The sequence below is a fragment of the Telopea speciosissima genome, chromosome 2 (assembly GCF_018873765.1).
Source record: "Telopea speciosissima isolate NSW1024214 ecotype Mountain lineage chromosome 2, Tspe_v1, whole genome shotgun sequence".
NCBI classification, from domain to species: Eukaryota; Viridiplantae; Streptophyta; class Magnoliopsida; order Proteales; family Proteaceae; genus Telopea; species Telopea speciosissima.
In genome coordinates, this window is record NC_057917.1 from 52,922,400 (window position 1) to 52,983,347 (window position 60,948).

General features: G+C 38.9%; 4 protein-coding genes and 1 non-coding gene across 5 annotated transcripts; 3 read left to right on the forward strand and 2 right to left on the reverse strand.

The window, feature by feature from the left end:
* Positions 1 to 2,468: 2,468 nt before the first annotated feature.
* On the forward strand, positions 2,469 to 2,795 carry LOC122650849 (the record flags this gene model as incomplete). The annotated part of the gene is made up of 1 exon (XM_043844222.1): positions 2,469 to 2,795. A coding segment is annotated over one exon (327 nt), but the record flags the coding sequence as incomplete, so codon positions are not given.
* A 24,453-nt stretch (positions 2,796 to 27,248) lies between these two features.
* On the forward strand, positions 27,249 to 27,801 carry LOC122650850. The gene has a single exon (XM_043844223.1). The coding sequence runs from the start codon at positions 27,322 to 27,324 to the stop codon at positions 27,799 to 27,801; it is 480 nt and encodes a 159-aa protein (XP_043700158.1). The 5' UTR covers positions 27,249 to 27,321.
* A 5,033-nt stretch (positions 27,802 to 32,834) lies between these two features.
* TRNAV-AAC lies at positions 32,835 to 32,908 on the reverse strand. The gene has a single exon. It is a non-coding gene; the product is annotated as a tRNA-Val (tRNA).
* Positions 32,909 to 40,470: 7,562 nt separating this feature from the next.
* On the forward strand, positions 40,471 to 53,472 carry LOC122652204 (probable protein phosphatase 2C 15). The gene is made up of 9 exons (XM_043845884.1): positions 40,471 to 40,779; positions 40,981 to 41,386; positions 41,954 to 42,125; positions 42,236 to 42,389; positions 42,486 to 42,549; positions 43,228 to 43,335; positions 43,506 to 43,631; positions 43,829 to 44,061; positions 53,079 to 53,472. The coding sequence occupies exons 2-9, from the start codon at positions 41,177 to 41,179 to the stop codon at positions 53,296 to 53,298; spliced, it is 1,287 nt and encodes a 428-aa protein (XP_043701819.1). The 5' UTR covers positions 40,471 to 40,779; positions 40,981 to 41,176; the 3' UTR covers positions 53,299 to 53,472.
* Positions 53,473 to 55,670: 2,198 nt separating this feature from the next.
* On the reverse strand, positions 55,671 to 59,880 carry LOC122652205 (protein SAR DEFICIENT 1-like). Its single transcript, XM_043845885.1, has 8 exons — positions 59,714 to 59,880; positions 59,294 to 59,369; positions 58,240 to 58,292; positions 57,631 to 58,133; positions 56,615 to 56,775; positions 56,296 to 56,490; positions 56,095 to 56,197; positions 55,671 to 55,947 (listed from the first exon to the last, which is right to left on the reverse strand). The coding sequence occupies exons 1-8, from the start codon at positions 59,800 to 59,802 to the stop codon at positions 55,709 to 55,711; spliced, it is 1,419 nt and encodes a 472-aa protein (XP_043701820.1). The 5' UTR covers positions 59,803 to 59,880; the 3' UTR covers positions 55,671 to 55,708.
* Between the last annotated feature and the right edge of the window lie 1,068 nt (positions 59,881 to 60,948).

The following is a 60,948-nucleotide window of genomic DNA, read 5'->3' on the forward strand; positions in this document are numbered from 1 at the left end:
CGAATATTTTATCCATTTACATGTAAATATAGTTTTTCGAATAGCTATGATCTATCCGTATCTACATTTGTTTAGCTTTCGAATGGATTCGGATAATACTAAATGGATACGGAAACAAATTCCGGCTATTCATTTACACAACCCCCCTCCTCCTTCCCCCTTCCCCCCCCCCCCCCCAACCCCAAAAAAAAAGTGTTTATAGATCACAAGCTACCAACTGCGTTAGAGACTTGTTCACGTACCCACCTTCTTAGTAGTCTTTGAATTTTCAATGCTTAATTTGTTTCTTCTCCAATTTCATTTAGGTTGACAATTGACATGTGAGCAAAGGATCCTCGGTCAACCCATCTGTTAAATTTTAATCTGGTCCAACATACCACATGGCATTATTAAATGTGCAATCCAAAGATTCCGTGGTAGAATTGCCGTCTAAAAAAAAACCTTTGCTTCTTATTATGGATTATCTTTATTAACGGAATGTGTTTTTGTTGTTTCTTTTTCCCCCTTTTTTTAACTCGGAAAAGTTTCACTAGTCTATCCAATTAAATTGGTATCCCTAGTCTGTTCTATTCTTCTGCCATGTGCTAGATAAGATTAAGTTAAAATGGACTCCCTTGACCTTTTTGACAATTTAACGAACATTTTCTGTGTTTCTAATAATTACTTAAATTTTCTTTACTCTTTAAACTTGGTTTCACTTAGTCCCAATCCATTAACGGTGTTAATAAAAAACCTACTGTAATCAAAATGCCTACACCTTTCCTTTTTTTTTTCTTGTTCTTTCTCCTGCAAACCCACCTGCCCCCACTCCTCTGTAACCCATCCATGCGGGCTGCAACCCCCACTCTCTTATTTTTCTTCTTTCTTTTTCCTGCAACCTCACCCACCCTCACCCCTCTACAACCCTGCAATCTATAAACCCTTTTTATCAAAATTGCTTCGATTTGATTTATTCAAACTCTCCAATGGAGGCATATCATGTATACAACATGATGTCCCCTAATACAGCAGGGGAAAAAGAAAAAAAAACCCAAAACCCCTCAAAATTTCCAATCAAAAGAGAAACCAGTTCCAGCAAATCTAATTTAATCTATGAATTCCCAACATTTTCATGCAAAACAATCATCAATCAATCGTGTAGGGTTCCCAAAATGTCGTCGTCCCTATAAAGATGGTGTTCTCAACCAGAATTCGATTCAGGCTCGGAATCAAACGCTTGGCCATCTCTTTCTCTCTCTCTCTCTCTCTCTCTTCCCTGTAATCTATAAACCCTATTAACAATCCAATAGCCTAGAAAACATTGATGCAAATCAAATCAAACCAGCGTGGCAGAGACCAAAGCTTAGAAGCATAATTCAAATATATCAAAAGGAGCTATACCTGATCAAATATGTGACTCCCATCTTGAGATCCTGAAAACTTCAAGTTTTTTTTTAGATAAATGATAAATCCTTTCTATTTGCAGATTAAGGGTGAGTAGACAGGTTTTGAGAGGTAGAAGATGACGATGGATTGGGATTGAGATAACTATTCATGGCAATAGGGTAACTACCAAAAGGGAAAAATGAGTACTATAGACAGGTTTCCTTTTTTTTATTTTAAATATAACCGTTAATGATCTTTAAAATACTAATGGACTGGGGCTAAGGGAAACCAAGTTTGAAAAGTATGGGAAGTTTGAATAATTTTAAAAAACGCAGGGGAGGTTCACTGAATTGTCAGAAAGGTCAGGAGAGGTTAGAATAATTTATTAAAAATAAAAATACAAGAAAAGATTTAGGGTAAATTACTCCCTCTCCCTTCGATTATGCCCGAATGACAAGCCCCAACCTTGGGTATTGAGTAATGACTCTCCCCTCCCTTGAAATCAAAAGTTTCTATCAACCCGACCCATTCCACCAAAAATCGCTGTTAAGTATTAGAAAAAGACCATATTACCCTCTGAGAAGTGTTAGAAAAAGACCATATTATCTTCTGAGAGTTAAGTGTTGAAAAATACCATATTACCCTCTGAGAGTTAAGTGTTAGTAATTTTCTACTTCTTTCTCTTTTCCCTATCGTCTTCAACCATTGGAAAAGAAACTCGAAGATGAGGAGCTGAAACCGCCTGCACCTCAAATCTCTTGTACCTGCAATGAGGAGTTGAAACCGCCTGCACCTCAAATCTCCTGTACCTGCAACTCCCATCTCGGCTTGGAAGGGGGGAAAGGCATAAGAAATGCGAAACAAATTACAACGGAATGAGATCAGTAGCAGAGCAGAGTACTAAGGCCCAAGCTTACTAAGGAAGAAAAAAAAAAAAAAAAAAAAAAAAAAAAGAAGAAGAAGAAACAAGAACAGAGCTGGATTTGGTCTTCCGTCAATAATTCTGACTTGTGATTTGTGAGCAGACAGATACAGAGACGTTGATTGAAAGAAGAAGAGTAAGAAAGAGAGAAGAGCAAGGTAACCAGGTAAAATGATTTTTTTTCTGCTTCCTTGTAGATCAGAGGCAGAAAGTAAGGAGCAGCAAGCCTGCCGCAGGGATCTGTTCGAGGTGTGGCGGAGGGGCCACCGTTGCAGATATGAAGACTTCCACTAGATTCTGTCATGTTCCCTTCCACTGCAGATACTGGAAAGCTATCATCTGTGGTGCCATTCTGAAATCTTACAGATACATTTATTTTTCTTATAACTTCACTCTTTTTTTTCCAAACATTAAATATGGAAGATATACAAGATTAGCTGATTCTATGTATTTCAGATGTACTGAAATTCGAATAGCAATCCATCAAGTGATGTTGAGTAGTGCTTGATAGAATAAAACACGCGGAATATTCATGGAGATCAATGAACATACAATAATTCTAGGGGTGTGATTGGCGTACCTGGATCCATGTTTGTGGAAGCCGAGCTCTTGACGATCCCTGTCGCTCACGGACTGTATTGGTTTGGTCTGCCCTCTTTCACTCAACTTAGGTTTTCTTCCAAAGATCACTTAATGGGCCAGTGACAACTATTTATAGTGGTGAGGGCAGGGACCAACCCTGTATAGAAACTAGGATTTCCTTCCCATTAAGGAAACAATACTTTAGGTCCACACATAGTAACTAGACTCATACCATTAAGGCAGCTCCCATCAACCCTACTAAACCGGTTTTGTTGAAATAAAAGTGGGACTATGCTAGCCCACCTTATGGAAATCTTACAATCTCCCACTTGGGCTGCATATGTCACAAGTTTTGATAAAACGACTCTTCGGTTTAGACAAACTGATTGTGGCCACAAAAGATAGTGTTGAATGGGGTACACCTTAAAACTGATGCCTTGGTCCGAATGAAACTACAAACACCCAACAGTGTAGATCGTCACATCTAAAGAGACATGGGACCTAACATGTCAAAGTGCTTATGGCCTCACCTGTCACGCCCCCATCCCAGACAAGGGATAAAATACATTATAAGGGGTGACTAGGACAACGCTTGTCATCCTATTAAGCTGCCAGGATCACTGACACAGTGTCCCAACGCACAGTCATAACTAATATTAAAACAATATAATATCAGAGTGCGGAAAGGAAAATATTACATTCCAAATGATCAGTAGTTTTGCGGAAGCGTATAAAATCAATAATTACAAGATGATCAAAGCCTAGATGATAAATACTGTAGTTAATCCATTTTTCATTACCATCTAATAATGATTAACAATGGTATAACAGTAAATGTTTTTACATGGGCCTACGCCCTAAAATAAAAAAAAAGGGGAACAAGTCCCTAGAGTTCTCACGGCCCGTAGGCGCAATTGTCACAAGGACACCCGTTGCCATGTTCCTCTAACACAGCTTCCGGCTCCTCCGTACCTGCATCATAATCTAAAAATTGTGTACACGAGGGGGTTAGCTCTCCACTGAGCCAGTGAGGGAATGGGGATGCACAAACACACAATTCACATAGTCCAATGATGCATGCATATGTTAAGTAAATTTTCCACCTAACATCACAACTAAGTCAATGGCATATGCTTTGTGACAACTCGGAGACACTGTGGGTCACTTAACTTATCGCCACAATGAAACCTCAATTGTCACCTGGGACCTACGCCGATCGAAGCCTCCAAGACCACTCAGTGGCGGACCACGATAACCAATACTACCATGATGGCCTCTCCCACCTCCACAGAATCCGTGTCGATTACCCAACACCTAAACCCCTGTTGGTAAGGGTCGTAGCATAAGGGTGTAAAATCCTAGCCACGCTACATGCAAGTCCTATCGTCCCGAGAGGTAATCCGGGCGCATCAACTTTTCATCTGGTTTAGTGCCCGGTTACCAGCACGGCACGGCGCATACAGTTCAACATGACATTCAACATAATTTTTTCATAAATATATATATTATCCGGGGTTTCGACACCGGCACCGAGACCCATCAAAGTAAAGCCTCTCCAATTAACATCATAACATTCATATATAAAAGTATGCAATATGCGCAAGCATGCTTAATAATTTATAATGATGACATAATATACAATGCAATAATAATATCAAGCCCAAACAACCAAACCCACTCACAACGTATACGCCAAGCACCACGATTATCAGTTGTCGCCTCGATCAAGCAATAAGCCACAAAAGTGAATATATTAACCTATACAAGGAGTGGAATAAGGTTACACGAGCGAAAGGAACGGATCCCCAAAAGGTCTCCCATAAACACTTAAGTATAAGGTTTCAGAGACGAAGTGGTTGCAGGAGTGGTTTCATGCCCAAATTCTGCAACCACATGTAAATCCTAGGAAACCGGGGTTCGGGACAGTTTTAGTCAAGGTCGGATGCGGATGTGGTTTTAAAACTGAATCCGAGTGTAAATCCGAGCTTCACAGGGGCTCAGGACAATTTTTGTCAAGGTCGGATGCGGATGTGGTTTCGTAAAACCGAATCCAAGTGTAAATCCGACCTTCACGAGAATCCTTCTCGGGAAGGTAATTTCGTGGTGGTTTCTTGCAGTCGAAACCACATGTAAATCCTAGCTAACCAGGGGCTTAGGATAGTTTTAGTCAAGGTCGGATGCAGATGTGGTTTCAGAACACTGAATCCGAGTGTAAAACCACATACCTGCAGAACCGAAAATTGAAGGGTTTCTCACTAGGGATTCATTTTTCAAGGGGTTTAAAGGTAGGGAGGCTTCAAGAAAGCTTCCTCCTAGGTCCATTAGGGTTCTAAGACCTCATTAGGTCCATGTAATCCCATGGATTTAAGAGAAAACAAAGAGAACCTAAATTAGGACATAATATGTTAGAAACCTTAAATTTCTTAAATGGAAAGAGATTACTTAGGCTTAGGGCTTGTAATGGAGTGAAATAACTCCACCATAGTCTAGGTTTAGAGGTTCCATTGATTCCTTGGGTTCCAAGAGAACCCTAGGTCGAATTTCTCCCATTTCCCAAACCCCAAAACCCAAAATAGAAGAAAAGAGATGGGATTGAATGGCTTACCCACCCCAAGGTAGAAGGCTCCATGTTGAGGCTCCAAGAAGTGCTCTTCCAACCTCCAACCAAGTTTCTCCACCCTTCTTCCTCCTTCTCTCCTTCCTTCTTCCTTCTTCCTTCTTTCTTCTTTCTTCTTTCTCCTTTCTCTCCTCTTTCTCTCCTCCACGATTTAGGTTAGATGGGAGAAGAAATGAAATGAATGCTTCTCCCCCCCCTTTGTCTTATTTAAAGAAAATGGACCTTGGATCCTCTAAGTTAAATGGGTCAAATAGCCAAATGGATAGTTTAAGTTAAATGGGTCAAGAGTTAAATGGGTGGATCCAAGATAAATGGGTCATTAGGCTAAATGGGTAGTTTAAGTTAAATGGGTCACCCAAGTTAAATGGGTACTCTAAGTTAGATGGGTCAAATAGAGTCAAATGGGCCTCTTAACTAAATGGGCCTGCCCACAGGTTTCAAATAGAAAAGAACCCACTTGGGGATGGGTCCATCCACCATGGGATTATAAGCCCATCACACGCTCCCTTAAATAAGTGGGACCCACAAATGGAATATTCCCAACTCAACTAAAATAGCCCGGGCTGTCCAAATCTTGACCCGTACTTCGAGGGCATCAAGAGAAAGGGTAAATAAATAACCTTAAGGGCTAAAACTTACTATTTCCTTGTCATGGTTTGTCCCCCGTGACCCCGAATAGTTTCCTCCACAGGTAAACCCGCACTGTGGTCAATAATTTTGTAGCTGGGTTTGACCACCAGTGAGAACAGCTCACCAGCATACGTGGCAGTGATAACCACACGTCACGGGGAAGAAATAATAATTAATTATGATCCGGGGTGCGGGTGTAACATCACCGACTTGAGCTCTATAGTATGAGAGTGTGGTATGGAAAATGCATGATGCATGATCAACATGCTAATTTCCAAATTGGTCCAGGCTTGGAAACCAAATGAGCCGCATAAGACAAAAATTGGAGGTCTCATTTACCACAAACGTCGCCCAAACGCAAACACTTCACATAAGGAAGCTCGTTGGGACTGGGTCTGAATGTCCCAACATACTAGTTCACGTCCTCGAGACCGATTGAGGCTCTTCTAGTGAACAAAATGTACGTGTATTTACTGAAGGTCTCAGATACCAAAGGAGACAAATGCACCACATAGCCTCAAATATCTGAAGGAGACAAATAACCAAGTGTACACAATAGAATCTATATGTATTTACTTAATACCTAGATGTGCGTGTATTGACTGAAACCTCGCATACCGAATGAGATAAATACACCACATATGACCTCAATTAATTCTCTATGAGGCAATTAATCAAGTGTATACACATAAACAAATGGTCATAACAAAGATGCATGTATACTCTCGAGAATAAAATATCACAAAAGACAAGAATGTGAAATCAGTTACAACTGTATACATAAGTAAAACTCCCACTAATAAAATACACCAAAGAACTAACAAGTTCCATATTACTAACATACTCCTGAAAAATTTTAGAGTCAAGTCCTTAGTGAGAGGATCAACAATCATCCAATCTGTAGTAATATAGCCTGTTGAGGTTTTTTTTTGGTAACTCATATACTTTCTCTCCAACAAGGAAGTATGAATATCAAATTCCTTAAGTTGAAAATTCCTCTGTCATAAAGTCTAAACAGTGACATCACAATAAGTCACAAAACCCTGCTTGCATAGAGAAAACCAGTCAGTGTCTGTGAGACACTCTCTTAACATATAGCATCATCTGTCATCACAAACAGATATCCATGTATGGTCTTTTAGGTCATCTTGGCAGTTACCTAATGTGCTACTCCAAGATCATTCAAATATCAATCTATATGTATTCTTGAGGTTACATTAAACTACCAACCTTAGTTGCACAAAGAGTATTATTCACCTAAGTTCACTGAGTGTTGGTGAATCTGTTTTCTTTCATAAAAGTCTTTTGAGACAAACCAAACATACACATAATTCTATTACGGTGAATCTTAATGCCTAAACATAAGAGGCTTCACCAAGATTTTCTTATCAAAAAAGGTTACTACTATTTTCTCTCAAGTAAAATGATAATATTATTACTTACAGTAAGAATATCATCACTATAAAATATAAGAAAATATTATCTGACTCCCACTGATCCTCAAATAAATATTTTCAAGTAAAGACAAGAATAACTTAATAATATACCATACAAGAAAACCTATCAAATATCTTATTTTCATTAAACTCGACTTGTATGACATGATTTATAATATCTATTCACAGAACACACTCACACTATTATAAGAACTGAAAGTAAGCAAAACAAAATCCATCTAAGTGTCTTTTAAAGCTCATCATAAACAATGAATCTTTTGTTTATAGGTGTAATGAGTTTCTGTTCCTTAGCACTCTCAATCAGAATATTACTTTTCTGGATGGTCATGTCCATAATGTATATTATGACTATCAGACATAACCGATTTGACTCCTCCCTCTATTCATAAAGATCTTTATCTTCAATAGAGCTGTCAGCCAATGGCTGGGGAGGTTTGTCAACTTTAAAATGGCAAAATTCATACACTGTAGCCACAGAAAACATTAAAGAATTCGCTCCATTTCCTAAATTGGAACCATTCAAGATTTTGATGGAAGATAATTGAAAACTTATAGTTGGTAAGCATGATCACAATAAAATTACCAAAACATACAATATGCAATAACTAAAGGCATATCTATATCCCAATAATATGACTGAAACTGATCAATTAGGGCTTATTAATCAGATTTATCCCAATTTTATTTTCTGTAATTGTAGGAAAACATAAATTGGGGAAAGATCCGACGTCATCGGGGTCACAGCTGTGCTGGCAAGATCGCCCAACACGTAGTGGAATCTCTCACATGTAAGGCAAGACGCTTGCAACAACACCACTCTAAGGATTCTGTCACCTGTGGTGGCAAGACAAGAACCTCCAAAGTAACGAAGCCCAAAATGTCACCCTCACACCGTCAAGTGAAACCGACCAAACGATGACTCACCTGTGGTGGCAAGGGCACATCATTCGCCATATGGTTTCTTTGACTGCAACCCATCCGAATAGTCAATGATGATCACATAATCTAAGTAAATAGTCCACTGAGTGAAAGCATAATCACTTAAATCATGAACCCCATAGACTTGGATTGCTACTGAATGCCCATTTTATTTCAATAATTTTCATCAATATTGCTTTTTTCATAAAACACACATAGCCAATATATTTACAGAAATGTCACCTAAATTAACCTTTCATGACATTCAAAATTATCACAGGATGCCAACATCATGAATAGGCTACATGCAATTTCTCGTGACGAAATCAAATGTCACAGACTGTATAACACCAATGAGCAAGTCAAAATACATCAAATCGATTAAACAATTCATGAAAGGCCAGTGTAATGCATATAAATCAATGTGTAATGCATCCATCACCCATAGTAGGATAGAATTCTATCTTCCCATGGTGACACCATAATAAAACTTCATATAAGATCTAGAACTTGTTCACTATTGAACTAATCAACCTTGTTCGAATCTCTGTTTTAAACCAAAAGACCTAAGACGATCATAATCAAAAGACCATACTGACGAGTTTACTGACCCAAAAACAAGTCGACGGACCGGATTATTGAGTCGACTCAACCTAGTGGAATACGATGACAGACATACTAGTGCACAATAATAGGACTAACAAGTCAATAGATTCATAATTACGACATCGTAGAGGTTCCAAAATAATGACTCTAAGCACAGAAAGTAATCCACAAATGTTTCTTGATAAATGATTTTCAAGATCAGAAATGATATTATAACCAATCTACAGGAACGATTTCCAGAAAAGAAGCCAAACTCCATAATCATAAGGTTATATCTAGAATTCAAAAAAGGTTATTTAAAGATTAAACTTAAACCGTATGATTTCTGATTCGCTTCCATAGATAATTTATGGTCAATCCATTTATAAGACTTTTCAAGTAGGTTTCATTACAACTATGATGGAAGTATTTAATCCGTAACTTTATAAGCCCAAGCTTACTACTTTAATTATCCAAAACATCAATTATAAGTGGGTATCATGTCCATCTTGTATAGGAGTTACAAAAATTAAAATTTCAATGCTTTCACATATTTATAAGATTGCCTAAAATAACTTTATGGGATATAAAAAGATGGAACATATGGCAACAATATCCCCTCAATGACAAATTTGTAAATACCAGATATTACAGATTGTGTTTTCCTAAATGTCACAAATAACCAAAAGCGTACATCACTGATTATAATACCTCATGACAATACAAAGTGTCACGAGTTCCTTATGTATTATAATACACATGTGGTTTTACTTACTGTCTTGTAACTTACTTCGATGTCACAACCTTAATGGCACTGAATCCACACATAGAATAGTCAAAAAATGTGATGTTGTAAAAGTACATGTATGTACTTAATGCAGCCAAACGGACCCTTATGTGGGAGTTTAATTTAATGTCTCTCAAAATTGAGAGTATACTTTAGCACGTTCCTGACACTGTATGGAACATTAAATTACCCTTGACTTAAATTTTATACTCCCACCGGTTCAAGGTACTCTTTAAATTCAGGATTAGAACGGTCCAAAAATGGCTTAAAAATAGCCTTAAAATAATTTAAAAAATCACTTTTACCAAAACAGTTTCCAAAATGGAATTGTTCCCTGAAATAGAAGTGCATAAATGGTATTCTGAACCAAAAATATTTCTCTGAAATATTTCCATGAATTATCTCAACCAGAAATTACTTCTGTAAATAGAATCAACCAAAAAACAATTTCTATGAATATTTCATAGCCTGAATTGAACAAGGTTCATAATTATATTGTCTCACTGGTCGAACCATATAACCGATTCGGAGTACATAATTCTATCCTCCCACCGGTTTGACCAGTCAATATGACAATATGATAAACATGGCATAAAATGATGATAAGCCTTTAACAAAAAAAATTAATACATGTTTATATCCATATTACACATTTTTAAATTTAATGGACTTTATAATAATAATAAGGCACCAAAAAATCGAATGGGCTCATTTTATTTTCATCCAAAAGTCCTCTTTAGGCATGTAACAAATATAACTGAAATAAAACTAAGTGTTACCATGCATACTAGTTCCCTATCGTGCCAATTTGCAACATAACAATGTACAAATCAAACACATAAACGTGTTCCTATTGGAACACCACAATGTACAAGCATTGTCTCATGGTGACAATAACAAGGAGTCAAGAGATATCCATCACATATGTCCTATTATTACAATATATATCATCAATAATTCGTACTGTATTATGGAACACAAGAGTATAAAACATTTAATATCTATATAAGGTGTTCCATCATGCCATTACTAGATCCAACAAGTAAATAATTTTCTATCATAATGACAATCACAAAATCACATTATGTGAAAATTGGAAACATATATAAAATTTAGGTATTAGAAGTTATATGTTCTCTATTGTGACAGTTCAGAACAACACAGATATAAACAAAAATCAGAATTAAAATAGAAAAGTAAACCAAAACCTTTTTTTTTTTTTTTTTTCCCTATTTCACCTGTTTTTCTGTTTCTGTTTCTAAAACAAAAACAAAACCAAACTATTTCTATTTCCATTTTGGTTTAATTTCTGCTCTTTTTTTTTTAGATTTTGTTTTTATGAATCAGAACCGAACCAGGCGAGCCGAAAGAAACACAATCGACCAAAACAACCAATCCAAAACCGGTTTGATCAACGGTCAACCCAGTGACCGATCAACGCCTGACCGGGTCGGGTCACTGGGTCAAAATTTTGGGTTGTTGGGTCGGGTCACCAGGTCGGGTTGTTGGGTCGACCCGAACCGGGCGCACATTTGTAGGCTCTGTTCAGCACAAGTTAGCAGAACCCATCTCTACTTGACCTTTTCACTTTTTGACCTCTTTGACTTTTGAATTTTCTTTTTTTTTTTTTTTTTAATATTCAAAAGGCTAGGGAATATTCCCCTGTCTTCTTCCGCAAACCAAAAAACGCAAAACACAGAACGTATTTTTTAGGGTTTTTAAAACCACCACCATCATCGGCCGCAGTGGCCAAAACAGGGACTGACGACAGCGAAAATGCCAGTGAAGGCTCCCCTCCCTCCGGCGACCTCAATACCGGTGTTAGATGTCGGTAAAACCCCAACTAGGAAACTTGATTTCAAAAAAAAAATAAAAATTTATGGGCTTAGAAAAACCTCACTGCCGCCCCTTGCGGTGGCTGAACCAGCTGCACGGCAGCCTCAAAAACATATCAACGAACATTCATCGTCCTTCGGCGACCATAACCCTGGCCTCAATAGGCCGAAAAACTTAACGATCACCATGAAAAAGGTGAAAGTCCAGTAAGGGTTTCAAAACCCAAAAAAAACTTCAAAGCCGCCTCTGATGGTGGCTGGACTAGCAACCAGTGGCCACCAATGACACTGGCGAAGGAGCCCTTCCCTCCATCGATCGGCCGAAAAAAACTTTAAAAAACCCCATTAAAGAAAACTCGATTGCCAAAATGAGAAAAACTGGGATTTTTTTTTCTCTTTAAACTACGACTATGATCAATATTCTAGCCTCAAACACCAGAAAATAAAACCCAGTATCTAATTATCATGGAAAATCCAAAATAAAAACCTCGCCTACGGTTTTCCCATCAAAGAGGCTACGGCTATTTTTTCTGCAAGATTTTTCTTCCTTTTTTTCTTCTTCTTCTTAATCTATCAGATATTTTCACACACAACCAAGAATAAAAAAATGCAGCCCCATTGATCAACCAAGATCAGGCTCTGATACCATTGATAGAATAAAACACGCGGAATATTCATGGAGATCAATGAGCATACAATAATTCCAGGGGTGTGATTGGCGTACCTGGATCCATGTTTGTGGAAGCCGAACTCTTGAAGATCCCTGTCGCTCACGGACTGTGTTGGTCTGGTCTGCCCTCTTCCACTCAACTTAGGTTTTCTTCCAGAGATCACTTAATGGGCCAATGACAACTATTTATAGTGGTGAGGGCAGGGATCAACCATGTATAGAAACTAGGGTTTCCTTCCCATTAAGGAAACAATACTTTAGGTCCACACATAGTAATTGGACTCATACCATTAAGGCAGTTCCCATCAACCCTGCTAAACCGATTTTGTTGAAATAAAAGTGGGACTATGCCAGCCCACCTTATGGAAATCTTACAGTGCTATCTTTGGATGCTCAAGCTTTGTTATTTCTTATTTCTTCCTCATTCCCTAAAGTTGTTCAACAATGTTCGTAGCTGTTTCTTTTTTTTTTTTTTCTCTGTTTCTTCTCTTTCTTTCAGAAAACGTTGTTTCAGACGCTAACCCCTCTCTCTCTCTCTCTCTCTCTCTTCTCCAATCACCAAAACCAAAAACCCCTATGAAAACCAACACCATTGCTTAAACCCCAGTTCTTATACCTTTGACTCCCATAATTGGTCAAATCGGTAAAAACCTAGACCCCTCCCCTACCTCCAGTCACCAACAAAACCACCAAGCCTATTTCATCTTTTCGGTCAATCCACACAACTTCCTATTCAGATTAAATGATTGAAACATGCTGTTCTTTTGCCGGAGTGTTCAAATGAAAGGAAGAACTTCTCTGGTTCTGCCGGAGTGTTCAAATAGAAAGAAGAAGAAGAGAGTTCTCTTTTTTATTTGGGGCAATTACTAACACTACCTTACACTTAGCCTATTGTAAGTACCGTGCTCCTCGTGTCTTTGATGAGGCCTCCGCAGCCTTAGTGTTTATTGGGATATTAAGGCTGGGTAATGTTGTCAATGTTCAAGAGTGATACCAAGGGATTGAGATCATGCATAACGCACTGAAGTAATGTGAAGTCGCCACTTAGGGTTAGGGCCTAGGACCCATTAAGTGTAGCCCTATCAGTTGTGAACGGAATCGGGCTACGTGACACCATATGGTTTGACCAGAGGTTCGGGTAAGGGATCAGGTTACAAGTGTGGGAAGGTGTTAGGCACCCACCTTGCCCGGTCGAAAACGGTCTTTCTTTGTTAGATGTTACATAATGACGAATATTCTCTCTCTTTTATTACGGGGATGGGAGGCATTGTGAACTACATTAAGACGTTATGAACTGAATTATAACATAATAAATTACATTATGTATATGAAATATATACTAAAAAGATTGAATACAAAAGGACTACATTGAAACGATAAGAATGCAGTAATTATACATGTACGGTTGTATTCCCTTGGCTCAGGGGAGATGGACGAATGGACTGAAGCCGATTCCTTCTGGGCAGAGCAACGACTATTTCAAGTGATTTGGTGGGAAACAAATAAACAGAATAACGTCTGTAAAAAAGGGGTTTTGATTGTTAGCCATACACTGACAGGATAACAATGCCTAGGAGCGAAAACATTCTATGCTCGGAGGGATAATCAAAGGATCTATCCACACCGAAGAAACTTTCACTCACTTACTTACTTTGTAGGAGAAAGGGATGGAAAAAGGGTGAAAGAGATGTAAGAATCATGCATGGAGGGTCCCCAGCTTGAAAGACCATGAGAAATGAGGGAGGGGGACCCTCCTATTTATAGGGAGGGGGGACCCTCTCCCTTGGGCCGGATAAGCCCTCCACGGCGCCGTGGGGGAATTTTCCACAGCGTCGTGGGTGACGTCAGTAGGCTGATGTCAAACCCTCTCATGGCACCGTGGAAAAAGTACATAGGTGTCGTGGTGGGCCCCCACGGTGCCGTGGGAGCACAGTGCCACATTTTCTTTGTTTTTGGGCCTGAAATGGGCTATTTTGGGTTCAGAATGGTTTTGGGCTTATGGGTCAGGTATTTTGGGTCCAGAAAGAGGGAAAGTGCATCGTCCATCGTCCATGTCCCGTTGTCATCATCGCCAAATAGGGGGTGACAAAAATCAGTGTCTACACCTATATTTACTAAAACTATCCTACCTTAAACTTCTTTTCTGAAACTACCTTGCTTTTAAATTTTTACATCTCCTTCTACCCCATGTTTTTAAATACCCAAATTACCCTTTCTTTTTACCTAGTAACCTACTAATCTATTTAACCTACCATTCTTCTTCTATTTTTTACTATTTTTGTCATTAAAATAGTAAAAAATGAAAGCACCCCCACCCGCTTCTTCTCTCTCCTATTTTTTTTTTGTTTTTTCTTCAATTTTTCTATTTAATTAATTTTTTATTGAACATTTCATCCTCATCGTTTTTCTTTGAACAGATCATGGTATCGGGCGATACATACCGATTTTGCTAGTCACCGATACCGTATTAATAGCACGGTACGGTCAAGGGATAAAATGATAAAAAATAAATAAAAAAACTCATTTTTTAAGGAGATTTAGGGGTAATTTTGTCCGATCTAGGCCAATACCGTATCGATATCGTACTGGTTTTGTGGGTTACCGATACCCATTCCAATACCGTGTACTAAAACCATGGAACAAATCGACTCTCTTCAAAGCACCCCACTTCTTCTCTCTCTTCCTCTTTTTATTCAATTTACCTTTTCGTGTTTTTTATTTTTATTAACCTACAACGCGATTCTCGAGTCGTCACTTTTCCTATTCCTATTCGCAAAAGCAGAAGACAACCCTCCCTCTCCATTACAATTGATCTCTATAGGATCATCTTCATCTCTCCTCAACCTCGCAGCCATGGGATAGAATGGCACAAGATCAATCATCGGATTGTCTCTGCCTTCTTAGTGATTTCAATTGAGAATCCATGAAAGATGGATCGGTTTCAAAGAAGAAAACGCACCTATAATGGAGACGAAGGAGAAGAACTGGATCACGGTGAGGATCAGGTAGATCTGTTTGAAGAAGAACGATGAGGATGAAATGTTGAATAAAAAAAATTAATTAAATAGAAAAATTGAAGAAAAACAAAAAAAACAAATGGAGTAAAAAATGGGAGAGAGAAGAAGCAGGTGGGTGCTTTCATTTTTTACTATTTTAATGACAAAAATAGTAAAAAATAGAAGAAGAATGGTAGGTTAAATAGATTAGTAGGTTACTAGGTGAAAAGAAGGGTAATCTGGGTATTTAAAAACATGAGGGTAGAAGGAAATGTAAAAGTTTAAAAGCAGGGTAGTTTCAGAAAAAAAATTTAAGGTAAGGTAGTTTTAGTATAGGGTGCATGTGTTTGTAATCTTCTTGGTTACAAACAGATTTTGTAATCAGATTATTTTGTCCTTACAGAACACTAAGGTGTCAGTCTCTTAGAGTGTCTATACATGTAAATTCCCTAAAATTCTAATCCTTCCCCAAGACACGCGCTCCCACGTCCTGAGCACGGCGGCTTTGCCCTCTTGCTCCCAACTCCATCTATTCCAATTTCCAACCACCCAAGAATCCGTTCCCATAATCACTGAGACTCGCGGGTAAAACCATTTCCGGTGAAAACTCTGTTGGTTGGAGCTTGGCCTCCTTCGCTTATGTAATCTGAAAGACATTCAATGGAATTCTCAAAGCCACTTTTTTTTAATAGATATTACAATAATCTACTGAAATTGAATAGATCTCGCAGCCTTAACAGGGACGATACTTGCAGGCAGAAGGTCGTGAGCAACCACCAGGATGGAGGTAAAATAGACTGGGAAATTAACCGTCTCAGTCAGTCAGAGCTTGGCCACTACCCCGCCCTCCCTTGCCGGCTTTGTCTGCCCCTCTCCCTCCCTCCCTCCCTCCCTCCGTTCCTAGGTGCCGCGTCACCCTCCCCATCGCCCTCCCTCCTGCGACCAACCTCACTCTCTGTTGTAGCCTGTGACACCAAAATCAAAGTCTGACGAACAAACCATCGTCCTCCTAGTCGTTGATGTTGATTTGGGCTTCCCGAACTTCTATTTCCAGTCAAAATGGGATTACAGAAGAACGAAAATCACTAAAATCATGATAGACGACAGCACCTTCGGATTGCAAACCCATGTTAACTTCGCTAAATCTCCAACTCATCTTCATCCCAGCCGGATCTTGCACTCCAGTATTCTCTACATCCAAGCTCCCTCAGGTGATTCAACATGAACGACTCAATGACATATTTTTCTCAACCTAAGTGGGCACTCGGTAGATATATTTTTATTTTTCCTTGTTGTTACACCTGTAAAAATGGCAAATTGCTTATGGAATGTGGAAGAATGGCGCATGCAATCGGTAGACCAGTCCATTTCGCCAAGTTAAGGGCCTTGGAAAAGATGTTGAACACGAATTTAAGAACCGTGAAGTGGGTAGTACTAATTTTCCTTCTACCCTGGCCTATTAATCCAAGTCCTCTCTATTCAAAAGGGAAAGATCCTATGACAAGTACCCTGCTATAAGGAATGAGAGTCTGAAGAGGATGAAGTGGTGAAACAGGAAAGGATTTAGGAGGAGTGGAGGAGTGTTTTGTGGTCTGGGTGTTGCCGTTGAATATAGGAAAAGAAGGGTCAAAGAAGTATGAGAGTTTGAGGAAATCGGTTCATACAAAACAGAAAAGCTTTAAGATCAAACGCAGAGAGTTTGAGTGTACGGTTTCTGAGCTTATTGTTTGATTGATTCATTGTTCAACACCGGAAACCTGAGCCAGAGCCACGTTTGGATAGATCAGATGAAGAGGAGAAGATAAAGTTTTGGCTTCATTTAAGCCTTTTTTTGGGGGATTGACTTTATTAGCTCAAGTTGAGCCATTTAATCAAGCCAAGCCTGAGCCAAACCAAAGTAAAATTACCTAACTCGTCCCAATTCCAAATTTCTCAAAAGGGGAAGGAAGGGTTAGAAAAGAGAGGTTACCAAATTTGTTGTAACCAACTCGGTTAGTAAATATAGGCTAAGTGTAGGGCAGTGATAGTAATTGCCCCCTTTTATTTTCTCTATTGTTATTAGGAGGTATTATTGATATATCACAAAAATAAGGGCATTTTGGGATTTAAGTGAAAATATTTAGGGTGATGTCATCACTCAACATTGATTTTTTATGGAATAGGTATGGTTGATAGAATCTTTTATTTTCAGGGGAGGGGAGAGTTATTACTCAATACCCAAGGGTGGGGCTTGTTATTCAGACATAATCAAGGGGAGGGGGAGTAATTTACCCAAAGATTTATGATAAAATTTGAATCTAAAATTGACAATTTTTTTTAACTAAAACATTTAGAAGATATCCAATGCTTTTAGTTACCACATAATATTACTTGTGACACTAGTTACAACCAGTTGTACAAATTAAAAATACCAATCTAATCTAGTGGATCAAAAAACCTTCAACCTCTTTTTATTGAATCTAATACGCATAAATATCACACACCAATGCACGTCGAATACGTGGTATAAAAGATCGACACTTCGCCAAGGATCCAGATTTGTCCACTGCTCCATGAAGGACCCATAACAGATCTGAACCATCCACATTGGGGCCTTTCTATAAAAAGCATTTTCCAAGTAGAAAGCTAACTTGATGGCAAATCGGGGAAACTTTCACCAAGAAGATTCCCATTGAAGATCTACCTTCTATTCTTTCCCATGTAGAACCAACTTCTATTCAAGGACACCTTCTTAAGGGGACTCACACGACCGCCCTATACAAGGTATAAGTACATGGCAAAGTCCACAGGTACAACTTGAACTCACTATTGGCTATTCTTTGCACTCTTGCTCTACCAATTCTAATCACTATTGCTGAAGAAACTGACTTACGTATCGGAGAGTCCCCCCGAAGCCACCTCTGGTCCTCTTTTGTATCTCTTGTTTCATCTTTGCAGGCTAGCGTAGCGCCACGTCAAAGTAGTCCTAGTTTTTTGCGGAAACAATTTTGGCGCCATCTGTGGGAAACGACGGTAGAAGCAACAGTGCAACCCCTCCCGCGATACTAATCACAATGTTCTCTGCACAATGGTGAGAACTAGCTCAGGCAGGACTCTCCCCAAAGATTCCAGCCACCCACCGTGTAGGGGAAATCTGCCTCCTCTGCCTCAGGTGCCTCATGGGAATCTCCCAACTCTCTCGTTGGACCTTCTGGAGCCCATCCCCAGGACCCATTGCATACCAACACACAATCGATGATCATCAAAGGCAGATTCTAAACCCGTCAGACCTAGTTCAAAACACTGTCAGGAAAATGAGTCGCATCCTTAAACCTTCAAATCACTCTCATCATACCCCTTGGAATATCAGAGACAACCTTAGCTGCTCAAGCTCAACTAGCTCCCGTGGGAGACAATCAAATCGCAGGAATAGGGAGGCCGACTTGCAACCTAATCGAAGACCCCCATCAAAGAGCCTTAACCTAAATAGTCGAGGATGAAAGACTAAGCAATAACGAGGTTGTAGCCACTATGCGTTGAGCTCCCTAAAAAGGCAGTGGATGCGAACCGATCCAAAGCACTAGGAATCTTGATCAACAACTCAAGGAACTTAACGAAAATGTTCAGAAGGTCGTTTGGTAGGCCTATAAATGGATCGGATTAGGCTCGGACACGGATCAGATGTGATCGGATCCAAATATTCCCTGGCAAAATACGGATACCTATAAATGGATTCGAATGCGGATTGAATTCGGATTTTCGACCATCCATTTACATCTTTGTCTTGTGTAACCCGGACCTTCCTCCCCTAGCGGATACAATTCACTCTGAATCCATGCCTCTTAGATCATGATTCTCTTTTCCTCATATTCTAGAACCAGTTGAATCTTCAAAAACCCTCAAGATCCTTATTTACTTGATTTTTTATTATTAAGTATTCAGATTTTTATCGGAGTAGTTGGATTTTTTTCCGTATATCTCTAAACAAGTACGGATGTCTCTAAACAGATACAGATGCGGATTGAATTCAAATTTTTGGTTATTCATTTAAAACTCTATCATGTGGAACCAGGTGGGAGTAGACAAGCTCCACTTCTCTAATGAGAACGCGCTCTAATGTGATTATGAACACTCCACTGCTCGTGGGATTCAAGACCTTAACCTTTGAGATGTATGATGGTTCTTGAGATCCGATAGACCATCTCAACTACTTCAAGATAACGATGATCTTTACGGGGGGCCCCAGACCCCATAGATTGTAGAGCTTTCCCAACAACTTTGAAGGGATCAACAAGAATGTAGTTTGCATGCAACTCCAATTAAACATGACATCACCTTCAACTCAAGGTCAATGCACGGACCCCAAAATTGAGCTACAAATTGGTGTATCTACTGAAAAGAATTTCTAAAACGATGACTCCCAACTCCAACTGAACATGCATCACTCCATGAGTGTGTTGGTTGTGTTGACATTAATGAGCAACACCATATCCAAGCAACAATACTCAACAAGGCTTTGGACATTATGGTGTATGAATTGAGAATTTATAGTGGATTGATAGATTTGGATTGATATTAGATGACATGTCTTGGAACTTGCAATGGGTTGCATAATATATATGGATTAGTTTTGGATGTTACAACTGTTTTGAATATTAGAAGCATGTATTCAAGTAAAAATTCCTCAATATATATAAGAATAAGTGTTGTTGTTTTGGTTCCTTTTTTTTTTTCTTTTTTTTTGAAATATACACGTTTAAAACTGGGATCGTCTATTTTCCATTTTTTACCATTAAAACCTGTACCGCATGTTTCTATTTTTTTGTCGTTCCGATTTTTGCTGACTATGGTTAGTTAGAAGCCTCAACAAAAACCACAAACTTAACAAAAGGCACACAAAAAAAAAAAACAAAAAAACAAACAAAAGGAAATCTGGATGGAGTTTATTGTACTAACAAAAAATATACATTGATACATATTCATTACAAAAGAAGATGAAGACATTGGCCACCACCATCTCGTTCAATGGCGTATATCCACTTCCTCACAATCGAGGAAGATGAACCTCTAACCCACTGCAAGGCAGAGTAAAAATCAACACCCCGACCCAAGAAGGAACGAGGATGATGATACAAAAGAGGAAAAGGATGAAATACATAAAGGTCATTATAAAAGAAGATGAAAAGACTTCACAAGAAGAAGTAGAGCAACAGGCTAGTCACAGGTGGGATGAGAGAGGTTGCAAGGTTCAACAAGTCTAGGTTCACAGAATAAGAACCTAGATGACAATTACTACAACATTATAACACCTTCCACACCATCCCTCTACTGCACAACATGCTCCTCCCCAAAAAATTGTTGGTGTCTTTCCACCTGAAGCTAAAAAACATGTTTGCAGCAAAGTTAGACATTTTCCCTCAGGCTCATCTTCTCCCCCTTTCTTGCGAGCGATGACGATAAAAAAAGCATTTTTAGCCTGTGACAACATAACCGCCACCGGAGGAGAAGGAGAGGTCCCTAGACAACTCTCAGATGCCGGAGCATCGTATTGAATGAAGAGTGATCTAAAGACGGACATATTGACCAAAGAGTGATCCAAACACTAGTCATAGCACCATCACAAGAAGTGAAACCCCCACCGACATGGCAAGACTGGGTTTCCAAAGGGGAACTTAGCATGAGCAGCCCCACAGAAGGACACTCTAAAGAAAGAAAACAAGTTTAAGCAAGATCACGGAATGAAGACTTCCTCAGAAGGAAGCTAGTAGAATTAGACAGAGCTCCGACAAGAAGAAAGACAATTTAAAACACCCACGAATAGAAGGAGCAGGTGTACTCCCCTTAAAATAGAGAAATAAATGGTCTAGATCCACTCAAATGAATAGACGAGATCTTGCAATTCATTTCTCCACGAAAAATTCCACCGATTTCCAAGGAAGTGGATGAAGTGCATTACCTGAATGGCTTATTCAAAATGTCACCATTAAAAGGACGCAGCCTCAAAAAGATGCGTAAAAAGTTTAAATTGAAGCCCCCAACTGCAGCACAAGGAACATACAATTCAAGTCTTAATTTTCTAAGAAGGGGCATTGGTAATAAAATGGAGCATTTAATGTTTAAGTCCAAGACTCCCATGCTAGAAGACCAAGAGACCAACTCCAATTGCAAAAAGTCCAAGGGTAGATACCCTGAGCGCAACCTGAACAAGGCCAAGAAGAACGGCCAAAGTTTCATTGAAAGCCCAAAAAAGCTACAAATCAATTAAAAAAAAAAAGTTTAACTTTAAACCCGACCATCGAGGTCGGCTTGGCTATTAGGTTCGACGTCGGTAGGGTCAGCATTAGCAAGGACAACATCTATGTTTCGAGACTCAGGGGAGCACCTTAGGCTTATTATGAGTGTTATCCTGGGGGTAGGCGAACACGGCGGCCTCAGCATCAAGAGCATCAAGCTCAGAGCATTCAAAGTTGGGCACTAGACGAAAGACGAACTCCCGAACCTCAACTTGGCACTCAGAATGAATAGAAATGGTAGCTTCAATAACTTCGGGTCTGAAAGCGTCTGAAGCCCTGAACTCATCCACCGCTCACTTCCCTGCAGCCGCCACTTCCTGGGCCAATTAGGCCCCCACAATCTACAACTTATCCTCAGTAGACTGCAGGCTTTCCTCGGCCGACTTAACCCTTTTAGCATAATATTTTGCCTTTCTCTCGGCTTCTAACCACAGCTCATCAGATTCGCTCGCAGATATACAATCCCTCTCGGCCTGCTAGGAGAAGTTCTCCGCTTTTACTCGGGTTTGCTTCAGCTCCTCCTCAAGCCCCTTTACTCTTCGAGAAGCCTTCATCAAATCTTCAGTAAGCAAGGTGAGACGAGCCGTGTCTCGGGTCAACACCTCGATTAGTTTCAAAATGTATTCCCTCTCTACAGCAAGATGATTCTCAAATAGGTCCCGAGCCTCCAAGATCTTCATGTACCGATGTCACACATCAGTTAAAAGAAAGTGGTTTGAAAGAGGTCCCACACAAAGTAAGAACAAGAACAAAATAGAAGATGGAGAAACAGTAATTACCTACCCCTTAAATGTAATCCAGAATCTCGCTGTGAAGTTTCCAATCTTCTAACATCATAAAGTACGTCTCGTTCAAGGACAACCAAAGACGACAAGGCACCTCCTCAAATGGCAGAGGGTTGTTATTCCTCTCATCACTGAAAGTAGGGATGTAAATGGATAACCAAAATCCAAATCCAAATCCGCATCCGTATCCATTTAGGGACATCCATATTCGTTTAGAGATATCTAGAAAAAAAATCCAAATACTACGATACAAATCCGTCCAAAAAAAAATCCAAATACTTAATAATAAAAAAAGTTTAGTATATAATGATTTTGAGGGTTTTTGAAGATTCAACATGTTCTAGAATATGATGAAAAGAGAATCATGATCGAAGAGATATGGATTGAGAGTAAATTGTATCCGCTAGGGGGAAGAAGGTCCAGGTTACACAAGGCAGAGATGTAAACAGATGGTCAAAAATCCGAATCCGATCTGCATCCGAATCCGTTTAAAGGTATCTGTATTCGGCTAGGAAATATCTGGATCTAATCCATATCCGATCTGTTTACATCCCTAACTGAAGGAGAAGTGGTCGTCTCCAGATTCTCGATGGAAGAGGCGTTCCCCGCCACATTATCGGTTCTCTGGACCATGTCGCCCGCAGTGACCTAAAGCTCAATAGAAGCCCTCGGGATCGTCATAACCTCAGCGATCGAAACACTATTATCGCCATGGGGAGATTGGCCCCCCTCATCAATCTCCCATCCTCCTCAGGAAAGATGAGGACCTATTGACCCTTTGATAACTTGCCCACCTTATAATAAGAATGGTCGGACGAACCCCCTCTTTTCTTTATTCTGATCGTCCTCCTTGTTGCGACCCTCTTCAGCTCATATCGGGAAAGTTTCACTTCAAAAAGAAAAGGGGAGACAAATTAAATGACGTTAGCATCAACAGACAAAGCCAAAAGAAGTTACAACAAGCTAAAATTATCTCTAGACTCACCGACTTCCTGAGCTCCTCAACTACCTCTAGGGACTCAAACATCGACAGATCGATCGGTCAGCCCTCATTGTTTATGGTATCCAGACCAACCACCTCCGCGGGAGAAAGGAGTAGCATCCGGTTGACTTCCTTGTACCGCCCCTGGGACATAAGCCGCCACATCATGCTAAAGGGGATAGATTCCCCACTAGACAGACAATGGTGACAAAAAAAAGTATTTCTTCTTCCATTCCTTATTAAAAGAGGTTAAATTCCTAATCAACCCTCTCATCACTCTGGGCGGGTGACTAATTTAGTACTAGTCGCCCTTAATCGTAAGTGAATGCCAGTAGGCAAAAAGCTTAATAGAAAAGTTAATTTTGAGGGTTTCACAGGCGATTACAAAACCCACTATGATCATCCATGAATTGGGAACCAATTGGGCAGGAGCAATACCATACCAGCCTAACAATTCAGCGATGAAAGAATGAATGGGAACCCTAAATCCCAAACAGAAGGTTGACTCATACAAAGAAACCTCCCCAAAAGAACTAGAGCACGCTGTCTCATTAGAGGAGGGAAACCTAAGCCTGATCGATTCTGGGATGTGGAAATAAGACCAGAGGTTCTCTAATTCCCCCTAATTCATTGTACTAACCGCGTCTCTCACTCCTTCAGGCAAAGCAGGATCTTTTCAAGACCCCATCTTCTCCTTACCTTTTTCTAGAGGGAGATGAATGATCAGAAGTCATTTTCAAGAGGAAAATCGAGAAGCCCAAGAAGAACCTAATGAAAACCCAAGAAATGCAAGGAAAGATGATGATAGAGAAGTGAGAACTTACTGATTGCAGACAAAATAAACTTGAAAGAGGAGAAATGCACCGCTGAGGAATCGAGTAGAAGAGACGATGACTTGACCCCTTATCATGTACTTTGCAACCCACGACACGCTTAGCAAAGGGAGAAACTAAAAGGTCCAAGCGATAAAGGAACCTTCAATGCCGCCAAAAAATCAACTGCTCCCAAGCTAAGACACAACACTTATCAGAATTCGCAAACACCTTGAAAGTTTGCGCAAAGGAAAATCGATGGTCCTAGTGAAAGCCCAGCTTAAAAAAAGCCTCTAGAAAGAAATTCTTGTGGGCGCGAACTTTGAAAAGAAACTTTTCGAAAATAATGACATGTGACTGAAATCACTCAACATTTGATCTCAGCCGAAGAAGGCCAAAAGATCTCAGCAAACGACCTACTCCCTTACCCCTATTCAGACTTAAGTTAGTGGGAGGCCTTTGATACGCATAAATATCATTCACCAATATGTGTCAGATACATGGCATAAAACATCTACACTTCACCAAGGATCCCCAAGACACCCAAGGATCCAGATTCATCCACTGCTCCACGAAGGACCCACAGTAAATCCAAAACATCCACATTGAGGCTTTCCATGCAAAGTATTTTCCAAGTGGGAAGCTAACTTGATGGCTAATTCGGGAAACTTTCACTAAGAAGATTCCCATTGAAGATCTACCTTTATTCTTTCCCGCAGAGAACCAATTTCCATAAGGAAGGCTTCCTAAACGGAACTCTCACAACTGCCCTATACAAGGTATAAGTACGTGGCGAAACCCATAGGTACAACTCGAATTCAGTACTGCCTATTCTTTACACTCTTGCTCTATCAATTCTAATCAATGTTGGTGAAGAAATTTAGGCATCGAAGAGTTCCCTTTGGTCTTCTTTTGTGTCTCTTGTTTCATCTCCATCTCTACAAGCCAGTGCAACGCCACATCAAGACAATCCCAATTTTTGCGGCAAAAAAATTCATTTAAGAAATTTAGTCTTAGCTTCTCGTGTGTCTCACTACCTGTCTTTTTAGAAAGATTGATTTTTAGACATGCGGGATGTGAGATCCATTTTATTTTAGTTTCAACACCCTATACCTATGCCACGTGTATGTTTAAGGCCAATTCTATCTAAACCATTTGTTCTAACTTAGAATTGGGAGAGTGTACGTGCACAAGATGTATAAAGATAGGAGAAATTTGATTGAATTAGACTCTAAAATTTGACACATGACCTTAGTTAGTAAGTTCGGGAACGACAATTGAACGGGAATGGATACATACGGCAATTAAACGGACTAGATAGTAATAATACTTTTCAAAAATCCGGCTTCATAAAATGCATACGGTAATAATACGATACGCATTTAATACGTGTATAATACAGCATAGATGGCAATAATACTTTTAAAAAAACGGGTATATATTCATTATATAACATGCATTCACCACCTAATAAACAAAATAATATCATGATTTTATGAACTAAAATAAACACAATAATATAATATCCTATATTACATCTCTAAGATTATCATTTAACATACCAAAATATCAATAAAGTAGTCTCTAAACCATAAAATATCAATATAATAGTCTATTACAGAGGATAGGTCCAAAGCTGCAAACATTTTTTTTGTTTGCAGAATGTGGACCTAGCCGTAGCGGTTAAAGGGGCATTCATGGGCCTGTGAATATACTTTTATGTGGGCGTGAGGCTATAATTAGAAGTGGAAATAGAAAAGGCTAGAAGGGAAGAAGGGGCAAAATTAAAGCAGACACAAGCAAAAGAGAGAGAGATAGAAAGAAAAGCCCAGATGTATTCAGTGCTGAATGTGGATTGTGGTGAGAATCAAAAAGGCTTTCCGTTTCTATTTTTCTATGGAGATGTAGTTGGAACTTGTGATTTTTCGTTTGATTAGCAAACAATAGGAAATAAAGATCCCGTTTATACTAATCACAGTAGAAGAACAACAGTGGAAGAAGAAATAAAGAAAGGGATACTAACCACAAAGGAGAAACGTCGCCGCTACCATCGCCGTCGAAGCTTTGACAATCGCAGGTGTTGAACGGAGATGGGGAGGATGATTGGAGATGGAGGGGGGCTGCTGTTGCCTGCTAGGGTTGGAGTGTTCGACGCAAATCGCAAAAGAGAAAGTGAAATCGTTTCTAAATTCTAATCTTTTGGGTTTTTTTTTTTTTTTTTTTTAAAACATTAGGGTTAAAACTCAAAAAATATAAACCGTATAATACCTAAAATATATGAGTATAATATTCGATCGATTAAAAAATGTGTTTTTTTATAAAAATACAGGAAAGTGCGGGGATGGGAATATTATTCGTTCAAAAGTTCAGATACGCATATAATACGCGTACTTACTAACTAAGCACATGACTAATCTAGATCATGATTTGAACAATCAATATCAGGTCAACCAGATCGGCCGATTCATATCAATATCAATAGAATCGATGGACGAATACAAACCAAGGGTAAAAAAGTAGATATGATTTTTAATGAAAATCAGGGATAAATTCGTCCAATTTCCAATACCTAATCTAGACAATATCATCTCTATATCCAACCGTCTGAATATGTATAATTGTACACATCATCTATTTACATAGTAAGGTAAAATAGGAGCCCTGTAAAAGTTGTAATATTTGGAAAAGTAATCGAACCTTGCAATGATTATAAATTAATCAATTAATTAATGGCCTATAAAAACAAGTAAAAAAATTAAAAAATAAGATCCAAAGTCCAAATCCCAAGAGCAAGAAGAAGAGCTCCATTTATAAAGCAAAGCAAAAAACTCATTTAGTTGTGTTCTCTGTCCCTCTCTCTCTTTCTCTGTCCCTCTCTCTTTCTCTCTCACAGACTCACTTGGAGGAGTAAAGAAGAGAGAAGGAATCCGTCCATCAATCCATGGAGAAGAAAACAACAAACGTCCTTTTCACTCTCAGAAGCAAACCCACCACCACCAACAACTAATTCTCCCAAACATTAACACCGGAGACCCAGGGAGGGACACATACGGAGAGATTCATTGGAAGCTTCGCTCAAAAAAAAACAAAAAACAAAAATCGGGAAATGGCGACATTGCAGAAATTCAAGCTTCTGGCAACACAGTGTGCAATCGCCGGAAGTCCAACACGAAGCCCAAGCAATAGCCCCGTCATCCATCTCCGCCGCCGTAAAACCCTACGAATGCTGCTCAGTCGCAGCAGCGGTAGTGGACGCCAATTGTTTCGTGGGGGGGAATCGCCGGATCGGCAAGGAGTCGTCCCCGATTCGAATCCGCCGGAGAAGAGCAAGGGATTGCTGAGTCACACCCTTAAGGATTTGTTCATCTCTTCCCCTCCGCCAAAAGGAATACAAGAAGACAATCTCAGCAAAGCCACGGAGAAGATCAGAGGCGGCGACTTGGAAGCGTTTCCCTCATCGATCATCAATCGTGAGGATGGTTCCGCGGCTCGGCGCTTCACTTTTGGATCGTATCGGTTCCGGTTATTGAGTAGAGCTTGGCGACCTGTGCTGATTGCTATTCCGGAGTCAAAAGAAACAGCCTAGCCGCCACAGTCACTCTCAGAACCTCAAAGGGAAGAGAAATTATTATTGCAGGGGTAATACGAGCTAATTTACGTTATTTTTATTTCTCTCTCCTTCACTGCTCTGCTCTACTCTACTCTGTGCTTTGTGCTGTGAAGTGTAATTTGGTTGGATTGAGGGATGGAGAAGATAGTTCAGAAGCGAAAAAGCGGAGAAATTGAAGATCTGGCATCGAATTTCTATCTCAAAACCTTCGTTTTTTTTTTCCCCTTTATTTTTTAGGAAGAATTTGTGGGATTTTGTTTTGGAATTTGGAGGCAAAGCCCAATTACACATTGGGGCCAAATTGGCTGGGAAGTGGGTAACTGTGGAAGGAGCACTGGTAGTCTGGTGTGATGCTTTCAAAATCATGTACACAGTGATTTGATGCATTTTGGAATTATTTTGAACTTTCCGAGAGAAAGAGAGAGAGAGAGATATCTTTGGTATTTGGAAGTGGGCAATATATAATCATCAAAAGCAGAGAAGACCAAGCGAGGGAGAGCGGCTGACAGTGGGAGACAGTGGCCCCTTTCTTTTGAGAAAAGAAAACAAAGAAAATAAGAAAAAGGCTTATCTCTAGCATTTTCTTTTGTGCACACTCTCTGATTACTCTCTGATTTAATCATTTTTCTTGTTTTCTCTGTTTATTCTTCATTCATTGATTGAGAGAGAGAGAGAGAGAGAGAGAGAGAAATATGAGATCAATTATGAAGGTTTCAAATTATGGCATCACATAACGGTAATGGTATTGATTTCGGTCAATATTGATACGGTTCTCGAGTCCAACAATTTTGCCTACGATTTTTGAATAAAAAATTTGAGATAAAGAATGGTCACGATTTTTTTTTTTATTGATGAAAAGAAAGAATGGTCACTACTCACTAAGGCCTATCCGTGTCTGTCGAAAAATTATCCTATGAGGTTATCTGCCCAGGATAGTTTTCTAGTGCCCCTAATAAGAGGGGTGGATTCCAATCGGGTAGTGTCTTTAAATTGGGGTAAGGTGGTCATTTCCGTTCCTTATAAGAGGAACAAACTGTACTAAACAGGGAACCTCAGAGGATAAAGATCTCAATCCTAGACAGGTCTTCGTATACCAAAAAGATCTTATCCAGCACCTTGCCCGGGCTGCATGTGCAGCATCGGACAGAGTGAGGCATGAAAAGACCGCCTCACCCCTACTCGGGCAAGACGCTCGGATAGGGGTGAGGCGATCTTTTCACCCCTCAATCTGTCCAACGTTGCATGTGCAGCCCGAGTAGGGTGCTGGACAGGAGCCAAGTCCCTCGGTATACTATGCTGTGGGATAGAGAACTCAATCCCAATAAATTATTTTTTAACCATTTTGCTTTTGATATGTATGGTTCAACCGATTCCTTATTGGTTAAAACATAATATCAGCATCAATTGATACTCTCTCATCCGATATCGATACTTAGAAATCATGCATGATATAGGATGCTCTGTAATTTATAAAGTATTTCATATAAAGTTTAACTGTTATATTCACTAGGAAATTCAACACACTTGAGCTCGCTACCCCATGGTTTTAGAAATCGATATCCGATTAATCAAATCAATCGATTCATCAGATTATTGGTGGGGGTCGATATCAATTCATAATCGTTCCCATATTGATAGATCGATATAAAATAAGGATAAAATGAATTTTTTTTTAAAAAAGATCAATTTTTAAATCAAACCAATGGTAAATCCATTCCATACGGATCGATCTGGATCGACTGATAATGATGCCGACTACTACATCCCCGACTTCTATATCCCTGCCCCAGCCACAAGTTCAATCTTTGGTCTTAAAGTACTCCAATGATTTCAAAGGTTCTATTTGTACCGACCTAAGAAAAAGTTAAAGCAAAAAAGCAAAGGGAGAGGAGAGAAGATCCTTATGGGAATAAGCACCAATGATTATTGGAGAACCATAAAACATGTAACATGTATTTTGATCGTAAAGATCCTCTCGTGTGTTAGGAGTTGGGTAGAATTTATTTTTTAAAAAGGATAAATTACACATCACTCCTGATTTTCAAACAAAACTCAAATCATCCCGTAATTTTTTAAAATACTTAAATCACTCCCAGTATTAGACCTCAATATGACAAATTAGTCCCTACTGTTAAGTACTTTGATTTCTAGTGTTAAAGCTTTATATTAACTCTCTGGATTAGTTTTATACAATGCAAAGAACAAACCTTGTCTATGAATTGTAGAATCCCTAAGCAGCTATACAGCTTAGATGTTGGAGTGATGTGAAATCTACTTGTTAAGTTTGCTTTTAAGGAAGTTGGGACATTTGGGCTGTAGTGAGCCTGAGGTTTAGAAACATTTATGCATTATCCCGAATATCGACAATAGGTGCTAAGAACCTCCATAAAAGCCCTCACTTCGCCCCTAGAAGCCTAGCCAAATAAAAAGAGGTCATCTACAAATGCCAAATGTGATATTCTTTCACCATTCCGAGAAATTTTTAGACCTTGAATTTTCCCTTGAAGCATCGCATCCTACAAGTGTGATGTAAGAACCCCTACACATAATACAAACAAGTAGGGAAACAAGGGATCACCTTGTCTAAGTCCTCTCTTGGGAGAGAGGTAATCCAAGGGGGATCCATTCAATAATACCGAGAGTTGGGCGGAGTCGATGCACCACATAATGAGCTTGATCCAGTGATCCTTTTTTTTTTTTTTTTTGGTAATAGATCTAGTGATCATTAAATCCATAATGATGTATTGCACTTCTCAGAAAGGACCATTCAACTCTGTTATACCTCACTTATGTCCAACTTCACACACATCCACCGCATCCTACCCTTCCTTTTTTTTTTTTTTTTACATGGTGCAGAATTTCATGGGCTATCAATATATTATCCTGAATATGACGGCCCTTGATAAAACCGTTTTGATTAAAGGATATTAATTTATGAAATAGAGGACGTACTTGATTAACCAGAATGCGTGAAATAATCTCGTAGCAGAAATTGCACAAACTAATTGGTCTGAAATCTCCGATGACATTACGTACCTCAACCATTGGGATTAGTGCAATAAATGTGTGATTGAATTTATGTGAGAATATCCCCCCGTCAAAGAACTAATCAACTACAGAGACCACATCACTCCCCTATCACCTCCAATCCAATATATAAATTGAAATATTTTTCAAGGGATTTTTTTTTAACTCTAATACCACTTGTTTGGCTCGATGAAATTTATAATTCACCTCTTTGTTTTTTTTTTATGTAAATATCAGTGTGGTCCTCTCATCTAAGGAAGAGACCTAACAATATGGGCGTGATAAGTTGGTCCATATTCATTTGAGGAAGTTTGTTTGGAGGCAGGTCCGTGTGATTAATTGGTTCATATCCATTTGAGGAAGTTTGTTTGGAGATAGGTCCCTTGTGTTCATCCTCAAGCATCACTCCCACTCCTTTCCTGTGTTGGACCGGCAAAGCACAGAAACAGAGCACTGAAGGAAGAAAAAACAAAAAAAAAACAAAAAGATATTCATAACAGATTAAAACAAAATTAATTTCTAAAGCAATACTTTTTTATCTAACCATAACTTTTTTCACGAAAATATAAAACAAGTTACAAATTTTTGGCCTTAATCCAAACATTAACACCCTAATCTCACTGTAGCATGTCCCAAATCGTACCAGTCCATGTACTGGCAAGAATTGGTTTGGACCTAGGTTAGCTCAGCTGAATTATTTTCAACCCTATTGTGATTATATTCAAGGCAAATGCTTATTGTCGCTGAATCCTTGATTTTGCCACATGAGAAATTGACCGTTGGATAGTTAAGGAATGAATTGGATTCTCAATCCATGTGTCAAATTTCAGTCTCAAATTGAATCACTAATCTTTACAAGTAATGGAATAAACTCCCATAGATGTCCATGTAACCCCTAAATAGTCAATGCACCCTCTTATAGTCCTAAAATTTTTTAATGGCACATGTTACCACATGACAACTCCAATTGGATTTAAATTTGATATATCAACACAGGACCTTGGGATCTATCCATCCACAAATTTTCAGCTCCTTCGAAACGCCCAAGTGACAGTTTCCATAGGAGACAACGCCTTTAAATTCAATTACGGACGATTTGTAATAAAATTTGAATGTTCAACTCCAGCCTCCACCAACAGTGTAATTTTTCAGAAACTCTTTGGCACCCAATTTGCTTCTTCATAATTTTGGCTAGCAACAAAGGAAGAAGGTACTTTGCCAGAAGGTTCAACTATATAGAATCAAATATGGGATCAGCCTCTACAGATTCCACAATCAGATCAAATTACGAAATCAATCAGAACCCCATAAATTGAAAAGAAGAAGCTAAGATTTTATAGAGTTTTTGATAGCACAACCTTAGAGATATGCTACAACAAGGTTTGTCTCATTGATCTTATCAAAAAAATAAAAAATAAAAAGGTAAATCTCATTGATTGTCTACTATTTTACTGACTAAAAAATGAAAACAGTAACCAAAAATAAAGACCAAACATGAATAATAGACAATTCAAAAAAGAGTTGCAGGAATCCACTAGAATCAGGCAATTTAACCGGTTATGATTCTTCAAGCCATGCTTCACCATCAATGTTTTTATACCTATTTAGGTTACAGCAGGTTGGATTTAAGCTCATTCAAACAGGCCCAAGCCATTACAGAAGTAACAATGCCCTTCTGGTTAAAAAAACATAAAAAAGGAACTGGGCTCATGCCTTGGCCCAATCCGAGCTCTCTAAAAAAAATCGGATCGTTTCATCCAATCCCCTCATTTGGCTCGGTTGATTCTGGACGAAATCGATTAAAAATAATAAAAAGGGCACTGTTCTCTATGTCGTAGCGCAGTCTGACACATGGGGTAGATGTAATGACCACCCTGCCCCTGTTCTCTATGTCGTAGCGCAGTCTGACACATGGGATAGGCGTAATGACCACCCTGCCCTGCACTGCAGCAGAGAACATTCTCCCAAAAGGTAAATTGGCATGGCGTCGCCCGGACTTGAACCGGAGACCTTCAGTGTGTTAGACTGACGTGATAACCAACTACACCACGACACCAGTTGATGGATTGGATGCTTACCTTCAATTTATGTTTTGTAAGTTGAATTGGTGAACTGCCCTGTACTTCTCAACTTTAAGATCCCGAAAAGTTTATGGTTCCTCTGTAAATAATACTTCTAATGTTGGTTTTTTGAAGGAAGAAATCTGAATACCAAAGAAATTATCTTTGTCACAATCCTTTTGTTGAGCTTCATCTGCCTCCTGATCTTTGACTTCTGGGCTTACTTCCTCTGTTCCTCGCTTGCGTGAAAGATAGCAGAGCGGTAGTGTGTATCAACTCCAAAGCCCTAAGGAGCCACCCATTTACAAAGAAAAAAATTGGAGAAAACACAAACCTAAGAACAAATCAGCAAAGAGAAATAAAGTATCAGATATTCTTTGTTGGTGGAATCATGGATTTTTCAGAACGCATCACAGAGGGATTGGTAATATGTCTTACGCGTTGAGCCTCAGTGTGGCCTGTAATTTCTTCAAGAACCTGCAAATCATTAATCGAGAAACACTATCAAAGAAATAAAAATTTGAGCGAAGAATGGAAGGAGTTCGAAATGGGCTTCTCAGTTTTCAGATTTTTCACCTCTGAATACGAAGGTTTCCAAAGGGTTCCTCCACAATATCGAGTGACCTATTTTTCAACTCCGTTTATGCGCCCAAAGGCTGCTTCAATTCCCCAAAATCACCTACAAGAACAACTGCTTCACCGACAAAATTCCGATGGAATAGTAGCCGTGGATTTTGTTTCAGACGGAGGATACTCAGGCTTCAGATGAATGGGCTCAAAATGGCTGAAAGTGAAGTAGAATGCTTATGGTCTCTGGTAGATGCTGTTCCATTCTATATTTCTGTGAGCAGATCTACGTGGCTTTACTACTAATAACAAGTGGTTTTGGAAGACGAAAAAACCACTTGTTATGCCAAGTGGTACTGGAATAGTTTATTGCCGACCGAGGTGGGGTTCTTTACATGGCAGCTTATGAATGGAGGGATCCCGTTGGCTGAGGAATTGATGAGACTAGGGGTTCCTATGACTTCTAAATGCAACTGTTGCGGCGAGCCCTGGAGGGAAACCACAAACCACATTTTACTGTATGGCGGCACGACATTTAAAGTGTGGGCTTATTTTGGTAGATTACTTGATGTAGAGATCCTCCCATCGCAAAATACTAGGAGTAGGCTGTCCTTCTGGCACTCAAAGGCCTCATCGTGGAGAACGTGTCATTTCATCATCGGCTTAGTTCCATCACTGATAGTTTGGGAGTTGTGGAAAGAAAAGAACAAGAGGAGGCATGGAGAGGAAAGAAGGGTTGCATCGATGATTATTGCAAAGGTGAGATTATGGCTGCATGAGTTTACCTACCCAACTAGTCTTGGTAAGGACCTCTCCTTGAAGGACGGTTTAATCCTTCAAATGCTTAATATTAAACCTTCCGTCCGACGACATAAAATGCCCATTCCGGTGTACTGGTGCCCCCCCCCCCCTTGAACTGGGTGAAGTTAAATATAGACGGGGCGAGCAAGGGTAATCTAGGGCCTAGTGGAGGTGGGGGAATCGTGCGGGAAGCCAATGGAAAGTTGCTGTTTGCTTTCTCCAACTTTTACAGGGTCAGTTCTATTGCAGTGGCGGAATTGAGGGCCCTACGAGATGGCCTTAGATTATGTGTTGAAATGGGCCTTGCTGGCTACCAAGTCAGCTCTGACTCTGCAACCACGGTGCAGTTTGTCACTCACAAAGCTTGTAGCTTGTGGAACTGTTGGTTCCTCTTCCAAGATGTCATGGATTTGGTTGATGCCCTAGGGGTTAATATTTGCTTCACTTATAGGGAGAGTAATAGAGCAGCAGATTTATTGGCAAATTTGGCATGCTCAAGGACTGAAAACACTGTGTTCCGCTCGGGGGATGTTATTCCGCAAGAATTCCAGAGGATCATGAGGGAGGATAAAGCGGGACTCCCTGTGTTACGGCTGTAGGTAAAAGCTCACTTGTTTCTTGCTGGAGGGGTTTGCAGGTTTTGAAGGTTAAGTGAGAGTTGAGAGAGTGTTCTCCTTTGGGCAGGGGTAAGGCGGGTTATGTCCCCCCCCTTTGTAATTCTTTCTATTGTTTATCCTTAATAAAATTTTAGAGGCTACCCCGGGTCCCAGGTGAAGTTCAGGTTAAAAAATAAAAAATAAAAAAGATGAAAAAACCGGTGTTGAGCTGTTCAAAGTAAAGTTATGCTATGATTCTTGAAACTTTGACGTACAAACTCAGAACACTTCGTCTGTCTTCATCAACCATATTTAGTAATCAATAATTTAAAGCGATTATCGGAGGTAGAAAATACTTTCTCTGTTTTTCACTGTGGTTGGCCTTGAGCTTCTGAAGTTATTTTCTTCACCCCTATCCATATGGACTTTAGGGTCAAAAATCCATATATTTTGATGAAAGAAGGGCCTACCTAGTGCACAAGGCTCCCACCATAATCGGGTCAGGGAAAGGTCATAATGTACGCAGTCTTATCCTTGCTTCGCAAAGAGGGTATTTTCAGAGACTCAAATCTGTGAACACTTGGTCACAATGGAGCAACCTAACCTTTGCACCAAGGTCCACCCTAAAAAATATTACACATTTCTTTTAAAATTTCAAACAAATATTTATATTTCACATGGATCTTGCTAACTATTGGGTATAGACTCGACAAGCTTATCATGCCTTATAATTAATTTTCCATTGAAAAGGATTTTTTGATTGGTTGTACTACATAATGTATAAAAATCATTCATTCATACATCCATAGCACTGCAATCAATTCAATTTATGCAATGATAACTACCTGCTCTGAGTTACCGGTAGAGTGCAAGCTCCTAAGAGGTCACGACTTAGAGATAGGAATGTAAACGAATCGGATTCGGCTCGGATAGTGTTATATCTGTATCCGCATCCGATTAGCTTTCAGATGAATTCAGATAATGCTAAACGGATACAGACATAAATATGGATCGGATATTTTATCCGTTTACATATAAATATAGCTTTTCGAATAGCTATAGCCTATCTGTATCCGTATCCGTTTAGCTTTCTGACAGTTTCAGATAGTGCTAAACGAATACTAACACAGATACGAAAATGAATTTCGACTATTCATTTACACTCGTACTTAAAGAGGAAAGTATCTTTTTGATGGGTGTCAAAGTGTACTATAATTATTACCCAAAAAAAAAAAGTGTACTATAAGAGATCCACGTATTAACGATGAGAGAGAGAGAGAGAGAGAGAAGATATGTGAGAGGGTGGTTTCATATGGGATACGTGAATACTTGTTTTCCTATAATTTTAATTGTTTTCTAGAAACACACTTTGATAAATTAGAACCAATAAAAATTGAATTGAGCTAGAACTGGACTCAATATAGCAATGATGAAGGAAATTTTCCATTCCTAACAATTATTTTTATCACAAGGGGGACTGATTTGATTTCTATCAAACAAAAAAAAGGACTGATTTGATCATTGTAACAACTGGGTAATAGTATATTTCCTACATAATTCCAAATTTAGTGTCTCCACTTAATTCTAAGTTGAATAACTGAGGTTGTTTTAGTTTGATTTCTATTTTAATTTCATGGGGCGATTTTAATTTAAAAAATTATTTGGTTTGATTTTTACACTCTATTTCAATGAAATAGAAATCAAATGATTAGAAATTCTGAAATAGATGAGAAGCCTTTTTAATTTTGAAATTAAAATTACATTCATCCTGTTTGCCTCTGCTCTATAATGAGCACGTGTGGTACACAATGATTCTTTTGATGGGCAAAAAAGTACTTTCTTGTTCTTTCTTCTCCGTCTTCGTCTTATCTTCTGTTTCTCTGTGGTTCAATAGATGACGTTGGAATTTAATTGATACCTTGATTAACTTATTTACCCATATTTTGAGGACCATATGATTAGGATTTTTTTTCTACCGTTGATCAAAACTAATAAACCTAAGAAGCGAGAGAAAAAAGATAAATTGTTTATTCTATTACTCTTAATTTGTTAAGGACCGTTTAGAATTAAATATGCCCACAGCCCGGTTAAGACCTGATTACACTAGCCCCATTGTCAGCGGAAACCTGACCTAGCCCGACCAGGCCCAACCTGAAGACTTAAACGGACAGTTACGGTGCAGGCTTTAAGCACCATGAGGTCTGGCTAGACCCAATCGAATCCGACTAAACCCGACCGATTGACACCCCTACCTACAACGCAAAGTACTTACTGAGAGCAACAAAGCAAAAAAAAATCTCTTTGTACGCACTCCCGTGCTCGGGGCCCTCCCTCATGTTCCTTTGCCACGCCATGAAATCCCTGCCGACAGAGACCATTTGGAATCCATGATGCCTGAGTCTAGCCTATTGTTGGCCTTCCTTGCTGGGCTTGTCTCACGCACTTGAGGCCATTTTGTCACCATTAGCCATGGCCATGCTGGCCCCTTAGCTGGGAAATGGCCACACATGGCCTCCTTATGGCCCTTGGCGGCTTGGACCCTCGCAGTGATGCCAGATTTTAATGTCTTGGCCGAATACTTGCTGGCTATATGGCCTTATCCTCACTATGCAGATCGTCTACGGCCCAGCTGCCTGTAGCAGTCTGTGTGTCGTAGACTGGGTCGTGCGCATAATGACCGCCTTATTCCTTGCCCAGCGTCTTGCCCAAACGGGGATAAGGTGGTCATTGCACGTGAGGATAACATCAACTGTTGTAATGCCACATCATTCTCTGCTGCCACCTCAGCATCAAACAAAACATGCAAAACCATGTCATGCGTGAATCCCCTTGATAACCATCATTCACATCACGCACTTCAGAATTATCACATGCATTCCATCAATCCACATGCATACTTTCATGCCATCAACAACACCAAAATGTAAACACATAATCAACATGTTGTATTATGCTGAAAAATAGCTGAACATATTACCAACCTTCTATACTAAGGGTGTCAAACGGTACGGTTTTGATTATATGATGCGATTTTGGTTCGGTACACATTTTGCAAGGTATAAATCAAAATCGCATCAGATAAGAATCATTCAAAATCAGAATCGTTTTATATGCGGTACGATTTTAGCAGTTTCTATTCGATTTTCATTATCCAGTTTACATGCAGTTTGTAATACCGATTTCACCTTTGTACCCTTTAATTTTATTTTCCATATCCTTGTTATATGTGATAAATTACAATTTTCATACACATCTATTTTTAGGCAAAGTTCACTTAGACATGCTAGTTCAATGATAATTTTAAGTGATTACTCAAGCCGCAAAGTACCACAAGGGAAACCTACTTAAGGACATCACCAATCCATACCCCACTCAATTCATTAACAAAGTCCACTAAGACATGCTCATACTAAAACCTTCCGTCCCTTAATGAATCTGACACTCAAATTGGAATTCAAAAAAATCTCAGTAAGGAGTCTTAATATTTTAGAGTGCTTTACCTATTCTTAAACAAATTAGAATATTCCTAATTTCGGTTTCTACCCGGTTTCTATTCGGTTAACTGATGATTTTTCGGTTTTGAATCGAATCGAACCGAACCGGTAATGGAACTTGTGAAATTAGAATCGCGTTGTGTAGTTCGGTTCGATCGTAAATGGTCGATTCCGGTTCCGACAATCAGTTTCGGTTCCATTTTGACACCCTTATTTATACACATCATCATTCATACTAGAATTTGTTCAAAATTATTGAAATACCCTTAAACTATAAAACATTGCCAAATAAACTTGTATGACCTTGAACACTTCTCTAACACATCAAAAAACCAAACTGAAACTCTTTGTACTCATCAAATACATAGAGAATCATATTAGAACATGTATATAGTTACCAATATGCCCCTGTGCATCCAAAACACAGTCAAATGATCTCAAACATCGGAGATGCACACCGAACACCTCAACTATTGTATTGTTTCCAACAATGACTACACATAAGAGTCCCAAATGCCCAATACATTCTATATCCCTTCTTAGAACAAAAAGGAGCAAATATTTGATTTGTATCCACTTTCCTTGGATTGGGACGTATAAATTGAGAATCCAATGTTCAATTCATTTTGATGAGATAGATAGATTGTCTCTAATTAGTCGGACTCAATCCTCTCTAGGGCATCAGTGTATCCAACACGCATCTAATGACTGGGCAACACTTGGGGTGCACGTCTAATGTTGCCCAATCGTTGGATGCGCATTGAGCACGCTGGCGCTAGAGAGGACCTGCGTCCCAACTAGTCATAAATAGGTTACACAAAATCAGAGGGAGATTCCATCCTACACAACATCGTGTAGATCCTTTCCCAACAATATAGTAGCACCACTGATATTGGTTCTCTAGACCATTTAGACTCTAAATTATGATCTTTTGGTCATAGTCATTGACTAATTGGTGGAATAAATATAAATTCCACAACATTCCTCCCAACTAGCATGGTTAGATCTACATATCAGTTCCAAAAACTACCCATATTTAATACTTTCACTACCGCAGGCTCACATGCATGCATAATTGAAATTTCCAGGACCAAGCCTGTCTCTCTCTCTTCCTCTCGTCCATATGTGGTCCTACCTTTTTTTTTGTTTGGTAAAACATATGTGGTCCTACTAAAGCTAGCCAGACAAGCTCTGTTTCAGTTTCCTCTCTCTTTTCTTTTCCTTGGAGCAAAATTGAACAGATGGGTTCACGTTAGGCACTTTTAAATTGACCATTCTTTGTTCTGATGGGCTCTATGTACCCTGAGAAGTGCCCCAGGCCTACCAGTAGCAGTAGCAGGGGGGTGCAGGAGTGCAGGAGTGCACAGGAGCAGCAGGACGACCACGATCACCGGAAATATTATAATTGTCATGTTCCCTGATGCGTACTGCGCACGGAGCTCATATGATTATGATTACAGAGCCAAAAAAAAAAAACACATGGGGAATACGACACGTGGCACATTTTCCGTCAAAACTGTAAATCCACTTGGTCATGAAATTGAGGTAATGAGTCCAAACCGTGGACGCGCGAAGCCATAGTGAAGGCTCTTCACTGCCTCATTTCTCGTCTGATCCGCGCTCCGCACCTCCCAAACCGTAGTATTGAGGCATCAGCGCTTCTGAGCAGATACGGAGCGCGGATCGCGGACCGCACGGTCCCCAATCCCCACTAGTAAACGACAGCAGCACCTGCAAAAATACATTTCTTTTGTTTCTCCTCCTGTTTACCCCCGATGTTTCTCGTTTACGTCCCTGGACAAATCTATATTTGTTCATGAAATGAAACGAAATTCTCTAAAATGGCGAAAGATCTTTTAAGCAAGAAACCTCTTTAATCTCCATTATCTTAATATAATGAAATCGAGTAACCGACTTTTGGTAAGTTGCAGATGTCTCTATAAGTTCTAAAAGAGTACTCAGCAAAGTTCTCCTTTTTCCATTGTTTTCCTCTTTAGACAAGGGAAAGGGTGCTTTTTTATTTTGGATTCTTTTAAGTTTGAACTACTCAGACGTCCACCCACCACTCTCTCTCTCTCTCTCTCTCTGTCTCTCCATTTTTATTTTTCATTTCATTTTTGGAGTTTGGTTGAGGGTGGTGGGTTCTGCAGATGACCTGGTTTGCTTCGAAGAAATCTGGTGTTTTTCTTATTTTATTTTAATACTAAGATTTGCGTCCAGAAACTTTAGATTATTGAGGTTTACAGTTCATATCCTGTCATCACTCCGCGTTTTCGTGTCTTTCGATTTCTCTTCTTCTTGTTTGTGTTGCTGCTGTGGCCGCTGAGGTTTTATGATCAGATCTACATTTGGGTTCGTACGGCAATCCTTAACAGACATTCCTGTCTTGTCGAAGATCGTGAGCCCGTGGTAGTTCACTAATCTACATTTGCACCCTCTGTCTCTGTCTATATCTTTGTTGTTTGGGAGCTTGGGGTTTTACTTGATTTTGTTACAAGGTTCTACAATGTTTTGGGTTACATTTTCTATTTTCCGTTACTGCTACTAGCAGATCAGGTTGTGGAATGTTGACTTGATATGGAAGGTGTTGGATTTTTGTTCTTCAATTAGGGTGCTCGTGTTTCTGGTAAAATGGAGAATGGGTCATTTGTAATGGTGAAAGAAAGATTTAGTCCACGAATGGGAAAACCAGTTGGGGTTCTCTTCATGATAAGATCATGAGTTGCTGCCCTCGGATGATGTCTTAAGATCGAAAAGTTTATTTTCTGGATGCTGTGGGCTTGAGCCAGAGACTGGTCTAGTCGAAATGTCGTCGGCGGAGGGGAGGCGTAATGATCATAATCTTGTTCCACTTGCTGCCTTGATCGGCAGAGAGATGAGGAGCGAGAAGATGGAGAAGCCTAGTGTCAGATATGGTAATTCTGCGCAGTCTAGGAAGGGGGAGGACTATTTTCTTGTGAAGACTGATTGTCAGAGAGTCCCTGGGAATTCTTCCACTACTTTCTCTGTATTCGCGGTATGTAATCTGTCTTCTTCATCTTTATTGGGGTTTCTCACATGAGAGCTGAATATTTGCATTCCTGCATTTGGGAGCAATGGGAGTCAATTGCCTCATTGATACCATGATCTTTTAGGCTAGAAATGTATACTTAAAACGTGAAAATATGGTTCAATTTTAACTCGAGGTCCCAGATATCGTCACCCTCCCCCCATCTTTTTCGTACATTTTTCTTCATGTGATGTGGTTCTCACTGGCCATTTTGCCAACTGCTTTGGTGAGGGCTTTCCCGTATTTTCTGTTTGCATTGTTTTGATGCTAGCTATTCTCTATTTTGGAATTGCACACTATCTCTTGATTTGATCTTGGTTCTAGAGAAACCAATGAAATATCATTGTTTGTAGACTGAAAAGTCTTGCAGATTTTTAGACAGGAGAATGTCTGCAATTTGTTAGACCCTGACATTATTTTAGATGTTTATTTTTTGTGCTAGGTAGAGTGCATTATTTGTCTCTTTGTTGGTCCATTTCTGCTGGGTGAGTATATGATAGTCAGTTCTTCATTCCCTGGCAAACTAATTTTCAGATCTTTGATGGGCACAATGGGAATGCTGCGGCTATCTTTACAAGGGAAAACTTGTTAAATCATGTACTGAGTGCAGTACCCCGAGGCCTAGGGCGGGATGAGTGGCTTCAAGCTTTACCTCGGGCATTAGTTGCTGGGTTTGTGAAGACTGACAAAGAATTCCAGAGCAGAGGCATGGAGCTATGCGTTTTCGTCAATTTTTTCTTGTTTTTGTTGTGTTGCCTCTAATAAATGTTATGAATCAAGTCAAACTAATTCCATCTTTCATCTTATTGTCATCAGGAGAAACTTCTGGAACTACTGCTACATTTGTAATAGTCGATGGATGGACTGTGACAGTTGCATCTGTAGGAGACTCACGTTGCATTTTGGATGCTCAGGGTGGTGCCATCTCTGTCTTGACTGTTGATCATAGGCTGGAGGAAAATGTGGAGGAGTGCGTGGTTCATTTTAGAATTTGGAAATTTAATATTTTTTGCTTGTTTTTCTTCCTTTGGGTGTATGTGTGAATTGGTTATGCTTGTAACTGCAGGAGAGAACGCGTTACTGCTAGCGGAGGTGAGGTTGGGAGGCTCAGCGTCATTGGTGGTGCTGAGGTAAAATGTTTGACTTAAAAAGGGCAGAAGTTTGGGGAAAAAAGAAATGAAAAAAGGGAACCTAAAGTTCTTACTAGTAGAGATTGTTTCATCAGGAATAGACATTAGGGATGCATGTATTGTTTTATAGTGGGACCTGCTATTTTATTTCCACAAAGTCACAAACTGTGAAATTTATCACGGGAAGTAAAAATATTTTCCTTCTTTTTACTTCTGGGTATTTTATGTTGAAACAAATGGAGACTTTAGGTCTGTAAAAATTTAGGAGCATAGTTCTTGTTCTAAGTTTCTATTAAGATGACAGAATTTTCTATTGTTCTTTTACAACTGGGATTTTCTTATTGACTCCCATTAAGGTGTCGAATAGTTTATAACCTTATTTTTTTTTCCCTCTTAGTGTAGCACACTTTAGTTTTCTTAACGAGGGTAAAAGTGTCATTTAACATGTGTACTCGAAAAACATGCGAGACAATGTCACTTCTTGAAAATGACATGATATTAAGTCGCTTTCAAATTATTTAGAAAATTCATTTCTAACCCCTAACTTGAAGAACTTTTGGGGAGAAGACAAGGAGTAATCAAAAGAAGGTTAAATACACAAATAGAGGTGTCATTCTGACAGTCACTTTACAACATTTGAGAAACTGTGGTGCTTAATTTCTAAAATTTTACCTGCAGGTTGGCCCCCTCCGTTGTTGGCCTGGGGGTTTGTGCCTTTCAAGGTCCATTGGGGATATGGATGTTGGGGAGTTTATAGTTCCAATTCCATATGTTAAACAAGTGAAGGTACTGGTTGTCATGTTTATCATCAATTCCCTTTGGGACATTTCTTGAGACTGCCACTTGTTATTCTTCTACCTATTGATTGATTTAATTGTGGTTAACATAGTTTTGAGCTGGATGCTGCTATGCCCCTCATCGTTTCAAACTCCTAACATTCTTTGTTGATACACTAGTTATCGAATGCTGGGGGAAGGCTTATAATTGCTTCTGATGGCATCTGGGATGCACTATCTTCTGAGATGGCTGGAAAATCCTGCCGTGGTTTGCCGGCAGAGCTTGCTGCTAGGCAAGTGGTTAAGGTGATTTAGACTTATCACTGTGCTATTTCCTCATTGTCAATCGTATTTGCTTGGAATTAATCCCCCCTGTTTGGTTCTTTCTCTGTGCAACACTATTCATGTCATCAATTGGTCTTTTGATTTAGTTTGATGATATACAAATGGCTAAATGAATTTTTGAAATGTTAACATGCCATTATCCTGATATCATCATGTAGGAAGCATTGAGGAAGAGAGGGCTGAAGGATGATACGACCTGCATTGTTGTTGATATAATTCCTCCAGATAACTCAGTGCCCCCTTCACCAATTCCAAAAAAACAAAATAAGTTCAAATCTCTTATCTTCAGGAAGAGGTCCCGCAATTCTGCAAATAAACTAGCAAAGAAGCTGTCAGCTGTAGGCATAGTGGAAGAACTATTTGAAGAAGGCTCAGCAATGCTTGCAGAAAGGTTATTACTCTTTCTTTCTGTCTTTGTCCATGTTGCGGTTCTGATTTTCAGAATGATTTATGGTGAAAGCTTTTTGCACTGTGGCTTCTTCTGTTTCACATTGACCTTCTGTCATTATCATTTCCTTACAAAGTTGCATTCTTTTCTTATGAAATTTGCCAGTATTGCACATAAACTTAGTCCAGTTTCCTGGATGACTGGTGTTTGAGATAATGGAAATAGATTTGAAAGCTTATCTGAACTTGTAGGGTTTGAAACTGAAAAAATATCAAAAGCTTAGGTGATCAGCAATGGAGACAAGAAGAAGGAGAAGAGAAGAGATGGAGGGAATCGCGAGAGAGGAGAAAGCTGAACACGATAGATTGAACTGATCTATCGTGAGCAGCACAATCTTATTTATAAAAGGGGAAGCGACTCTTAGTAGACAGTCTACTAAGTGTCAAAACACTTAATACGATAAAGGTAAAGGAAAAATAAAACACTACGAAGCCTAATATGCCTAATTACAATAGGAAAGAGAAATAACAACTATCTATCTAACTAAGCTATTAGACAAGACATGATCCTATGGTACGAAGATCCATGTACATCCATTGAACACTACTAAACTGAGACACACTTGAAGACTCCCCCTCAAGCTGGAGTATATATATATCTCCCATACCTAGCTTGGAACAATCACTAAGAAACAAAGATCAGAACAATGGCTTGGTAAACATATCAGCAAGTTGATTGACGGAGTTAACAAATGGAGTTGAAATCAGCTTTTGCATAACACATTTCTCACAAAATGATAATCGCCCTCAATATGCTTAGTCCTCTCATGAAAGACCGGATTACTGGCAATATGCTTGATTGTCACAATATATCTTCATAAGTATAGCAATTGAGAAACCCAATTCTTGTATGCGGAACTTCAACCATATTAATTCTGTTGCAATATGTGCCATAGCTCTATACTCAGCTTTTGTACTCGATCTAGCCACAGTAATCTGCTTCTTACTTCTCTAAGACACAAGATTACCACCAACAAATGTGCAATATTCAGTAGTCGATCTATGATCGTTGGCAGCACCAGCCCAATTAGCATAAGAGTAACCCACAATATCAGTGTGATCATGACGACGATAAGCACAAGGCCTTTGCCAGGAGCACCTTTAAGTTATCTCAGAATGTGACAAGCGGCATCTCAGTGAGCCTGTTTAGGATTCTCCATAAATTGACTAATAACTCCAATGACAAAGGAAATATCGAGATGAGTAACAATCAAACAAATAAGTTTCCCATCCAGTCTTCTGTACTGGTGTTTATCCACAAACTCTTTATCATCACACACCTCAGGTTTCAGATTAGGATCCATAGGGATATCAACAAGCTTACACCCTAACATGCTAGTCTTAGATAAAAGATCAAGAACATATTTCCTCCGAGAGAAACTAACACCCTTATTGCAATGAACAACTTCAATTCCTAAAAAGTACTAGAGCATCCCCAAGTCCTTCATCTAAAATACTGGTGGAGATATGCCTTGACATCTTCAATGCCAGAAGAATCATTACTAGAAATTATAGTATCATCGACATACACAATAAGAATATCAAGCTTGTCCCCACTACAACGAACAAATACAGAGTGATCAGAGAAGCATTGGGTCAACCCATAACCACCAATAACTAAACTAAATTTATCAAACCAGCCATTGGGAGATTGTTTCAGCCCATAAATATCATTATGAAAATGACATACCTTAGATGCATTTTCTGTTGGCTGATGTGGCCCAAAGTGCCACATCACTTAATTAGTTTTACTAAAAAAGGTGGTTAGTGCATTTCCCTATCCATGAGGGAAACTACTTGATGGTGGTAGTTACAAGTGATAAGGATTTTTATGAGGGTTCTAGTATTGTGTACGTGATTATTCCCTTCTGGAGGTAGAGTGCATTGCCTTTGTTTAATTTAGACCCTGTTTGTGTAACGGGTTTTTCCTATATTTTCCCCCTAACAACGTACGCCGGAGGTTGCTCCATATATGCCTCTTCCTCAAGATCACCGTAAAGAAATGTGTTTTTGATATCATGAAATAATGTCAAAAGCTTAGGTGATCTTCAATGGAGACAAGGAGAAGGAGAAGAGAAGGAGAAGAGAAGAAGAAAAGAAGAGATGGAGGGAATCAAGAGATAGGAGAAAGCTGAACACGATAGATTGAACTGATCTATCATGAGCAGCACAATCTTATTTATAAAAAGGGAACCAACTCTTAGTAGGCAGTCAGTCAACACTTATTGCAATATAAAGGAAAGTAAAAATAAAACACTACTAAGCCTAATAAGTCTAATTACAATAGAAAAGAGAAATAACAACTAACTAAGTAACTAAGCTATTAGTCAAGACATGATCCCATGGTACGGAGGTCCATGGATACCCATGGAACACTACTAAGCCAAGACACTTGAACAGAAACAAATTGGCTGGGTCAGACAATGAGTATCCATGACTGACTCGAACAGTTGAACCCAGAACTCAACTGAGTCTTTGACAGGTTTTATCCCTAAGAAGAATGCTTTTTAATTTGGACCATGTGGAGTTGATCTGGTTTGTCTGAATTTTGTTCATGACAATACAGAATGTCTGTAACTGTGAAGCATTATCTGATAATCTTTAACTCTAGAAGAATAATGCTAATTTTTCGAACTATTTTGGTTACACACTTTACTATTCAATTTTTCCCTGCCTTGGGGTTGTTTGCATGGTATCAAAGCCTGGTCTAACTAAATTCACTGACATTTGTCTGAACCAGTTTTAATTTGGATCACCTGGAGTTGATCCTGTTTGTTAAATTTCGTTCATGCAGTTCAGTTTGGTTGTATCTTAGAGGCACTACATGTATACCCTTTTAACTCTGGAAAAATAATGCTAATTTATAACTTTTTTGTTTTGTAACAAAGGCAACCATTCAAATTTTGAGGGGGGTGGATGGTTGCATGGTATTAAAACCCGGTCTAACTGAATTGGTAGACATTTGTCTGAACTGGTTGAACCAAGTGGGTTTGGATTGTTGGACAACAATTTGCCACCCCTGTGACTTTCACAAATCCAAGAAAAGAAAATTAATGTCATGTAACTCAATTATTTTATCAGTTTCTGCTCACTAATGTGTTAGTTCCTTCTGTTATGTTTAAAGGTTCTTTGACATTGGTTTCCCTGATTCCAAAGTACAAATTCAATTGTTGATGAAATCAATGCCATAATGTAAGTGGCAATTAGATCAACATTATCTACCCTACTTGTACTGAAGAATTAGTGAATAGGTTTTGAGTTTGATGGTTACAGAATGATGCAACTGAGACCTGGAATGAAATCCCCCCCCCTTCCCCTTGCGCTGAAGTGTGCTTCTTTTGAGCAATATGCACTCCTTCACCCTCTCCTCTTTCTTGTATGCCTTTGTACCCTAGTTGCACTGTGGCACCTGTAATGATACAAAACCAATTGTCTGAACCCCCCACCCAAAAAAAAAAAAAAAAAAAGAGAGAGAGAGAGAAGCAAATTCCCTAGTTTAAGATGCGGTCTATTCTTTTTGCAGTTTCAAATGGAAAACTCAAGGTGACGTAGGGGGATTGTGAAAACCTGCAGGTGAAGGGCGTAACTAGATCTATAACAGATTAGTAGCTAATTGAAGAAGAAAGAAAAAGAGATATGGGAAGATGCATTTGACTGAGGTGTAGGATCCTTTAGCTATAATATAAAAGATTATCCAGTGGTCTGATGAACAGTCAAACCATTAGAATTCTTCTCTAAGATGGTGCTGCATCACCAGGTTGAGCAATATGCTAAAGATTGATGCCCTATTTTGCACTTTTTGAATTTTGAATTTTGAATTTTCCAACTGGCATAAAAATCATGCAAAGTCTTGTCTGACTTGGATGGCCATGATTGAAGATTTCCATGAGAGATTTGCTCCAACTTTTGGTTCTAAACGAGGATTTTTTGGGTGTATGAGCACAATAACTGTTTATTGATGATGAATTCTGTGTTGGCATTTTGATTTTCGTCTAGTTTCCAGGAACCATAGCTTTGTTAATTAAGGGACAATCACTCTCATGCCACTAATTAATGGTAGTCAAATTTTCCGGTGGAGGAGATTATAAAATACAAATGTCTGAACCTCTGATGTAGTGTATTATGGGGTCATGGAATTTCTGTATTCAGCGGAATTCTGATTCATTTAGGGTTTTTTTTTTTATTTATCTAATGTTTTCATAAAGGCATGGGTCTTTTAACAGTCGAAGAAATTTTTTTTGTATATGGGGGCATATTAGATCCTATTTGTGGGGAGGGCATGGTCCCCGTGGAGCTGAGTTTTTTTTGGAATATAGGTTCTTATGTTCTCATCCTAAGTGGTCTACCTAAAGCAGCAGTTTGGAAAATTGTGTGTCAGTCAACTTTGATATGTAACCACACCTTCAATAGAAATTTTAATAGAAAAGCTTGAAAGTACTAAAGTTTCACAAACTTGTCAGAGAGTGAGTTTCTTGATGGAGAATAAATGAATACCAGTGGCATGCCAGTCTTTAGTTTGGCCTTTAAATGTAGGCTAAATTTTATAGTAAATCCTTTTATTTCCATGACTGGAGTTGGAGTAATTACTTGGACTCCAACTCCCCAACAAATATGACCTAAATTGAATAGGCCAAAAATCTCTTTATGACTAAGAACTTAAACTTCTTACCAAAAAAAAAAACTAAGAACTTAAACTTCTGCTTAAATTTATCCTTATGATGAGTTCCCCATAAGCAGCCTAGGTGATGCAGCTCCAAGTAGGAAGAAGAAGAATAAGAAGTCCTGAACTTAGGATTTAATTAGGGAGCCATAGGTTAGGTTTATTTTGCTTGCATTTTCCATACTTAGTTTATTTTCTGTTTTTTAAATTGAACCGGTTTAAATTGGTTGCATCCAATTGGTTTAATTGGTCTAATTTAAGTTTTGCTTGCATTTTCCATACTTAGTTTATTTTCTGTTTTTTAAATTGAACCGGTTTAAATTGGTTGCATCCAATTGGTTTAATTGGTCTAATTTAAGTGAAGTGTTCCTATTGGCTAGTAGATTCTTAAATCCTATTGGCTAGTATGGAATCTTCTTTTAAATCAGTTGTTTTAAGTTAGATTCTTTTATTTTAAGTTAGTAGGGGAAGTTAGGTCATTACACTGTTTTAATTAATTAATTAGACTTAAACCTCTCCCTTCCACGATTTTGTGAAGGAAAAGTATTTAATTTGTAGTAGGAATTGGCCTATGGCCTTATTATAAATAAACAAAATCGTGGACGGCTCCCCACAAATGAAAATTTGAAAAAAAAGACTGTTTGCTGACTGCCGATTGCTGCTGCTGCTCCTTGGAGTGCTGCCTTGTGGATCTATCAAGAAAGAAGGACAGGTGGATTTCCTGTGACTCCTTACGCCGTGACGGTTGGGAGGTTCTCTCTCTAAAGGTGGTTTCATCCTTCATTGTTCAAGCTGCTGCCGGTGGAATCCTGTGGTAAGTTTGAATTTAAATTCTGTTTTCCATTCCTTCTCCTTCCCCATTTGATCCCCCTTTAATTTCTGTTTTAATCATCTAAACCCTAATTCCCTTCATTCCCCATAAAACCCAAAACCCTAAAATCAATCTACATTCTGTCCAGCCCAACTTAACCAGCAGAATCCTCCCAAAATCTGATTGAACCAGCCTCCTACTACTAGCTACACTCGACCCAAAACCCAACTTCAAACTCCCATCCAAAACCCTAAGTTTCACCCTAGAACCTGAAACCTAACACCCAAACCCTAACCCTAATTCTGCAGGAATTTCAAACTCATCCAAATCCCAATATTTTTATAACAAAATAATCCCCTAGACCTGGTGATCATTACCATATATCACATTCACCCCTAACCCTAGCCTAAACCCTAAATTTGCCCTAAACAGCCCCAAATCTGTCCCAAACAACAGACTCGACCAGAACCTGATTTTACCTGGCTTCTAGTAGGATTATCTCCTATTCTAGGACTACATTACTCAGTTGCTGAATGTTGAACTGGAAAACGTTGTTGATGTAGAAGGGGTTCAAGTAAGAACCACTCTACAGTAGGATTGATGATAGGTTGCAGCAGAACATCAAAATAGCACCAATCAGAAATTCAGAATTAGAAAGTGGACAGAATCTCGATATTCAGCCAAGTGATGGAGCTGAGATTCAGGTCAAGTGTAGGCCTTGGTAGGATGGATTAAGCCTCCAAGTTGGTGCTGATTCTAATGGCCAGAGACACAGATAGAGATTGGTTACCAAAATTAGTAGGTCAGTACTACAGACCAAACCAACCAGCAGCAGGTGCTCAAACTGGAATCCAGTGAAGGCCTAGGCAGCAGTAGAAAACCCTCCAAATCTCAGTCAATTCTGACCCAGGGTTGCTGAGATATAGGGCAGATTAAAAATAGAAAGGCTGTGGGGATCTTGCAGACCAGGGGGAGTTTTGGACTCCAAGTCAGGATCGAGTATAGCCCTGGGTTGTGAGATCCAATCCTCCAAACCCCTGCTGAAACAGAGTACAGGTTGCAGAAAAATCAAGGCTCGAAGTTTGCAGGAGAAACTGCAGATCCACAGGTGTTCTAGGGCCTCCTCAGGTTGTATAACAGCAGCAACTAATAAGAACTTGACAGAGGCTTGATTCAGCTCTTCGAGGTATACTCTCACAATGATTAATTGCAGTCACAGACGGAGCACAGCAGTGTTGATCGAGTAGGGGAGGGAGGAAGAGAAGAGGGGATAAGGAGATTTGGCTCTCACCATCCAGGCTCCCTGCCCTTCATGTCACTCCCAATGGACAAGAGAATCTCCATGCACAAAGCAAGCTTTCATGCATCTACTAAAATCGTGGTGGGGTGGCCTCTAAAGCCTTACATTAAATAGGACTCATAGCTGAGTCAAACAGAAAATAGAAAGTATAAGAATTAGAAGCTAATGAGAATGGCAGTCTCCTTTTGGGATTGGACCTGCCTTACATGAATTAGAAACCTAATAAAATAGAAGGTAACAAAATTGAAAGTCTTTTGGCTAAACTTCTAAAAAATAGAAACTAAATCTTGCAACATAAAAATAGAAACTAATTTTTAGAAACATAAAAATAGAAACTAAATATAATCTTCTCAAAAGCAGCCTATCCTTTCATTCTTGTCAAAACTGGAGTCTCATGTGGTCCCCACATAGATACTATCAGCCAGCAGCTGTTTTGAAGAAAAACTGTGATATTGATTAATATACCTCCACGATTCTCCTAAGAATATTCTCACCAAGCCAAAATAAGGGAATTTTTATCACCTCTAGTACAGTACATCTCAATTGCACCAAAAAGGTACATCTGACGGTGTACCTTAAAGTGATTTTGTTTAAAACACTCCCCCAAGTGCATGTGCATCGCCAGATGTACCTTTTTGGTGCACTTAAGGGTGTACTGTACTTGAGGGGATAAAGGTCCTAAAAATAAGGGGCTGTGACACTGTTTACGTGAACAGTGTTTTGGCCTCTTTTTCTTTATGTTTTGTTCTTCATCAGTTGTAGAATGGGCATACTCTTCAATTGATCGATGTACCATTCTGAAGGAGTAGAAAAAGAAAAGACATAAGGTGGTTGATTAACTCGTATTTCCATGTCTGCTGTTTATCATAGGATCACATCTTTTTTTTCGGGTAATATCATAGGATCACATCTATTGGCATGATTCTTGTGTATAGGCAAGTAGGCTTTTCACTGACATTAGTAATGTAAAAGTTGACGTCAAACCAGGGAAAACCAGCAGCGAGAGATCGATTGCAGTCAGGATCAACACAATAATGAAGAACAAATTAACTAACTGAAACTTTTACTGTTTTTTCTTTTCTGTTTACATATGAAAGAAGAAGAAGAACAAAAAAGGATAAGAAGAAGAGAATATAGAGAAGAAGGGAGGATAGGGATAGTAGGCTATCTCAGCCTTGAGCCTCTTACTCACAGCTATCTCAGCAGTTGAAACAAGGTTATATTCTCCCATATACGATGGCAACATGGCCTGAAAATTCTATTCTCTAAAATCTGGTTCAAGTACAACTGATAAGGCCTATTTATAGCTTGGCCTAAGCTTCACAAAATAGAAAGTTGAAAATTAGAAAGTAACAAAAAAGGAAACTACTATAAGCCTCTTACAAGAGAATGTTGAGGCTTGTACACCAAGTAATCAAGACTTGACTATGTAAGCCTTAACTAAGTAAACTAAAATAAAATTAGAAAGTAAACAAAAATAGAAACTTAAGTAAATAGTAACTAAATCAGCAATATAATCTGCCTCGTCTTGCTATCTTTAGTGGGGCCCACAGAATATCAAATATTTGCTTGGATTTCCTTCTCCATACAAGGCTTATGGACCCACAACACTAACTTTTTTTTTTTGGGGGGGTGGGGGGGAAGTAGTTCGGGCTGCTTTAGGTGATGCTCCAACAAACCAACAAAAAACTTACCACATCATCAGACCAGGCTGCCTCTCACAGCAGTCATCCACAACCTTGCTGGGCTTGTTTTGGGGCTTGTTCATGCGGGCACATATGGACTTGTGATCTACATCTATTAGCTTGTTATTCTTTTGTTGAAGTGGTTTAAAATATCTATGTACCAATTCCTGATGGTTGTCTTAGACAGATCACATAGAAAATCTGAGCACAATGAGTGCAGTAGGACTAAAGTGGGTTCATGTAGATGCCAGAATTTATTTGCTATAGGTTGAATTAGAGCTGTGAAAAACTTCTGTGGTCTTTTGTTAGGAGACTTTGTAATGAACACCATCTTCAATACACCTAATCTTCCATGCCATTTTTTTTTGTTAGAAACTAGAGAAATCTGTGCTATTATGTCCATAACATTTTTGTGGTTAACTTCTGAATTTGGGATCAAATGAATCCAAAAAATCTGTGTTGTTATTGCTGTTTTTTAAATTTTCCTTTTTATGATGGGATGCAGACTTGGAAATGACTCCTCAGCTGGGCAGTCCACATCTGGTCTTTTCACATGTGCTGTTTGCCAAGTTGATCTGGCCCCAAGTGAGGGGATTTCTGTTCATGCTGGTTCCATCTTCTCCACCAGCTCAAAACCTTGGCAAGGTCCGTTTCTTTGTGCCGACTGTCGTAATAAAAAGGATGCCATGGAAGGAAAGAGACCTAGTGGAGTTAAAGTAGTGTAGTGTTGTACTTTCCCCTCTTATAACCCCCCCCCTCCCACCTTGTATTTGTTCTTCTCACGGCCCATTTTTCTTGGCCAGTCCATTATTTGGAACTCAGTATGATGATATGCATCCCATGTATATGAAATGTTTACAGTTATACCATCTGAAGTGTGGTATCTTAATTTTTTCCTTCTACAGAGCAAAGATCAAGAACTTTTTACTTTTCGGGGTTGGATGCTGTGTTCAATTTGGTTAGAATTTATTTGATTTCAAAATTCATTTTTTACAGTATTGGGGTTTGAACAGCTGGATCCCCTTGGTAACAGGGTTTAAAAACACAAGACTAGAGATAGTCCTGACTCCTGACCTAAAATTAATGCAACTCATAAAGCAAAACCGTTTCACTCTGCCACCCATTCCCCATCATCTTTCCTTGGAACAGATGGGTCCCAAATCTTACACTTCAAATATGCAAGGGTGATTCTACCAAAGAATCTGAAAGCTAGGACGCTACTTGGGTCTCAAAGACTGTCTTCCCATCTGACTGCAGAGTAGTAATAAGTTTTCTGTGCATTCGCTGCAGCCCTCGGCTTTCTGTATGGAGGGTGATAGCCTCTTGCCTCTGTTCTAGTGGGTTTAATCTTTAATGGAGCCTTCCCCCACATGTCATCGGTCATCCCTGTGACTCTGTGAGAAGAATGGTACCCTCTGTGTCTAAAGGAACAGAAACAAGGACATTTCTCTGGTGTGGATCCAAAATACTGTCAAGGTGCGCAAAATGGTAATTGGAGAAGATTTTGTTTCGATAGGCTTTTTTTTAATTCAAATGAATTATTACTATGGTTCTTACTGCAATGACATTTCTCTTGTACAGATCCAACAGAGTCATTATGAGCAAAATGGAGGTCAGTCTCCTCATCCCTTAGGTTTTTGTTCCTATCATGAAATTTACTGCTCTATTCATTTACTCACTTCTTTGAAGGTGATGAAAGACAGGCCATTAGGCCTAATTTGGTATGATTTCTATTTTAATTTCATGAGGTGATTTTTATTTCGAAAATTGTTTAGATTGATTTTTGCACTTTATTTTAGTGAAATAGAAAATTGAATCAAATGGAATAGAAATTGAAATTAATTTTACTCTTGCTCTTTAATGGGCACATGGTTAATTTGATGGGCTAAACAGTAATTTTGTGTAAAATAAACACCATCCTTCTTATTCTGATGGTCTCACCACCATTGTCACCACCAGCCACTTCTTGGCCCCGCCCTTGCCACCACCCTACTCTTCCAAAGAAATGTAGTGAATCTATTCTCAGAAATTGTACTAAATGGATTGTTATTCTTGAAATATTTCAGATTGATGCAACCAAAACAATTTCAGTTTCTTAACCAAAAATCTAGTTGTTGACTATTTCGCGAAATCAATCCTAAATTGAAATAGAAAACATACCAAATCTAGCCTTATATTCTTAAATTTGGAAACTAATCCAACACTGTATCGGTCCCTAGTTAAACCTCGAATTCATGCAAACTGATCTAAAATATCGAATCCAACCTCTGGATTCTTGAGGGAAACTGGTCCTGTTTCCAATTCAAGATTTGCTCGAGGTCGGGCTCCGAATCCTCTGCCTGAGCCATTTATATTGGTGATTATCCCACGGGTGATTATTGGTCCACATCTAAAAGGTGGGACCCACATGCATGGGGACGGACGGTGTTAACTTCCAGCCTTCCTCATTTTGTTTTCGTTTGATCTATCTATTATCAAAAAGGGAGAGGGTTTTCTGAGCAGAGCGCACCAATGAAAGGTGCGAGAAAACAGAATTGTACCTTGGAGGGTAACATGGTCATTTCATGTGAGGAGGGGAGAGATAGGCATAGAGATACTAGTGTACCCTGCCATTGCAGCTCAGAGATCCTACGCCTAACTTGGATTTTCATTGTCTATATGAAATCCTAGGTCATTTCATTTGAGTAATTGAACTTAATTGAACTTCTTTGAATTTCATTATCCGAGAAATTATTTCATGATGAGTTATCATTAATTCCAAGTGTTAGTTGAGATTAAACATATGGAACAAACTTTGAATTATAATGCTTGAGTGTGGTCTTCTCTTGTGATCACTGATCTAACTTAAAATTTGAACACTGCCAAAATTAGAAATGCGAAAATGACATTGACAGGGGAAACTAAATATGGGGAACCTTTAGTCACTGATACAAGAAGGTATCCATGATTTCCTTTTGTACCAAATTCATATCACTTTTGTGCCAAAGCCACAACATGAACATTTTACATCCACGAGGGCGGCATCTTATGAAAAGGATTCCTTCCATGAACTCTCCCTGTCTGCAACTGCTACAACAAAGCAAAGCAAAGCAAAGCAAAGCATGTTGTAACCTTATGTACATTTTCCGACTTGATTCAACGGAAGTAAGCCCGTGATGGCGTTGAATCACCTTCTGATGAAGAATCCGACATGTTATAAACATTTCCATCTCCAATTTGGGAGCTGAAATATGTTGAATTTTGTGGCCAATTATCACCAGATTCCATCTCTCCATTAGGCATCTCAAGAAGCGTATCAGTAATGAGAGCGTCGGGGTGCTGATTTATTCTTGGAATGTTTTGATGATAATTCAAGTACTGTAACTCCACACCACCTGTTTAACAGAAAAATGTTCATTAATAGGTGATGAATGTCCCCATATAGCTAAGACATTACATACTGAGAAGGACTGAAATCTGGATTTCAGAAATTGGGTACCAAACAAAAGCAGATAAAAAGAACTAAGGATAGAGTTGTATACTTGTTTGTATTGGTTGCAAAGCATTCATAGTGACCACTGCATCCAACTCTTCCAATGAACCCCAATGTGTATAGGCTTCTCTAATCAACTTCTCAAAATGAGCCTATACAGAGTTCAAAACCATAGCAAGATCATCATCAACTTATATATAAATTGAAGTGAAATGAAGCAAGTTTAGTGAAAGTAAAACCAAAGCCATACCCTCTGAAATCCGGTTAGACCGCTGGTGTTGTAGAATTGGCCGTCGAGCATAGTCCCTACAACTTGACATATAGGATTCAAGACAAGAGAGTAATGTGTTCCACGGAACATGTACAACTTGTTGCCCATCACACAAGTCTTGGCATGCTTTATTGTTGCTTCCCATTTCTTCTCCGACAACCCTCCACCTAAGAGCTGTAACAGTAAAGAGATGGAAGTGAGCCATATCAGCCATGAATGAAGATCATATCCTTTTAACATCTCCAAAAAAGTGCATTAAGAATTATAAGAATCTATATAAGGAATATCCATTAATTACCCTTCTAAGCTTTGCTGTATCAACAACCCAAAGCTTCAAGAAGTCTTGGACAGTGTTGATTCCTTCCAAGGCCAGCTTCTTGTGCAAGGCTCCATCTTTGCCAATTCTCTCTAGACGCCATACTTCATCTTCTAGGGATGGTGGATGGTGCTTCTTGTACACTGTATAGAAAGGTGATCATTAGGAGAAAAGCCAAATCAAAACTTAATTTTAAAGGAAGTAGTTTTCTGTCCGTGAGTGTGGCCTACGCCAGCACTTCCATGACTCTCTATATCTCTCCTCAAATAAAAATCCTTTGCCATATCGCAGGTGTGCAGTGCACATCATGCGGCACAGCAGAGACCATGTGTGCCGACGTGCCGTGTGTGCCACGCTGGCACACGTAGCCTTTACTATGTCGTAGGATGTGCACCATACACTCTGCATTACGGCATCCGGACTCATCTCTCCTCCTCAAAACAAGGGGGCACAGGTGTCTTTTCATATGGGAAGGAGAGAGATAGACTTATGGTAGTACTTGCAGAGGCCACAGTCCCGGACAGGACAGATTTTCTTTTCCTAAATTTAATTATTCTAAATAATATTTTCCTTTTTTGCACTGTACTTCTAATGGGGGCCAAAGAAAGTCTTTAGAATTTTGTTGCTTATGCTAGCATCCAAAGTGTGTTGACTTACCATCCATCACAATCGGTCAATGGATTCGGGTCAAGAAGACCCAGCTGGCGTTTATGCTGACTCACATATCTTTCTTTCTTTATTTCTTCTGGACTTTATGTCGGTTTCTCACGCATGGATCGAATCATTTAACTCAACAACCAGTCATATTAGAAAATTTGAAACGTAGAGATGGGTCATGGGCCCTATAGCCCACACACCCATATTTTTTAGTTGTTTGTTGACTGGACAATTTGAGCCAAAAAGTCTAACAAGACTTCAATCTTCAAGTCAAGAAAATTTATTTGGTATCTTAAGAATGCATTCTAGACTCAAAATCTATTCTGAAAGTAATAACTTACATTCTCCTCGATGATCTTTAACCATGAAGGGTTCTGTCATGGCTTCGCGTATCCTAACCCCTTGATGACAACTCCCTGGAACCACTCTTGCACCCAATCTGAATTTTCGACTTCGAATCCAACTCGAATTATCGGTGAATAATAAATCAGAAATGGTAGCAATACCGTCCCTCACTGTCACATTCACATCTCCGGCGAGCAACGGCCTCTTCCCCACTCTTTCTCGCACAATTTTGCTGTTAAACTGTTCACTACTCCAATTGTCATTGTCATTGGACGACGGGAAATCGCCGTCAATAGCGACTATCTCTACTTTGATGGGATAAGGTAAAGTGGTCGGAACCCTTGGATCACCTTGGGTGTCCATGAGGAGGATTTGAAGTGGGTTATTTTCCACATCTTCAATTTTACTTGCAGTGAACACAGGGATTAAGAGCTTTTTACTGAAGCTAAGTGTTAAGGTAGAGGATTCAGCAACTGCTCGAATTTGCAATGAGGGGGCCCTAGAAAAAGAAGAAGAAAGGGATCAATAGTGAGCAATTTTAATTCATATAGAAAAAATTTTTTGAAATGGAAAAATTGTATAGTTCTATTAATTAATCTAAGTACCTATAGAGAGAACGTGTACTGCATACAAGCCCACGTTCCACTTCTTCGTGCACCTAATTAAGCCACAAATTGAAAAGAGTGTATTAAGAACACTTGGGACATAAAATAGAAGAAGTTTGATTGTAGATGAAGCTTAAATAACGCATAAATTTCTTTTTCTCTTATTAATTAGTGACTTCTGATCTTAATCATAAACAAAAATTATATTTTGGGTGTAAATTACACCAAAGGTAGTGTCCCAAGCATAAATAGAATCAATAAATGATAACATATGATGAATAGAAAAACCAAAATGCGAAAGATTTTAATTGGAAGGATATGATTCAACTTCATGATTTTATAGTTTTTTTTAACTTTGATTTGGATCGTGGCCATTCATATAGTATTTGAAAACATGGTAGATATCGTGGTACGTACAGTTTGATTTAAGATCACACCATCAATAATTTCAAAAAAAAATCTATTTGAAAGGATAGGTTTCAATCATCATATTTTAATATTTTTAAATATTTGATTTTGATCATGACAGTTCAATTAACATTTTAAATCATGACAAACATGATTATATGATACAACTTGATTTAAGATCAGACCATCAAAAATTTTTAAAAATTTCCAATTAGAAGGATATAATTCAATCATTATATTAAATAATGATACTTTCGAACATATGATTTGCTTCATGACGGTTCATTTAGTTTTTTAAATCATAACAAATACAACAATTAAATTTGATATATCATCATACCATAAAAAAGCATGCAATTTCATGATTGAAATATTGATTTCAAGATGTAAGATCAATTAACTAGTATCACTAATAAATATTCCACATGGTATTATATTAAGCTAAGTTTAAGAAACTACCCACAAGATATTGGTTTTTATAATTCATTTTAAATACACAAGCATCAAGTTGTTTTGATTTAAGAACTACAAACTTAGGAAAGAATAATCTGAATAAGCAGTTATACATATATTGATCATCTTTTTCAGATTTATATCAAGATAAAAAAAACATGGTTATTAAAGAGGGTTTCTTTGTTCATCATACCACTCTTCTAAGCAATGGCTCCAATGATGAAACAAATCTCTGGAATGATTTCACCATCACAACTTCTCCAATTACACTGTCAAGAGGGAGAAAAAGTTTTAAGTCATCAAAACAGTTCCAACTCCTTAAAAATCATTCCAAAAATAGATTGCACCAAGAGAAGAGAAAAGAAAAGAAAAGAAAAAGAGAAACAATAAAGAAATTTGTAATTAATTTGTAGGAAAAGTGGGTCTATAGTAATAACCCAGAAAAGGAAACAAGACAATGGAATCCCTTTAAACTAAAATCTGGAAAAGTGGGGAAGACCAGATGCTTAGACAACAACCAAAAAAAAAAAAAAAAAAAAAAAGAAGGAGAACAAGAGGTAGGGAAAAGGAGAAGTGATGGAATAGAATTTTTCTGATAAGATTCGATACTAACGCAGCAAAAGAAGGTGTAGTTCTCATTCTTTTGGGATCTGGCTTGTCTGGTTCTTTACGAGATTCATCAAAAAGCCTCTTAGCCGCCATCCTTGCTTACTGAGAGAGACAGTATTAAACAAGGGAGAAGGAGAGGAAGAGAGATTATTGCTCAAATTCTAAGCAGAAGAAGAAGAAGAAAGCTAGCAAACGATTTGGGTCTTTGGGGTTTGTGGGTGTTGCAGCTTATCTATCTTCAAGAATGGGAACTGAGAACTGCGAAGAGAATATAAATTGTAAGGAGAAGCATTAAAGAATTGTTGAAAAATGAAATTTCTGGGAAAGAGAAAAGGAAATAACTGGGCAGGCGGTAGGAGAGATCCATCCCAATTCCCAAATGACTTGAGGCTTCCTGATGTAAGCCTCCCAACGTCACTCTCCACAGTAAGTCAAGTCAACACCTCTCTCTCTCTCTCTCTCTCTCTCTCTCTCTCTCTCTCCAATGTGTTGGCATGACTCTTGAGTGGCCAACCTGTGGGCCAAAATGTCAAAAGCTTGGGGCTCACGCGTTGGCACTTTTTTACAGTGTAAATCAATTTCCACGACACCACTACAATGGTCTTAAATTCCAGATTGGGTTGGACCAAAGTATCTAAATGATTAACGGCATAATAATTGGCAAGCAAAGGTAAAAGACTGGTCTAACCGGTAAAGAAAACCAGCCAATTCAACAAACCCCTTGCTTTACTTTGTGGCTACTTGTTATCCATCTTCCCGGGTCCAGTTTCTAGAAATCATGCTTTATCTCTTTACCATGATTCTGGATCAAGATCAGATTAGCTAATCTTGATCTGAATAGGCTAAGGCCGATCCTGATTTCGATTGATCTAGCTCATCTAGGCCTTTGGTGAAAAAAACCCTAAAATACATTAAAACACTAATTTCAGGACAATTCAGGTCCATTTTGATTTGATTCGATTCAATTCAGGCTCGATCTAGATCCCAGTCCGATCTAGATCCCAATCCATGGTTTTCAATCACTTGTCTAGGTTAAGTGAGATATAAAATGGCAAACAATTGCTTGGTTAATGACTTGCCGATTAAAGTGCATGCCCCTAGGAGGTCAAGGGATGAACCCTCCTGATTTACATATTGTACTAAAAGAAAACACCCCCTCCCCGTTTGGTAGTTGAAGGTTTCTCTGTTTGCTTGTTTTCATTCCTTTTGTAGCTTAGATTAACTTTGATATTAAAATAT

What these genes read in the sequence shown, in the direction of transcription:
- LOC122650850 (XM_043844223.1), top strand. Translation starts at nt 27,322, where the DNA reads ATGGCGACATTGCAGAAATTCAAGCTTCTGGCAACACAGTGTGCAATC.
- LOC122652204 (XM_043845884.1), top strand. Translation starts at nt 41,177, where the DNA reads ATGTCGTCGGCGGAGGGGAGGCGTAATGATCATAATCTTGTTCCACTT. An exon ending in CTACTTTCTCTGTATTCGCG is followed by an intron (nt 41,387 to 41,953) that starts GTATGTAATCTG and finishes ACTAATTTTCAG; the next exon opens with ATCTTTGATGGGCACAATGG. An exon ending in CTGCTAGGCAAGTGGTTAAG is followed by an intron (nt 43,632 to 43,828) that starts GTGATTTAGACT and finishes ATCATCATGTAG; the next exon opens with GAAGCATTGAGGAAGAGAGG.
- LOC122652205 (XM_043845885.1), bottom strand. Translation starts at nt 59,802, where the DNA reads ATGGCGGCTAAGAGGCTTTTTGATGAATCTCGTAAAGAACCAGACAAG. An exon ending in AGCCATTGCTTAGAAGAGTG is followed by an intron (nt 58,293 to 59,293) that starts GTATGATGAACA and finishes TGGCTTAATTAG; the next exon opens with GTGCACGAAGAAGTGGAACG. An exon ending in ATACAGCAAAGCTTAGAAGG is followed by an intron (nt 56,491 to 56,614) that starts GTAATTAATGGA and finishes TTACTGTTACAG; the next exon opens with CTCTTAGGTGGAGGGTTGTC.